Source organism: Salvelinus alpinus, chromosome 28, assembly GCF_045679555.1.
Source record: "Salvelinus alpinus chromosome 28, SLU_Salpinus.1, whole genome shotgun sequence".
NCBI lineage: Eukaryota > Metazoa > Chordata > Actinopteri > Salmoniformes > Salmonidae > Salvelinus > Salvelinus alpinus.
Window position 1 is genome coordinate 44,024,790 of NC_092113.1, and position 72,089 is coordinate 44,096,878.

General features: G+C 46.7%; 1 protein-coding gene across 1 annotated transcript; it reads right to left on the reverse strand.

The window, feature by feature from the left end:
• Positions 1–6,359: 6,359 nt before the first annotated feature.
• LOC139557914 (transcription elongation factor A protein 2-like) lies at positions 6,360–58,525 on the reverse strand. The gene is made up of 10 exons (XM_071373254.1): positions 58,284–58,525; positions 49,898–49,960; positions 48,687–48,792; positions 44,501–44,597; positions 43,373–43,527; positions 37,428–37,484; positions 37,102–37,256; positions 35,962–36,108; positions 27,918–27,989; positions 6,360–7,438 (listed from the first exon to the last, which is right to left on the reverse strand). The coding sequence occupies exons 1-10, from the start codon at positions 58,350–58,352 to the stop codon at positions 7,430–7,432; spliced, it is 930 nt and encodes a 309-aa protein (XP_071229355.1). The 5' UTR covers positions 58,353–58,525; the 3' UTR covers positions 6,360–7,429.
• Between the last annotated feature and the right edge of the window lie 13,564 nt (positions 58,526–72,089).

Genomic DNA, 72,089 nt, shown 5'->3' on the forward strand with positions numbered 1-72,089 from the left:
TACTGTAGTTTTGTTTTAGAGACTTTGTGTCCTCCTTCTGCTAAGCGTTGCAGTACTTTTAGTGAGTCAGAATGACATTGTTCCAAAGTTGAGGCACAGATCAACAGGTCATCCACATATTGGATCAGTGTGCCATCTAACATTAATTCTTCCAGGTCTGCTCTCAATATCTGATTGAAAAAATGTGGACTATCCTTAAAACCCTGTGGGGTCCTAGTATAAGACAAAGTTTTGCCCCTATATCTAAATGCAAACAAATGTCTGCACTCCTCCGCCAGGGGTATACTAAAAAACGCTCCACATAGGTCAATAACCGTGAAGTATTTGGCCTCCGGGGGAACATTGGTCAGCAGAGTGTGAGGGTTTGGGACTTCAGCAGGACAATCCTGCACTATATCGTTAACAGCTCTTAGATCATGGACCAGTCTCCATTTTTTACCATTGGCTTTAAGAACAGGTAGCAAGGGTGTATTGCAATCACTGGGCATCTCTATCAATACTCCTGCCCTGAGCAGTCCTTCTATTGTCAATCTTATTCCTTCTTCAGCCTCAGGCTTCATAGGATACTGGGTTTTCCATGGAAGTTTGGCATTAGGTTTTATTTTGACAGAAACGGGACTAGCAGATTTAACTAGTCCTACGTCTGTATCATGTTGCGACCATACCTCAGTTGGTATGGTTTTCTCCATTTCTGCTCTAAGTTCACTGATTAATCCTATTCCTTCACCTAACACTACCTGCTGGCCTGCACTAACCTCTACCTCCCTTGGATCACCAATCAACATAGTAGTGGTAACTATTTTGATGAATGATTTATCCTTTGAATGAAAGATTAGTGGATTGTCAGTTTTATCCCACTTCTGTTTCCCAACTTCCTTCATCATCGATCCTAGATCTTTAGATGTATAACCCTGATTTACCAGTAAAGTAATGTGAGGAACAGAGTCAGAGACATTGAACCATGTCTTCACAAATTCAGACCCGTCTCCATCCATCACATCCATTGCGGCTCCCTGCTTTCCAATAACTATAATTTGAGACATTATTGGTGCTTTCCTTCCATATGCCCCCATAACCCAAAGTTGTTCAAGCAATGGGTCCAGATGTGGGTCAAATTGCATTGTGCAATGATATTCAGATTTAGCTCTAACTGCTTTAGGTATTTGGGCCTGGATGAATTTACCCCATTTCCTGACAGTTCTATCCACATCTGCTTCAATGCCTCCTAGCCAATATACATTAGCTGTTCCTTCTGTACCCATCACTGGTAATTGTAATCCTGTTTTTTCAATTATTACTCCATCAGGAGAACATTTAATTTGTAAGCCCAACTTGCATAGTGCGTCTCTTCCTAATAGATTAACTGGTGTTTGATCTGACACTAAAATTGGAATTGTGACTGATTTACCATCAGTCGTTAGCCGAACTGGAGCGGTCATTGGAATTAACTGCGTATTTCCCGAGAATCCTATTGTTTTGGCATATTTACCAGACATGGGGAGATGTGAGGCATAATTTGGACTCACACATGTATAAGTAGCTCCAGTATCTATCATCATGGGTGTACCTCTGTTTTCTATTTGAACCTGCAGTATAGGTTCTTGATCAGCCCTTGTTGTTATTATTGGAAACTGACCCTCCCCTTTGAGATTCCCTGGGCATCCCTAGTTTTGTTGATTAGGCCCTGACCATGTGTTCACAGGACCTGAAGGTTGGTTAGGGTTGCCCTGCCAATCGTTATGTTGATTCCAACCATTCTGATTTTGTTGGAAGTTTGGGGTATTATACGTCGGTGGCGATCTACTATTTCTATTTCCCTCAGTTCGATTCTGCCATGGGCGTGTAGGGCACTCTCGCCTGTTGTGTCCTGGTTGCCTACATCCCCAACAGGTGCCTGGTGGCCCTCGAGAGTCTACAAATCCCTTGCCTTTATCAAATTGTACAGTTTTCTGTTGTTTTTTCCCCCCATTCCAAATCGAGGGCTGTGTGTACACATTTACTACTGGCGGTGCAGGTAACACTTGAGCCCGACCAGGGCCGAACAGCTGTGGCTCTCCTGGGGAGACAGCAGCCATTGTTCCCATCTCTGGCCCAGGGGTAGTGACGACAGCCTGGACTTTCTTTTTCCCTTTGTTGGTTAGTTCATCCAACTGCAGCAGGGTCAGTCTTCTCTGAATGTCTTTGCCTTGATCTATCTGTCTCTGTTCATCTTTTCTGTATTTCTCTACTGCATGGACCACGTAGTCACAGAATTCCCTGTAAGGTTTTGATGTAAGTCCCACCACATCCTCCAGCCTTCTCCTTACTGGCTGGGGCATGGCTTCTATTATTGAATTTCGGAACATAGTTGTCATTAGTTCATTGCCCTCAGGGTCTTGCTCTGTTTCCATCCTCCACCTTTTCAACTGTCCATGTAGGTAGGTAGCTGGGTTTTCTGTGTCCCCGATAATTCCACCTCTTAGTGCTTTGGGATCCACTTTTGTTGGATATGTTTCTCTTAAAGCACGCCAGATGACTGGTCTGTATCTGTCGAACAGTAATCCATCATTTATCACTCCCCCATCTGTACCATCGATGCCACCGTCCTGCATGATCTCTCCCATAGTATGCATGCTCGTCACCCTGGCCAGTAGTGCCCTTATGTCCCCCACCGCCAGCAATTTCCCCACTGTATGTTCTTCAAATGTTCTGATCCATTTACCTGCCCCCTCATGTAAATCAGGTAGACGGACAACCAAACCCTCCAAATCCTGTGTAGCCCATGGCGTATAATGTCCCTGATCGCCTTTTATCAGAATCGGACATTGTTTTCCATAAAAGCCAGATTCTTTTCTTGACCCTTCTCTACGAGCCCTGGGGTAGTTTTCCACCAACTCATCAGTTAAATCCTTATTGGTGCTGCGGGCCCGAGCTTTTTCTTGTTTATCTAGTCTTCTCTTGCTTTCTTCTAGGTTTGATTTTAATAGTCCCAATTCCTTATCTATTTTTTGTCCAAGTAATTGACCCTCTTCTTCTAGTCTGTCCCTATATTGTCTATCACTATCTTCCTCTTCTTCTTCTGATAACTCCTTATCTACTCTAGCTGTTTCTAATGCTGCCAGAGCCTTTCTTAAACCCCCATAACAATTGAAGCCATCTCCCTCAATCCTAGAATCTCTTGTAGTCTTTCTCTGGTCCTTGTCTGCTGAATAAGATGATGCACATGCTGCTTCAGGCTCAGCCCTTTCTTCCCCTTCTGTTAAGTCTATTTCGCCTTGTATATCCAAATGACCCTTTATCATTGGAAATTGTCCATTGAAATAAGGTGGGGGGTTAAGCATCCATTCATTTTTCATTTTCATTGTTTTATCATCTTTCTTCAGCATTTCTCTTGCCTTTTTCATGCTTTTTAACAAACCAGATCCTTCTTCTTTGAACATTTTTAGTATTTCATTTTCTCTTTCTCGTTTATTTCTTCTTTTTTGTTTCTTGTCATTTGGTTTGTGGTTCTTTATTAGTGTCTCCATTTCCTCACACACCGAGACATCCAACGTTCCCACCGCTGGCCATTTGGTATTTAGTTTTCTTGTGCGTTTCTCCCATTTTATTGAAGTTTTTATTATTTCTTTTTTACTCAAGGGATGCCTTGCCCCTAAGATCTCTACTGGTGTTCTATTCATTTTATTATAGTTCTAATCAATTTTATGATTTCTTTTTAATACCTTATCTTTATCTTTATTTATTTATATTGTTTATACTTTCTTACCTCTACTTCATGTTCCTTATTGCTTGATCCTAAATTCAATTGATTAGTGTATCAAGCCTCCCCTTGTCTCCTTTTTATCCTGGTCACTCGATTTTGCACCACTGTCTACTCATCAGGCTATTTTTAGACCGTAGCTTCTGTAGACACAGAGTGTCTGACGGCCTGTTTTTTCCTCTTTCTTTGTTCCTCCGTACGCGAATTCTTAATATGTCCTGGATTCCACTATTTATCTTAACCAACCTAGATTCATTTTTAACTTTATAGTATAATTTCAATTTATTGGCGCTCCTACTTTCTGTTTTGTTTCACACTTTTCTATCCGTATTTATACTATTCGGTTAACGCCTTTTTAAGTATTTTTATTTATTCTTTGTTTTGACACCTTTTTTAGTAATTCTACTATGGTCGCTTATTACTTTATCACATCAGTGTTTTTATCCTTGATTACAACTTATTTTACTTCGATGTTTCTTAACTTCTTTCCCTCTGCCTAATAGCAGTTAACGACACCCTTCATCAATTCTACTCTGTCACAGGAGAGCTGCGCGCACCCTCTTCAGGACGCTCTGCCTACACGCACACAACCTGTCCTATCTTTCTTCCTAATCTTCTATTTTTACACAGATCTACTCATTTCTTACAACATTATCATTCATCCTTTTATGTTTCATCCGTTCATTCAATCCCTTTGTTTTTACCTCAAAACAACTCAGTCTTTCTTTTTTGACTTAATTCACTTCCACCTACATAAGCCTAGACTTCTTACAATATGACGAGACTACTGTCTAATCGGATCAGCTTGTCTTCATATCCTATTCAACCCCCAATACTTATCTTTTCTTCTATTATTAGGGTAGTATTGTGGCGTGACCTACTGAATTACCAAACCCTGGTAGCTAGACAGAGCGGTTTTTTATTCGCAGGATTTCTTTTGCATTTGAACACCGCACAATCGGGCCAACGTTTTTCCTGCACCTACTACTTCACTCATACAGTCCTCTTTTCAGAGCGGAAACTATGAATATTTATTTAACTACTGATTTATGTTTTGACCGTATAAGTTACTTTTGCAGTTGAACGCCGCACAATCGGGCTAACGTTTTCCTACAACCTACTGTTTTATGCTTTGACTGTATAAGCTACTTTTGCAGTTGAACGCCGCACAATCGGGCTAACGTTTTCCTACAACCTACTGTTTTATGCTTTGACTGTATAAGCTACTTTTTCAGTTGAACGCCGCACAATCGGGCTAACGTTTTCCTACAACCTACTGTTTTATGCTTTGACTGTATAAACTACTTGTTGTAGCCCTGCGCCGCTCAACTAGAGAGTACAAACAGTTGCGCCGATCAGCCCACACAAGGCTGCTCAAAATGAATGGTCCGACGAGAGGGGCAGTCCGAATCACACACACCCAACACGAGTCGCCCGCTCAGGTTGACTGAGGTGTGTTTACGCACATCCCAAAACAGATCCTGATACGGTCGAACCCGGCCAAGCAGAATCAGACGGAACAACTCCCCCAATCAAACCAGACACATGAACCTGTCTCGAGCAGTCCAACCAGAACAAATGCCCGCTCCCCCCAGCCAAACACCCGACACAATCAAAGTTCACAGTTCCAGTTCACTCAATCTCCAGACATGCGCATTCATACAAAACCCAAACTCACACATGCATGCACATTTATTTGAATTCAAAAGTTCTTTCGTTTTTATCGTTTTTAGGAAATTTGAGAGAGAGACCTACATGACATTCCTCCCGCTGAGACAGGACTCTGAAGCAATCTACACAAACATTTCAACTATTGTAAGAACTTGCTTACCGTATATAGTTGGGTGGCCACCTCTGTTTGTTTAGATTGTCCAAAGAACCCGCCAGCCAAGAACGTCACCGTCCCTGTCACTCCTGGCTGGCTCGCCAATTATGTCGTAGAAAATCACTTCAAATATAACTCTTACAAGAACTTTGTGAACTCAAATAAGATTTTTAATACAAATTGTATCACAATCTGGAATGTCCGCGGAACACACACTTTCTCAGAACTCCAGCTACTCTATTTATACACACAGTCTTGTCCGTCCCCTATGAAGTCATTCACCACCATCTGCTTTCAATTTGTTTATAATAGTGGCTGGACCCTCTATCCCAGCGTGTCCAATTACCTCTAGGCGTCACTCTGTCTGACATGTATGTTTGTAATAGAATGGTCAAACCATATGTCTAGTGTCCAATTGCTTTTAGGCGCCACTCTGTCTGACATGTATGTTATTATGTCTATGTCTGCTCTGGTACCCCAATGGTGGAACAAACTCCCTCACGACGCCAGGTCAGCGGAGTCAATCACCACCTTCCGAAGACACCTGAAACCCCACCTCTCCAAGGAATACCCAGGATAGGACAAAGTAATCCTTCTAACCCCCCCCCCCTTAAAAGAGTTAGATGCACCATTGTAAAATGGTTGTTCCACTGGATATCATAAGGTGAATACACCAAGTTGTAAGTCACTCTGGACAAGAGCGTCTGCTAAATGACCCAAATGCAAATGTAATTATACTGTTCACCTATCTTATACCTCTATATGTTATCCATGTGTGTAATTGTACTCCTACAAACGCCACATCTTCTAGCAGAACCTCCAGTTTCATTCATTTGTTCATTTTAACAGAAGAATTTAAACCTAAATGGAAGTCTTTAAGAACCCGTGTAGCGTGTTTGTAAGACAGTAGATTCAGAATGACTCCAAACAACGGCTTGTTCTATATACAGCAGGCGTGTATCCCAAATGGCACTCTATCCCCTTTGTAGTGCACTACTTTTAGTGCCATATATAGTGAATAGGGTGCCATTTGGGATACACACGTTAAGAGTGCATATACTCTATCTACAGCAAGTGTATAAAACGAATAGCAAAATAATCATTTGTGGCACAGAGAGGCAAAGAAAGGCACCACTATGTTCCCTAATGCCAAAAACAAAAGCTTTTTTTGTTGTTGTTGTAAGATATAAACTAATAAACATCAAACCAAAACCTTGTCTTTAAGAGTAAGTGCTTAACTTCAGCCTGGCACCGAGATCGGTTTCTGAGATCGGTCAGTGCTCTTGTCAAGCCAAACATGACATTAAATAAGAGGTTGTGGTAAGAGAGCAGACTAGCTCCATATCATAGAAATTAAAATCCTAGACTAGCTCCATATCATAGAAATTAAAATCCTAGACTAGCTCCATATCATAGAAATTAAAATAATAGACTAGCTCCATATCATAGAAATTAAAATAATAGACTAGCTCCATATCATAGAAATTAAAATACTAGACTAGCTCCATATCATAGAAATTAAAATACTAGACAGGCTCCATATCATAGAAATTAAAATACTAGACTAGCTCCATATCATAGAAATTAAAATACTAGACTAGCTCCATATCATAGAAATTAAAATACTAGACAGGCTCCATATCATAGAAATTAAAATACTAGACTAGCTCCATATCATAGAAATTAAAATACTAATACACGTCAAACATTTTCTCAAAATATATTCCAGATTTATGAGGTATCAAAACAAAATAAAAACAACAAAAGGAAGAAAGAAAAAAAACAGATTTGCAGTTGTAACAAAATAGGTCCCGGTTCTTCTTTATCCGTGTCAGCTCATCTTGTAGCCAATCATCATCTTCTCCTCAACAGAACTGAAGTGGAAGGAGAAAAGGGTTTCAGTAAAGGTTATACCTGTGGTTGATTTACTTTAGTTGAATGCACTGATCGCAAGTCCTTCTGGATAAATTACTAAAATGTGAGAATACATGAGAGAAAAAAATAAACTATCTGGTAGGTGTGTTGTATTATCCTGATGTGAGAGAATATATAACTTCATTAAAAGTCTGCATGGTTACCACTACATTAGTAACCGGTAAAGTCACCACTGCTTGACAATGTCTGCTGCCATCTAGTGGTGACACTGTGGTACTGCAAAAGGGCTGAGCAGCCAAGCAACAACCGTATCACCATGATTCCACTTCCCCTATATCTCCTAGCCCTTATTTACAAATCACAACAAGTCAAGGTTAGGTACCTCTCATTAGTCATATGTTGGATTCCAAATGAACCCCTTACCTCTACCCCTATACACATGACTACAGATCTGACAGAAGTGGATATGGTAAACATTCCACCTAACCAAATCAGAACGTGAACCACCATACATACAACTACCGTTCCAATCATTTAAGATCTAGAGAAGAGGGTAGGGGGGGGTAAAGGGTCCATGTGGAACTCGGCAAGATGCCCAAACCCTTATCAATCCTGACTCCAACAAGAAAAAGTTGGACCCGTTCCAAAATAGACCTGTTGGTTCTTGGTGACTTCTGATTGGCTAACAACAACAAGCTACACGACCCTCTGGTGAAAAGCAAAGAGAGCAGAAACATACACGATCAAATGTATCTCCCCATGACGCTACTGCACGGGGGTCACGTATCTCCCCGTGACGCTACTGCACGGGGGTCGCGTATCTCCCCATGACGCTACTGCACGGGGGTCGCGTATCTCCCCGTGACGCTACTGCACGGGGGTCGCGTATCTCCCCGTGACGCTACTGCACGGGGGTCGCGTATCTCCCCGTGACGCTACTGCACGGGGGTCGCGTATCTCCCCGTGACGCTACTGCACGGGGGTCGCGTATCTCCCCGTGACGCTACTGCACGGGGGTCGCGTATCTCCCCGTGACGCTACTGCACGGGGGTCGCGTATCTCCCCGTGACGCTACTGCACGGGGGTCGCGTATCTCCCCTTGACGCTACTGCACGGGGGTCGCGTATCTCCCCGTGACGCTACTGCACGGGGGTCGCGTATCTCCCCGTGACGCTACTGCACGGGGGTCGCGTATCTCCCCGTGACGCTACTGCACGGGGGTCGCGTATCTCCCCATGACGCTATTGCACGGGGGTCGCGTATCTCCCCATGACGCTACTGCACGGGGGTCGCGTATCTCCCCATGACGCTACTGCACGGGGGTCGCGTATCTCCCCATGACGCTACTGCACGGGGGTCGCGTATCTCCCCATGACGCTACTGCACGGGGGTCGCGTATCTCCCCATGACGCTACGCACGGGGGTCGCGTATCTCCCCATGACGCTACTGCACGGGGGTCGCGTATCTCCCCATGACGCTACTGCACGGGGGTCGCGTATCTCCCCATGACGCTACTGCACGGGGGTCGCGTATCTCCCCATGACGCTACTGCACGGGGGTCGCGTATCTCCCCATGACGCTACTGCACGGGGGTCGCGTATCTCCCCATGACGCTACGCACGGGGGTCGCGTATCTCCCCATGACGCTACTGCACGGGGGTCGCGTATCTCCCCGTGACGCTACTGCACGGGGGTCGCGTATCTCCCCATGACGCTACGCACGGGGGTCGCGTATCTCCCCATGACGCTACTGCACGGGGGTCGCGTATCTCCCCGTGACGCTACTGCACGGGGGTCGCGTATCTCCCCATGACGCTACTGCACGGGGGTCGCGTATCTCCCCATGACGCTACTGCACGGGGGTCGCGTATCTCCCCATGACGCTACTGCACGGGGGTCGCGTATCTCCCCTTGACGCTACTGCACGGGGGTCGCGTATCTCCCCGTGACGCTACTGCACGGGGGTCGCGTATCTCCCCGTGACGCTACTGCACGGGGGTCGCGTATCTCCCCGTGACGCTACTGCACGGGGGTCGCGTATCTCCCCGTGACGCTACTGCACGGGGGTCGCGTATCTCCCCGTGACGCTACTGCACGGGGGTCGCGTATCTCCCCATGACGCTACTGCACGGGGGTCGCGTATCTCCCCATGACGCTACGCACGGGGGTCGCGTATCTCCCCATGACGCTACTGCACGGGGGTCGCGTATCTCCCCATGACGCTACTGCACGGGGGTCGCGTATCTCCCCATGACGCTACTGCACGGGGGTCGCGTATCTCCCCATGACGCTACTGCACGGGGGTCGCGTATCTCCCCATGACGCTACTGCACGGGGGTCGCGTATCTCCCCATGACGCTACGCACGGGGGTCGCGTATCTCCCCATGACGCTACTGCACGGGGGTCGCGTATCTCCCCATGACGCTACGCACGGGGGTCGCGTATCTCCCCATGACGCTACTGCACGGGGGTCGCGTATCTCCCCGTGACGCTACTGCACGGGGGTCGCGTATCTCCCCATGACGCTACTGCACGGGGGTCGCGTATCTCCCCATGACGCTACTGCACGGGGGTCGCGTATCTCCCCATGACGCTACTGCACGGGGGTCGCTTATCTCCCCTTGACGCTACTGCACGGGGGTCGCGTATCTCCCCGTGACGCTACTGCACGGGGGTCGCGTATCTCCCCGTGACGCTACTGCACGGGGGTCGCGTATCTCCCCGTGACGCTACTGCACGGGGGTCGCGTATCTCCCCGTGACGCTACTGCACGGGGGTCGCGTATCTCCCCATGACGCTACTGCACGGGGGTCGCGTATCTCCCCGTGACGCTACTGCACGGGGGTCGCGTATCTCCCCGTGACGCTACTGCACGGGGGTCGCGTATCTCCCCATGACGCTACTGCACGGGGGTCGCGTATCTCCCCATGACGCTACTGCACGGGGGTCGCGTATCTCCCCATGACGCTACTGCACGGGGGTCGCGTATCTCCCCATGACGCTACTGCACGGGGGTCGCGTATCTCCCCATGACGCTACTGCACGGGGGTCGCGTATCTCCCCATGACGCTACTGCACGGGGGTCGCGTATCTCCCCATGACGCTACGCACGGGGGTCGCGTATCTCCCCTTGACGCTACTGCACGGGGGTCGCGTATCTCCCCATGACGCTACTGCACGGGGGTCGCGTATCTCCCCATGACGCTACTGCACGGGGGTCGCGTATCTCCCCATGACGCTACTGCACGGGGGTCGCGTATCTCCCCATGACGCTACTGCACGGGGGTCGCGTATCTCCCCATGACGCTACTGCACGGGGGTCGCGTATCTCCCCATGACGCTACGCACGGGGGTCGCGTATCTCCCCATGACGCTACGCACGGGGGTCGCGTATCTCCCCATGACGCTACTGCACGGGGGTCGCGTATCTCCCCATGACGCTACTGCACGGGGGTCGCGTATCTCCCCGTGACGCTACTGCACGGGGGTCGCGTATCTCCCCGTGACGCTACTGCACGGGGGTCGCGTATCTCCCCATGACGCTACGCACGGGGGTCGCGTATCTCCCCGTGACGCTACTGCACGGGGGTCGCGTATCTCCCCGTGACGCTACTGCACGGGGGTCGCGTATCTCCCCGTGACGCTACTGCACGGGGGTCGCGTATCTCCCCGTGACGCTACTGCACGGGGGTCCGTTCAGATCTGTACTGGTTCCTTACAGTTAAAATTACACCCGAGATCCGTAACCATCACCATCAGATCGGAGCCAGACCAGTAACAATCACATCAGAACCAGACCCGTAACAATCAGAACAGAACCAGACCCGTAACAATCAGATCAGAACCAGACCCATAACAATCAGATCAGAACCAGACCCGTAACAATCAGATCAGAACCAGCCCCGTAACAATCAGATCAGAACCAGACCCGTAACAATCACATCAGAACCAGACCCGTAACAATCACATCAGAACCAGACCCGTAACAATCACATCAGAACCAGACCCGTAACAATCACATCAGAACCAGACCCGTAACAATCACATCAGAACAGAACCAGACCCGTAACAATCACATCAGATCAGAACCAGACCCGTGACAATCACATCAGAACCAGACCCGTGACAATCAGATCAGAACCAGACCCGTGACAATCACATCAGAACCAGACCCGTAACAATCACATCAGAACCAGACCCGTAACAATCACATCAGATCAGAACCAGACCCGTAACAATCACATCAGATCAGAACCAGACCCGTAACAATCACATCAGAACCAGACCCGTGACAATCACATCAGAACCAGACCCGTAACAATCACATCAGAACCAGACCCGTGACATTAAACAGAATTTTTGATCTGGACCCAGGCGGGTCCCGGATCTGTCCTCGGGTATTCAGGAAGACCTCTAACTCCAACCACCAGATCAAGTAAAGAAGGTACTCCCTACTGGGTAGTGTATATAACTAGGGAGCAGGGTAGTGTCTATAACTAGGGAGCAGGGTAGTATCTATAACTAGGGAGCAGGGTAGTGTCTATAACTAGGGAGCAGGGTAGTGTCTATAACTAGGGAGCAGGGTAGTGTCTATAACTAGGGAGCAGGGTAGTGTCTATAACTAGGGAGCAGGGTAGTGTCTATAACTAGGGAGCAGGGTAGTGTCTATAACTAGGGAGCAGGGTAGTGTCTATAACTAGGGAGCAGGGTAGTGTCTATAACTAGGGAGCAGGGTAGTATCTATAACTAGGGAGCAGGGTAGTATCTATAACTAGGGAGCAGGGTAGTGTTATAACTAGGGAGCAGGGTAGTGTATATAACTAGGGGGCAGGGTAGTGTATATAACTAGGGAGCAGGGTAGTGTATATAACTAGGGAGCAGGGTAGTGTCTATAACTAGGGAGCAGGGTAGTGTATATAACTAGGGAGCAGGGTAGTATCTATAACTAGGGAGCAGGGTAGTGTCTATAACTAGGGAGCAGGGTAGTGTCTATAACTAGGGAGCAGGGTAGTGTCTATAACTAGGGAGCAGGGTAGTGTCTATAACTAGGGAGCAGGGTAGTGTCTATAACTAGGGAGCAGGGTAGTGTCTATAACTAGGGAGCAGGGTAGTGTCTATAACTAGGGAGCAGGGTAGTGTCCATAACTAGGGAGCAGGGTAGTGTCCATAACTAGGGAGCAGGGTAGTGTCTATAACTAGGGAGCAGGGTAGTATCTATAACTAGGGAGCAGGGTAGGGTCTATAACTAGGGAGCAGGGTAGTGTCTATAACTAGGGAGCAGGGTAGTGTCTATAACTAGGGAGCAGGGTAGTGTCTATAACTAGGGAGCAGGGTAGTATCTATAAGTAGGGAGCAGGGTAGGGTATATAACTAGGGAGCAGGGTAGTATCTATAACTAGGGAGCAGGGTAGTGTTATAACTAGGGAGCAGGGTAGTGTATATAACTAGGGGGCAGGGTAGTGTATATAACTAGGGAGCAGGGTAGTGTATATAACTAGGGAGCAGGGTAGTGTCTATAACTAGGGAGCAGGGTAGTGTATATAACTAGGGAGCAGGGTAGTATCTATAACTAGGGAGCAGGGTAGTGTCTATAACTAGGGAGCAGGGTAGTGTCTATAACTAGGGAGCAGGGTAGTGTCTATAACTAGGGAGCAGGGTAGTGTCTATAACTAGGGAGCAGGGTAGTGTCTATAACTAGGGAGCAGGGTAGTGTCTATAACTAGGGAGCAGGGTAGTGTCTATAACTAGGGAGCAGGGTAGTGTCCATAACTAGGGAGCAGGGTAGTGTCCATAACTAGGGAGCAGGGTAGTGTCTATAACTAGGGAGCAGGGTAGTATCTATAACTAGGGAGCAGGGTAGGGTCTATAACTAGGGAGCAGGGTAGTGTCTATAACTAGGGAGCAGGGTAGTGTCTATAACTAGGGAGCAGGGTAGTGTCTATAACTAGGGAGCAGGGTAGTATCTATAAGTAGGGAGCAGGGTAGGGTATATAACTAGGGAGCAGGGTAGTGTCCATAACTAGGGAGCAGGGTAGTATCTATAACTAGGGAGCAGGGTAGTGTCTATATCTAGGGAGCAGGGTAGTGTCTATAACTAGGGGGCAGGGTAGTGTCTATAACTAGGGAGCAGGGTAGTGTCTATAACTAGGGGGCAGGGTAGTATCTATAACTAGGGAGCAGGGTAGTATCTATAACTAGGGAGCAGGGTAGTTCCTATAACTAGGGAGCAGGGTAGTGTCTATAACTAGGGAGCAGGGTAGTGTCTATAACTAGGGAGCAGGGTAGTGTCTATAACTAGGGAGCAGGGTAGTGTATAAAACTAGGGAGCAAGGTAGTGTAAAAACTAGGGAGCAGGGTAGTGTCTATAACTAGGGAGCAGGGTAGTGTATATAACTAGGGAGCAGAGTAGTGTCTATAACTAGGGAGCAGGGTAGTGTCTATAACTAGGGAGCAGGGTAGTGTCTATAACTAGGGAGCAGGGTAGTGTCTATAACTAGGGAGCAGGGTAGTATCTATAACTAGGGAGCAGGGTAGTATCTATAACTAGGGAGCAGGGTAGTGTCTATAACTAGGGAGCAGGGTAGTGTCTATAACAAGGGAGCAGGGTAGTGTCTATAACTAGGGAGCAGGGTAGTGTCTATAACAAGGGAGCAGGGTAGTGTCTATAACTAGGGAGCAGGGTAGTGTCTATAACTAGGGAGCAGGGTAGTGTCTATAACTAGGGAGCAGGGTAGTGTCTATAACTAGGGAGCAGGGTAGTGTCTATAACTAGAGAGCAGGGTAGTGTCTATAACTAGGGAGCAGGGTAGTGTCTATAACTAGGGAGCAGGGTAGTGTCTATAACTAGGGAGCAGGGTAGTGTCTATAACTAGGGAGCAGGGTAGTGTCTATAACTAGGGAGCAGGGTAGTGTCTATAACTAGGGAGCATGGTAGTGTCTATAACTAGGGAGCAGGGTAGTGTCTATAACTAGGGAGCAGGGTAGTGTCTATAACTAGGGAGCAGGGTAGTGTCTATAACTAGGGAGCAGGGTAGTATCTATAACTAGGGAGCAGGGTAATATCTATAACTAGGGAGCAGGGTAATGTTATAACTAGGGAGCAGGGTAGTGTATATAACTAGGGGGCAGGGTAGTGTATATAACTAGGGGGCAGGGTAGTGTATATAACTAGGGAGCAGGGTAGTGTCTATAACTAGGGAGAAGGGTAGTGTCTATAACTAGGGAGCAGGGTAGTGTCTATAACTAGGGAGCAGGATAGTGTCTATAACTAGGGAGCAGGGTAGTATCTATAACTAGGGAGCAGGGTAGTATCTATAACTAGGGAGCAGGGTAGTGTCTATAACTAGGGAGCAGGGTAGTGTCTATAACTAGGGAGCAAGGTAGTGTCTATAACTAGGGAGCAGGGTAGTGTCTATAACTAGGGAGCAGGGTAGTGTCTATAACTAGGGAGCAGGGTAGTGTCTATAACTAGGGAGCAGGGTAGTGTCTATAACTAGGGAGCAGGGTAGTGTATATAACTAGGGGGCAGGGTAGTGTATATAACTAGGGAGCAGGGTAGTGTATATAACTAGGGAGCAGGGTAGTGTCTATAACTAGGGAGCAGGGTAGTGTCTATAACTAGGGAGCAGGGTAGTGTCTATAACTAGGGAGCAGGGTAGTGTCTATAACTAGGGAGCAGGGTAGTGTCTATAACTAGGGAGCAGGGTAGTGTCTATAACTAGGGAGCAGGGTAGTGTCTATAACTAGGGAGCAGGGTAGTATCTATAACTAGGGAGCAGGGTAGGGTCTATAACTAGGGAGCAGGGTAGTGTCCATAACTAGGGAGCAGGGTAGTATCTATAACTAGGGAGCAGGGTAGTGTCTATATCTAGGGAGCAGGGTAGTGTCTATAACTAGGGGGCAGGGTAGTGTCTATAACTAGGGAGCAGGGTAGTGTCTATAACTAGGGGGCAGGGTAGTGTCTATAACTAGGGAGCAGGGTAGTATCTATAACTAGGGAGCAGGGTAGTTCCTATAACTACGGAGCAGGGTAGTGTCTATAACTAGGGAGCAGGGTAGTGTCTATAACTAGGGAGCAGGGTAGTGTCTATAACTAGGGAGCAGGGTAGTGTCTATAACTAGGGAGCAGGGTAGTGTCTATAACTAGGGAGCAGGGTAGTGTCTATAACTAGGGAGCAGGGTAGTGTCTATAACTAGGGAGCAGGGTAGTGTCTATAACTAGGGAGCAGGATAGTGTCTATAACTAGGGAGCAGGGTAGTGTCTATAACTAGGGAGCAGGGTAGTGTCTATAACTAGGGAGCAGGGTAGTGTCTATAACTAGGGAGCAGGGTAGTGTCTATAACTAGGGAGCAGGGTAGTGTCTATAACTAGGGAGCAGGGTAGTGTCTATAACTAGGGAGCAGGGTAGTGTCTATAACTAGGGAGCAGGGTAGTGTCTATAACTAGGGAGCAGGGTAGTGTCTATAACTAGGGAGCAGGGTAGTGTCTATAACTAGGGAGCAGGGTAGTGTCTATAACTAGGGAGCAAGGTAGTGTCTATAACTAGGGAGCAGGGTAGTGTCTATAACTAGGGAGCAGGGTAGTGTCTATAACTAGGGAGCAGGGTAGTGTCTATAACTAGGGAGCAGGGTAGTGTCTAAAACTAGGGAGCAGGGTAGTGAATATAACTAGGGGGCAGGGTAGTGTCTATAACTAGGGAGCAGGGTAGTGTCTATAACTAGGGAGCAGGGTAGTGTGTATAACTAGGGAGCAGGGTAGTATCTATAACCAGGGAGCAGGGTAGTATCTATAATTAGGGAGCAGGGTAGTGTCTATAACTAGCGAGCAGGGTAGTGTCTATAACTAGGGAGCAGGGTAGTGTCTATAACTAGGGAGCAGGGTAGTGTCTATAACTAGGGAGCAGGGTAGTGTCCATAACTAGGGAGCAGGGTAGTGTCTATATCTAGGGAGCAGGGTAGTGTCTATAACTAGGGAGCAGGGTAGTGTCTATAACTAGGGAGCAGGGTAGTGTCTATAACTAGGGAGCAGGGTAGTGTCTATAACTAGGGAGCAGGGTAGTGTCTATAACTAGGGAGCAGGGTAGTGTCTATAACTAGGGAGCAGGGTAGTGTCTATAACTAGGGAGCAGGGTAGTGTCTATAACTAGGGAGCAGGGTAGTGTCTATAACTAGGGAGCAGGGTAGTGTCTATAACTAGGGAGCAGGGTAGTGTCTAAAACTAGGGAGCAGGGTAGTGAATATAACTAGGGGGCAGGGTAGTGTCTATAACTAGGGAGCAGGGTAGTGTCTATAACTAGGGAGCAGGGTAGTGTGTATAACTAGGGAGCAGGGTAGTATCTATAACCAGGGAGCAGGGTAGTATCTATAATTAGGGAGCAGGGTAGTGTCTAAAACTAGGGAGCAGGGTAGTGAATATAACTAGGGGGCAGGGTAGTGTCTATAACTAGGGAGCAGGGTAGTGTCTATAACTAGGGAGCAGGGTAGTGTGTATAACTAGGGAGCAGGGTAGTATCTATAACCAGGGAGCAGGGTAGTATCTATAATTAGGGAGCAGGGTAGTGTCTATAACTAGCGAGCAGGGTAGTGTCTATAACTAGGGAGCAGGGTAGTGTCTATAACTAGGGAGCAGGGTAGTGTCTATAACTAGGGAGCAGGGTAGTGTCCATAACTAGGGAGCAGGGTAGTGTCTATATCTAGGGAGCAGGGTAGTGTCTATAACTAGGGAGCAGGGTAGTGTCTATAACTAGGGAGCAGGGTAGTGTCTATAACTAGGGAGCAGGGTAGTGTCTATAACTAGGGAGCAGGGTAGTGTCTATAACTAGGGAGCAGGGTAGTGTCTATAACTAGGGAGCAGGGTAGTGTCTATAACTAGGGAGCAGGGTAGTATCTATAACTAGGGAGCAGGGTAGTGTCTATAACTAGGGAGCAGGGTAGTGTCCATAACTACGGAGCAGGGTAGTGTCTATAACTAGGGAGCAGGGTAGTGTCTATAACTAGGGAGCAGGGTTGTGTCTATAACTAGGGAGCAGGGTAGTGTCCATAACTAGGGAGCAGGGTAGTGTCTATAACTAGGGAGCAGGGTAGTGTCTATAACTAGGGAGCAGGGTAGTGTCTAAAACTAGGGAGCAGGGTAGTGTCCATAACTAGGGAGCAGGGTAGTGTCTATAACTAGGTAGCAGGGTAGTGTCTATAACTAGGGAGCAGGGTTGTGTCTATAACTAGGGAGCAGGGTAGTGTCCATAACTAGGGAGCAGGGTAGTGTCTATAACTAGGGAGCAGGGTAGTATCTATAACTAGGGAGCAGGGTAGTGTCTATAACTAGGGAGCAGGGTAGTGTCTATAACTAGGGAGCAGGGTAGTGTCCATAACTAGGGAGCAGGGTAGTGTCTATAACTAGGGAGCAGGGTAGTGTCTATAACCAGGGAGCAGGGTTGTGTCTATAACTAGGGAGCAGGGTAGTGTCCATAACTAGGGAGCAGGGTAGTGTCTATAACTAGGGAGCAGGGTAGTATCTATAACTAGGGAGCAGGGTAGTGTCTATAACTAGGGAGCAGGGTAGTGTCTATAACTAGGGAGCAGGGTAGTGTCTATAACTAGGGAGCAGGGTAGTGTCCATAACTAGGGAGCAGGGTAGTGTCCATAACTAGGGAGCAGGGTAGTGTATATAACTAGGGAGCAGGGTAGTGTCCATAACTAGGGAGCAGGGTAGTGTCTATGACTAGGGAGCAGGGTAGTGTATATAACTAGGGAGCAGGGTAGTGTCTATAACTAGGGAGCAGGGTAGTGTATATAACTAGGGAGCAGGGTAGTGTCTATAACTAGGGAGCAGGGTAGTGTATATAACTAGGGAGCAGGGTAGTGTATATAACTAGGGAGCAGGGTAGTGTCTATAACTAGGGAGCAGGGTAGTGTGTATAACTAGGGAGCAGGGTAGTGTATATAACTAGGGAGCAGGGTAGTGTATATAACTAGGGAGCAGGGTAGTGTATATAACTAGGGAGCAGGGTAGTGTCTATAACTAGGGAGCAGGGTAGTGTCCATAACTAGGGAGCAGGGTAGTGTCTATAACTAGGGAGCAGGGTAGTGTATATAACTAGGGAGCAGGGTAGTGTCTATAACTAGGGAGCAGGGTAGTGTATATAACTAGGGAGCAGGGTAGTGTCTATAACTAGGGAGCAGGGTAGTGTCTATAACTAGGGAGCAGGGTAGTGTCTATAACTAGGGAGCAGGGTAGTGTATATAACTAGGGAGCAGGGTAGTGTCTATAACTAGGGAGCAGGGTAGTGTCTATAACTAGGGAGCAGGGTAGTGTCCATAACTAGGGAGCAGGGTAGTGTCTATAACTAGGGAGCAGGGTAGTGTCTATAACTAGGGAGCAGGGTAGTGTCTATAACTAGGGAGCAGGGTAGTGTATATAACTAGGGAGCAGGGTAGTGTCTATAACTAGGGAGCAGGGTAGTGTCTATAACTAGGGAGCAGGGTAGTGTCTATAACTAGGGAGCAGGGTAGTGTCCATAACTAGGGAGCAGGGTAGTGTCTATAACTAGGGAGCAGGGTAGTGTCTATAACTAGGGAGCAGGGTTGTGTCTATAACTAGGGAGCAGGGTAGTGTCCATAACTAGGGAGCAGGGTAGTGTCTATAACTAGGGAGCAGGGTAGTATCTATAACTAGGGAGCAGGGTAGTGTCTATAACTAGGGAGCAGGGTAGTGTCTATAACTAGGGAGCAGGGTAGTGTCCATAACTAGGGAGCAGGGTAGTGTCCATAACTAGGGAGCAGGGTAGTGTCTATAACTAGGGAGCAGGGTAGTGTCCATAACTAGGGAGCAGGGTAGTGTCTATAACTAGGGAGCAGGGTAGTGTATATAACTAGGGAGCAGGGTAGTGTCTATAACTAGGGAGCAGGGTAGTGTCCATAACTAGGGAGCAGGGTAGTGTCTATATCTAGGGAGCAGGGTAGTGTCTATAACTAGGGAGCAGGGTAGTGTCTATAACTAGGGAGCAGGGTAGTGTCTATAACTAGGGAGCAGGGTAGTGTCTATAACTAGGGAGCAGGGTAGTGTCTATTACTAGGGAGCAGGGTAGTGTCTATAACTAGGGAGCAGGGTAGTGTCTATAACTAGGGAGCAGGGTAGTGTCCATAACTAGGGAGCAGGGTAGTGTCTATAACTAGGGAGCAGGGTAGTGTCTATAACTAGGGAGCAGGGTAGTGTCCATAACTAGGGATCAGGGTAGTGTCTATAACTAGGGAGCAGGGTAGTGTCTATAACTAGGGAGCAGGGTAGTGTCTATAACTAGGGAGCAGGGTAGTGTATATAACTAGGGAGCAGGGTAGTGTCTATAACTAGGGAGCAGGGTAGTGTCTATAACTAGGGAGCAGGGTAGTGTCTATAACTAGGGAGCAGGGTAGTGTCTATAACTAGGGATCAGGGTAGTGTCCATAACTAGGGAGCAGGGTAGTGTCTATAACTAGGTAGCAGGGTAGTGTCTATAACTAGGGAGCAGGGTTGTGTCTATAACTAAGGAGCAGGGTAGTGTCCATAACTAGGGAGAAGGGTAGTATCTATAACTAGGGAGCAGGGTAGGGTCTATAACTAGGGAGCAGGGTAGTGTCTATAACTAGGGAGCAGGGTAGTGTCCATAACTAGGGAGCAGGGTAGTGTCTATAACTAGGGAGCAGGGTAGTGTCTATAACTAGGGAGCAGGGTTGTGTCTATAACTAGGGAGCAGGGTAGTGTCCATAACTAGGGAGCAGGGTAGTGTCTATAACTAGGGAGCAGGGTAGTATCTATAACTAGGGAGCAGGGTAGTGTCTATAACTAGGGAGCAGGGTAGTGTCTATAACTAGGGAGCAGGGTAGTGTCCATAACTAGGGAGCAGGGTAGTGTCCATAACTAGGGAGCAGGGTAGTGTCTATAACTAGGGAGCAGGGTAGTGTCCATAACTAGGGAGCAGGGTAGTGTCTATAACTAGGGAGCAGGGTAGTGTATATAACTAGGGAGCAGGGTAGTGTCTATAACTAGGGAGCAGGGTAGTGTCCATAACTAGGGAGCAGGGTAGTGTCTATATTGTCTATATCTAGGGAGCAGGGTAGTGTCTATAACTAGGGAGCAGGGTAGTGTCTATAACTAGGGAGCAGGGTAGTGTCTATAACTAGGGAGCAGGGTAGTGTCTATAACTAGGGAGCAGGGTAGTGTCTATTACTAGGGAGCAGGGTAGTGTCTATAACTAGGGAGCAGGGTAGTGTCTATAACTAGGGAGCAGGGTAGTGTCCATAACTAGGGAGCAGGGTAGTGTCTATAACTAGGGAGCAGGGTAGTGTCTATAACTAGGGAGCAGGGTAGTGTCCATAACTAGGGATCAGGGTAGTGTCTATAACTAGGGAGCAGGGTAGTGTCTATAACTAGGGAGCAGGGTAGTGTCTATAACTAGGGAGCAGGGTAGTGTATATAACTAGGGAGCAGGGTAGTGTCTATAACTAGGGAGCAGGGTAGTGTCTATAACTAGGGAGCAGGGTAGTGTCTATAACTAGGGAGCAGGGTAGTGTCTATAACTAGGGATCAGGGTAGTGTCCATAACTAGGGAGCAGGGTAGTGTCTATAACTAGGTAGCAGGGTAGTGTCTATAACTAGGGAGCAGGGTTGTGTCTATAACTAAGGAGCAGGGTAGTGTCCATAACTAGGGAGAAGGGTAGTATCTATAACTAGGGAGCAGGGTAGGGTCTATAACTAGGGAGCAGGGTAGTGTCTATAACTAGGGAGCAGGGTAGTGTCCATAACTAGGGAGCAGGGTAGTGTCTATAACTAGGGAGCAGGGTAGTATCTATAACTAGGGAGCAGGGTAGTGTCTATAACTAGGGAGCAGGGTAGTGTCTTTAACTAGGGAGCAGGGTAGTGTCTATAACTAGGGAGCAGGGTAGTGTCCATAACTAGGGAGCAGGGTAGTGTCCATAACTAGGGAGCAGGGTAGTGTCTATAACTAGGGAGCAGGGTAGTGTCCATAACTAGGGAGCAGGGTAGTGTCTATAACTAGGGAGCAGGGTAGTGTATATAACTAGGGAGCAGGGTAGTGTCTATAACTAGGGAGCAGGGTAGTGTGTATAACTAGGGAGCAGGGTAGTGTCTATAACTAGGGAGCAGGGTAGTGTATATAACTAGGGAGCAGGGTAGTGTCTATAACTAGGGAGCAGGGTAGTGTCCATACCTAGGGAGCAGGGTAGTGTCTATAACTAGGGAGCAGGGTAGTGTATATAACTAGGGAGCAGGGTAGTGTCTATAACTAGGGAGCAGGGTAGTGTATATAACTAGGGAGCAGGGTAGTGTCTATAACTAGGGAGCAGGGTAGTGTATATAACTAGGGAGCAGGGTAGTGTATATAACTAGGGAGCAGGGTAGTGTATATAACTAGGGAGCAGGGTAGTGTCTATAACTAGGGAGCAGGGTAGTGTATATAACTAGGGAGCAGGGTAGTGTATATAACTAGGGAGCAGGGTAGTGTATATAACTAGGGAGCAGGGTAGTGTCTATAACTAGGGAGCAGGGTAGTGTATATAACTAGGGAGCAGGGTAGTGTATATAACTAGGGAGCAGGGTAGTGTCTATAACTAGGGAGCAGGGTAGTGTCTATAACTAGGGAGCAGGGTAGTGTATATAACTAGGGAGCAGGGTAGTGTCTATAACTAGGGAGCAGGGTAGTGTCTATAACTAGGGAGCAGGGTAGTGTCTATAACTAGGGAGCAGGGTAGTGTCCATAACTAGGGAGCAGGGTAGTGTCTATAACTAGGGAGCAGGGTAGTGTCTATAACTAGGGAGCAGGGTTGTGTCTATAACTAGGGAGCAGGGTAGTGTCCATAAATAGGGAGCAGGGTAGTGTCTATAACTAGGGAGCAGGGTAGTGTCCATAACTAGGGAGCAGGGTAGTGTCTATAACTAGGGAGCAGGGTAGTGTATATAACTAGGGAGCAGGGTAGTGTCTATAACTAGGGAGCAGGGTAGTGTATATAACTAGGGAGCAGGGTAGTGTCTATAACTAGGGAGCAGGGTAGTGTATATAACTAGGGAGCAGGGTAGTGTATATAACTAGGGAGCAGGGTAGTGTATATAACTAGGGAGCAGGGTAGTGTCTATAACTAGGGAGCAGGGTAGTGTCTATACCTAGGGAGCAGGGTAGTGTCTATAACTAGGGAGCAGGGTAGTGTCTATAACTAGGGAGCGGGGTAGTGTCTATAACTAGGGAGCGGGGTAGTGTATATAACTAGGGAGCAGGGTAGTGTCTATAACTAGGGAGCAGGGTAGTGTCTATAACTAGGGAGCAGGGTAGTGTCTATAACTAGGGAGCAGGGTAGTGTCTATAACTAGGGAGCAGGGTAGTGTCTATAACTAGGGAGCAGGGTAGTGTCTATAACTAGGGAGCAGGGTAGTGTCTATAACTAGGGAGCAGGGTAGTGTCTATAACTAGGGAGCAGGGTAGTGTCTATAACTAGGGAGCAAGGTAGTGTCTATAACTAGGGAGCAGGGTAGTGTCTATAACTAGGGAGCAGGGTAGTGTCTATAACTAGGGAGCAGGGTAGTGTCTATAACTAGGGAGCAGGGTAGTGTCTAAAACTAGGGAGCAGGGTAGTGAATATAACTAGGGGGCAGGGTAGTGTCTATAACTAGGGAGCAGGGTAGTGTCTATAACTAGGGAGCAGGGTAGTGTGTATAACTAGGGAGCAGGGTAGTATCTATAACCAGGGAGCAGGGTAGTATCTATAATTAGGGAGCAGGGTAGTGTCTATAACTAGGGAGCAGGGTAGTGTCTATAACTAGGGAGCAGGGTAGTGTCTATAACTAGGGAGCAGGGTAGTGTCTATAACTAGGGAGCAGGGTAGTGTCCATAACTAGGGAGCAGGGTAGTGTCTATATCTAGGGAGCAGGGTAGTGTCTATAACTAGGGAGCAGGGTAGTGTCTATAACTAGGGAGCAGGGTAGTGTCTATAACTAGGGAGCAGGGTAGTGTCTATAACTAGGGAGCAGGGTAGTGTCTATAACTAGGGAGCAGGGTAGTGTCTATAACTAGGGAGCAGGGTAGTGTCTATAACTAGGGAGCAGGGTAGTATCTATAACTAGGGAGCAGGGTAGTGTCTATAACTAGGGAGCAGGGTAGTGTCCATAACTACGGAGCAGGGTAGTGTCTATAACTAGGGAGCAGGGTAGTGTCTATAACTAGGGAGCAGGGTAGTGTCTATAACTAGGGAGCAGGGTAGTGTCTATAACTAGGGAGCAGGGTAGTGTCTATAACTAGGGAGCAGGGTAGTGTCTATAACTAGGGAGCAGGGTAGTGTCTAAAACTAGGGAGCAGGGTAGTGTCCATAACTAGGGAGCAGGGTAGTGTCTATAACTAGGTAGCAGGGTAGTGTCTATAACTAGGGAGCAGGGTTGTGTCTATAACTAGGGAGCAGGGTAGTGTCCATAACTAGGGAGCAGGGTAGTGTCTATAACTAGGGAGCAGGGTAGTATCTATAACTAGGGAGCAGGGTAGTGTCTATAACTAGGGAGCAGGGTAGTGTCTATAACTAGGGAGCAGGGTAGTGTCCATAACTAGGGAGCAGGGTAGTGTCTATAACTAGGGAGCAGGGTAGTGTCTATAACCAGGGAGCAGGGTTGTGTCTATAACTAGGGAGCAGGGTAGTGTCCATAACTAGGGAGCAGGGTAGTGTCTATAACTAGGGAGCAGGGTAGTATCTATAACTAGGGAGCAGGGTAGTGTCTATAACTAGGGAGCAGGGTAGTGTCTATAACTAGGGAGCAGGGTAGTGTCTATAACTAGGGAGCAGGGTAGTGTCCATAACTAGGGAGCAGGGTAGTGTCCATAACTAGGGAGCAGGGTAGTGTATATAACTAGGGAGCAGGGTAGTGTCCATAACTAGGGAGCAGGGTAGTGTCTATGACTAGGGAGCAGGGTAGTGTATATAACTAGGGAGCAGGGTAGTGTCTATAACTAGGGAGCAGGGTAGTGTATATAACTAGGGAGCAGGGTAGTGTCTATAACTAGGGAGCAGGGTAGTGTATATAACTAGGGAGCAGGGTAGTGTATATAACTAGGGAGCAGGGTAGTGTCTATAACTAGGGAGCAGGGTAGTGTGTATAACTAGGGAGCAGGGTAGTGTATATAACTAGGGAGCAGGGTAGTGTATATAACTAGGGAGCAGGGTAGTGTATATAACTAGGGAGCAGGGTAGTGTCTATAACTAGGGAGCAGGGTAGTGTCCATAACTAGGGAGCAGGGTAGTGTCTATAACTAGGGAGCAGGGTAGTGTATATAACTAGGGAGCAGGGTAGTGTCTATAACTAGGGAGCAGGGTAGTGTATATAACTAGGGAGCAGGGTAGTGTCTATAACTAGGGAGCAGGGTAGTGTCTATAACTAGGGAGCAGGGTAGTGTCTATAACTAGGGAGCAGGGTAGTGTATATAACTAGGGAGCAGGGTAGTGTCTATAACTAGGGAGCAGGGTAGTGTCTATAACTAGGGAGCAGGGTAGTGTCCATAACTAGGGAGCAGGGTAGTGTCTATAACTAGGGAGCAGGGTAGTGTCTATAACTAGGGAGCAGGGTAGTGTCTATAACTAGGGAGCAGGGTAGTGTATATAACTAGGGAGCAGGGTAGTGTCTATAACTAGGGAGCAGGGTAGTGTCTATAACTAGGGAGCAGGGTAGTGTCTATAACTAGGGAGCAGGGTAGTGTCCATAACTAGGGAGCAGGGTAGTGTCTATAACTAGGGAGCAGGGTAGTGTCTATAACTAGGGAGCAGGGTTGTGTCTATAACTAGGGAGCAGGGTAGTGTCCATAACTAGGGAGCAGGGTAGTGTCTATAACTAGGGAGCAGGGTAGTATCTATAACTAGGGAGCAGGGTAGTGTCTATAACTAGGGAGCAGGGTAGTGTCTATAACTAGGGAGCAGGGTAGTGTCCATAACTAGGGAGCAGGGTAGTGTCCATAACTAGGGAGCAGGGTAGTGTCTATAACTAGGGAGCAGGGTAGTGTCCATAACCAGGGAGCAGGGTAGTGTCTATAACTAGGGAGCAGGGTAGTGTATATAACTAGGGAGCAGGGTAGTGTCTATAACTAGGGAGCAGGGTAGTGTCCATAACTAGGGAGCAGGGTAGTGTCTATATCTAGGGAGCAGGGTAGTGTCTATAACTAGGGAGCAGGGTAGTGTCTATAACTAGGGAGCAGGGTAGTGTCTATAACTAGGGAGCAGGGTAGTGTCTATAACTAGGGAGCAGGGTAGTGTCTATTACTAGGGAGCAGGGTAGTGTCTATAACTAGGGAGCAGGGTAGTGTCTATAACTAGGGAGCAGGGTAGTGTCCATAACTAGGGAGCAGGGTAGTGTCTATAACTAGGGAGCAGGGTAGTGTCTATAACTAGGGAGCAGGGTAGTGTCCATAACTAGGGATCAGGGTAGTGTCTATAACTAGGGAGCAGGGTAGTGTCTATAACTAGGGAGCAGGGTAGTGTCTATAACTAGGGAGCAGGGTAGTGTATATAACTAGGGAGCAGGGTAGTGTCTATAACTAGGGAGCAGGGTAGTGTCTATAACTAGGGAGCAGGGTAGTGTCTATAACTAGGGAGCAGGGTAGTGTCTATAACTAGGGATCAGGGTAGTGTCCATAACTAGGGAGCAGGGTAGTGTCTATAACTAGGTAGCAGGGTAGTGTCTATAACTAGGGAGCAGGGTTGTGTCTATAACTAAGGAGCAGGGTAGTGTCCATAACTAGGGAGAAGGGTAGTATCTATAACTAGGGAGCAGGGTAGGGTCTATAACTAGGGAGCAGGGTAGTGTCTATAACTAGGGAGCAGGGTAGTGTCCATAACTAGGGAGCAGGGTAGTGTCTATAACTAGGGAGCAGGGTAGTATCTATAACTAGGGAGCAGGGTAGTGTCTATAACTAGGGAGCAGGGTAGTGTCTTTAACTAGGGAGCAGGGTAGTGTCTATAACTAGGGAGCAGGGTAGTGTCCATAACTAGGGAGCAGGGTAGTGTCCATAACTAGGGAGCAGGGTAGTGTCTATAACTAGGGAGCAGGGTAGTGTCCATAACTAGGGAGCAGGGTAGTGTCTATAACTAGGGAGCAGGGTAGTGTATATAACTAGGGAGCAGGGTAGTGTCTATAACTAGGGAGCAGGGTAGTGTATATAACTAGGGAGCAGGGTAGTGTCTATAACTAGGGAGCAGGGTAGTGTATATAACTAGGGAGCAGGGTAGTGTCTATAACTAGGGAGCAGGGTAGTGTCCATACCTAGGGAGCAGGGTAGTGTCTATAACTAGGGAGCAGGGTAGTGTATATAACTAGGGAGCAGGGTAGTGTCTATAACTAGGGAGCAGGGTAGTGTATATAACTAGGGAGCAGGGTAGTGTCTATAACTAGGGAGCAGGGTAGTGTATATAACTAGGGAGCAGGGTAGTGTATATAACTAGGGAGCAGGGTAGTGTCTATAACTAGGGAGCAGGGTAGTGTATATAACTAGGGAGCAGGGTAGTGTATATAACTAGGGAGCAGGGTAGTGTATATAACTAGGGAGCAGGGTAGTGTCTATAACTAGGGAGCAGGGTAGTGTATATAACTAGGGAGCAGGGTAGTGTATATAACTAGGGAGCAGGGTAGTGTCTATAACTAGGGAGCAGGGTAGTGTCTATAACTAGGGAGCAGGGTAGTGTATATAACTAGGGAGCAGGGTAGTGTCTATAACTAGGGAGCAGGGTAGTGTCTATAACTAGGGAGCAGGGTAGTGTCTATAACTAGGGAGCAGGGTAGTGTCCATAACTAGGGAGCAGGGTAGTGTCTATAACTAGGGAGCAGGGTAGTGTCTATAACTAGGGAGCAGGGTTGTGTCTATAACTAGGGAGCAGGGTAGTGTCCATAAATAGGGAGCAGGGTAGTGTCTATAACTAGGGAGCAGGGTAGTGTCCATAACTAGGGAGCAGGGTAGTGTCTATAACTAGGGAGCAGGGTAGTGTATATAACTAGGGAGCAGGGTAGTGTCTATAACTAGGGAGCAGGGTAGTGTATATAACTAGGGAGCAGGGTAGTGTCTATAACTAGGGAGCAGGGTAGTGTATATAACTAGGGAGCAGGGTAGTGTATATAACTAGGGAGCAGGGTAGTGTATATAACTAGGGAGCAGGGTAGTGTCTATAACTAGGGAGCAGGGTAGTGTCTATACCTAGGGAGCAGGGTAGTGTCTATAACTAGGGAGCAGGGTAGTGTCTATAACTAGGGAGCGGGGTAGTGTCTATAACTAGGGAGCAGGGTAGTGTATATAACTAGGGAGCAGGGTAGTGTCTATAACTAGGGAGCAGGGTAGTGTCTATAACTAGGGAGCAGGGTAGTGTCTATAACTAGGGAGCAGGGTAGTGTCTATACCTAGGGAGCAGGGTAGTGTCCATAACTAGGGAGCAGGGTAGTGTCTATAACTAGGGAGCAGGGTACACAGCCTACCTTCCAGCGGTTGCCACAGCCGTTGCACAGTACGAAGGTGGTCATGGGTTCATCAGCACTGCGCGTCTGCACCTAGAAAACACAGAGAACGACAGCGTGTACAGCAGGGGTAGGCAACTAAATTCAGCCGTGGGATGTTTTGTGTTCGGAGCGTATGGTCAGGGGGGAGCGAAACATAATGATAATAATTTGTACACTGCAAATTGACTACAACTAAGGCTAAAAAGAGATTGTATTTGAAAATAACATACATTAAATTACATTGAGACATGATCACATATTTCTGATGATTTTACAGTCATTTTTGACCCCAAAATAAAAATCTATAAATACAATACCAGTCAAAAGTTTGCACACACCTACTCACACTCACACACCTACTCATTCCAGGGTTTTTCTTTATTTTTACAATTTTCTACATTGTAGAATAATAGTGAAGACATCAACACTATGGAATAACACATATGGAATCATGTAGTAACCAAAAAAGTGTTAAAAAAATCAAAATATATTTTAGATTTTAGATTCTTCAAAGTAGCCACCCGTTGCCTTGATGACAGTTTTGCACACTCTTGGCATTCTCTCAACCAGCTTCATAAAGGTAGTCACCTGGAATGCATATAAATTAACAGGTGTGCCTTGTTAAAAGTTAATTTGTGGAATTTCTTTCCTTCTTAATGCCAATCAGTTGTGTTGTGACAAGGTAGGGGTAATATACAGAAGAAGCCGTATTTGGTAAAAGTGCATCCTGCGCAATCGGAAATATTCAGACCCCTTTACTTTTCCACATTTAGATATTTTACAGCCTTATTCTAAAATGGATTAAATACATGTATTTCCTCATCAATCTACACACAATACCCCATAATGACATCACAATACCCCATAATGACATCACAATACCCCACAATAACAAAGCAAAAACAGGTTTTTAGAAATGTTTACTAATTTCTTCAAAATAAAAAACAGAAAAACCTTATTTACATAAATATTCAGACCCTTTGCTACGAGACTCAAAATTGAGCTCAGGTGCATCCTGTTTCCATTCATCATCCTTGAGATGTTTCTACAACTTGATTGGAGACCACCTGTGGTAAATTCAATTGATTGGACATGATTTGGAAAGGCACACCCCTGTCTATATAAGGTCCCACAGTTGACAGTGCATGTCCGAGCAAAAACCAAGCCATGAGGTCGAAGGAATTGTCCTTACAACTCTGAGACAGGATTGTGTCGAGGCACAGATCTGGGGAAGGGTACCAAAACATTTCTGCAGCATTGAAGGTCCCCAAAAACACAGTGGCCTCCATCATTCTAAAATGGAAGAAGTTTGGAACCACCCAGACTTCCTAGAGCTGGCTGCCTGGCCAAACTGAGCAATCGGGGGAGAAAGGCCTTGGTCAGGGAAGTGACCAAGAACCTGATGGTCACTCTGACAGAGTTCCAGGGTTCCTCTGTGGAGATGGGAGAACCTTCCAGAAGGACAACCATCTCTGCAGCACTCCACCAATCAGGCCTTTATAGTAAAGTGGCCAGACGGAAGCCACTCCTCAGTAAAAGGCACATGACAGCCTGCTAGGAGTTTGCCAAAAGGCACCTAAAGGACTCTCAGACCATGAGAAACAAGATTCTCTGGTTTGATGAAACCAAGATTGAACACTGTGGCCTGAATGCCAAGCGTCACATGTCTGGAGGAACCCTGTAGGAAACCTCCCTACGGTGAAGCATGGCGGTGGTGGCAGTATCATGCTGTGGGGTTGTTTTTCAGCGGCAGGGACTGGGAAACTAGTCAGGATCGAGGGAAAGATGAATGGAGCAATGTATAGAGAGACCCTTGATGAAAACCTGCTCCTGAGCTCTCAGGACCTCAGACTGGGGCGAAGGTTCACCTTCCAACAGGACAACAACCCTAAGCACACAGCCAAGACAACGCAGGAGGGCTTCGGGACAAGTCTCTGGACATACTAAGACAATCATGAAGAGGGCACGACAACACCTTTTCCCCCTGAGACTGAAAAGATTTGGCATGGGTCCCCAGATTATCAAAAAGTTATACAGCTGCACCATCGAGAGCTTCCTGACCGGTTGCATCACCGCCTGGTACGCCAACAAGTCGCTACAGAGGGTAGTGCGTACGGCCCAGTACATCACTGGGGCCAAGCTTCCTGCCATCCAGGACCTATATACCAGGCGGTGTCAGAGGAAAGCAAAGACTCCAATCACCCTAGTCATAGACTGTTCTCTTTGCTACCGCACGGCAAGCGGTACCAGAGAGCCAAGTCTAGAACCAAAAGGCTCCTTAACAGCCTCTACCCCCAAGCCATAAGACTGCTGAATAATTAATGGCAACTCTGACTATTTACATTAGTTTTTTACGGTTCTCCTATTCGTTGTTTATTATCTATGCCTAGTCACTTCATCCCTACCTACATGTACAAATTACCTCTAACCTTTACCACCACAGACTGACTCGGTACCGGTACCTCCTGTATATAGCCTCCACAGTGACTCTGTACCGGTACCCCCTGTATATAGCCTCCACACTGACTCGGTACCGGTAGCCCCTGTATATAGCCTCCACATTGACGCTCTACCGGTACCCCCTGTATATAGCCTCGTTACGACACATTTTAATGTCCTTGAGTGGACCAGCCAGAGCCCGGACTTAAATCCCCATCGAACATCTCTGGAGAGACGTGAATATAGCTGTGCAGCGACGATCCCCATCCAACCTGACAGAGCTTGAGAGGATCTGCAGAGAAGAATGGGAGAAACTCCCCAGATACAGGTGTGCCAAGCTTGTAGCGTCATACCCAAGAAGACTCAAGGCTGTAATCGCTGCCAAAGGTGCTTCAACAAAGTACTGAGTAAAGGGTCTGAATACTTATGTAAATGTAATATCAGTAGATTTTTGTATTTTTATAAATTTGCAAACATTTCTAAAAACCTGTTTAGGTTATGGTGTGTAGATTGATGAAGAAAACGAACAATATAATTAATTTTAGAATAACTGTAACGTAACACAAAGGTGGAAAAAGTCAAAGGGTCTGAATACTTTCGGAATACAATGTATATATAGATATCAAAAAAATTCCCACTAAAATCTTTGGCGGTCCAAAAAAACAATACTTTGAGTCCAGTTTTGGCCCGCGGGCCGCCAACAGCCTACCTCTCATCTACAGTATCTGTTAGGGGTTTGAATACATTCTGAGGGCACGGTATGTCAGTACCTGGGTAGAGGTCCAGTTCACTATGTCAGTACCTGGGTAGAGGTCCAGTTCACTATGTCAGTACCTGGGTAGAGGTCCAGTTCACTATGTCAGTACCTGTGTAGAGGTCCAGTTCACTATGTCAGTACCTGTGTAGAGGTCCAGTTCACTATGTCAGTACCAGTGTAGAGGTCCAGTTCACTATGTTAGTCCCTGTGTAGAGGTCCAGTTCACTATGTCAGTACCTGTGTGTAGGTGCAGTTCACTATGTCAGTACCTGTGTAGAGGTCCAGTTCACTATGTCAGTACCTGTGTAGAGGTCCAGTTCACTATGTCAGTACCTGTGTAGAGGTGCAGTTCACTATGTCAGTACCTGTGTAGAGGTCCAGTTCACTATGTCAGTACCTGTGTAGAGGTCCAGTTCACTATGTCAGTACCTGTGTAGAGGTGCAGTTCACTATGTCAGTACCTGGGTAGAGGTCCAGTTCACTATGTCAGTACCTGTGTAGAGGTCCAGTTCACTATGTCAGTACCTGTGTAGAGGTGCAGTTCACTATGTCAGTACCTGGGTAGAGGTGCAGTTCACTATGTCAGTACCTGTGTGTAGGTCCAGTTCACTATGTCAGTACCTGTGTAGAGGTGCAGTTCACTATGTCAGTACCTGTGTGTAGGTGCAGTTCACTATGTCAGTACCTGGGTAGAGGTCCAGTTCACTATGTCAGTACCTGGGTAGAGGTCCAGTTCACTATGTCAGTACCTGTGTGTAGGTCCAGTTCACTATGTCAGTACCTGTGTAGAGGTCCAGTTCACTATGTCAGTACCTGTGTAGACGTCCAGTTCACTATGTCAGTACCTGTGTGTAGGTGCAGTTCACTATGTCAGTACCTGTGTGTAGGTGCAGTTCACTATGTCAGTACCTGTGTGTAGGTGCAGTTCACTATGTCAGTACCTGGGTAGAGGTCCAGTTCACTATGTCAGTACCTGGGTAGAGGTCCAGTTCACTATGTCAGTACCTGTGTGTAGGTGCAGTTCACTATGTCAGTACCTGTGTAGAGGTCCAGTTCACTATGTCAGTACCTGTGTGTAGGTGCAGTTCACTATGTCAGTACCTGTGTAGAGGTCCAGTTCACTATGTCAGTACCTGTGTGTAGGTGCAGTTCACTATGTCAGTACCTGTGTAGAGGTCCAGTTCACTATGTCAGTACCTGTGTAGAGGTCCAGTTCACTATGTCAGTACCTGTGTAGAGGTCCAGTTCACTATGTCAGTACCTGTGTGTAGGTGCAGTTCACTATGTCAGTACCTGGGTAGAGGTCCAGTTCACTATGTCAGTACCTGGGTAGAGGTCCAGTTCACTATGTCAGTACCTGTGTGTAGGTGCAGTTCACTATGTCAGTACCTGTGTAGAGGTCCAGTTCACTATGTCAGTACCTGTGTGTAGGTGCAGTTCACTATGTCAGTACCTGTGTAGAGGTCCAGTTCACTATGTCAGTACCTGTGTAGAGGTCCAGTTCACTATGTCGGTACCTGTGTGTAGGTGCAGTTCACTATGTCAGTACCTGTGTAGAGGTCCAGTTCACTATGTCAGTACCTGTGTAGAGGTCCAGTTCACTATGTCAGTACCTGTGTAGAGGTCCAGTTCACTATGTCAGTACCTGTGTGTAGGTGCAGTTCACTATGTCAGTACCTGGGTAGAGGTCCAGTTCACTATGTCAGTACCTGTGTGTAGGTCCAGTTCACTATGTCAGTACCTGTGTAGAGGTCCAGTTCACTATGTCAGTACCTGTGTAGAGGTCCAGTTCACTATGTCAGTACCTGTGTGTAGGTGCAGTTCACTATGTCAGTACCTGTGTGTAGGTGCAGTTCACTATGTCAGTACCTGTGTGTAGGTCCAGTTCACTATGTCAGTACCTGTGTGTAGGTGCAGTTCACTATGTCAGTACCTGTGTAGAGGTCCAGTTCACTATGTCAGTACCTGTGTAGAGGTCCAGTTCACTATGTCAGTACCTGTGTGTAGGTGCAGTTCACTATGTCAGTACCTGTGTGTAGGTCCAGTTCACTATGTCAGTACCTGTGTGTAGGTGCAGTTCACTATGTCAGTACCTGGGTAGAGGTCCAGTTCACTATGTCAGTACCTGTGTGTAGGTGCAGTTCACTATGTCAGTACCTGTGTAGAGGTCCAGTTCACTATGTCAGTACCTGTGTGTAGGTGCAGTTCACTATGTCAGTACCTGTGTAGAGGTCCAGTTCACTATGTCAGTACCTGTGTGTAGGTGCAGTTCACTATGTCAGTACCTGTGTAGAGGTCCAGTTCACTATGTCAGTACCTGTGTAGAGGTCCAGTTCACTATGTCAGTACCTGTGTAGAGGTCCAGTTCACTATGTCAGTACCTGTGTGTAGGTGCAGTTCACTATGTCAGTACCTGGGTAGAGGTCCAGTTCACTATGTCAGTACCTGGGTAGAGGTCCAGTTCACTATGTCAGTACCTGTGTGTAGGTGCAGTTCACTATGTCAGTACCTGTGTAGAGGTCCAGTTCACTATGTCAGTACCTGTGTGTAGGTGCAGTTCACTATGTCAGTACCTGTGTAGAGGTCCAGTTCACTATGTCAGTACCTGTGTAGAGGTCCAGTTCACTATGTCGGTACCTGTGTGTAGGTGCAGTTCACTATGTCAGTACCTGTGTAGAGGTCCAGTTCACTATGTCAGTACCTGTGTAGAGGTCCAGTTCACTATGTCAGTACCTGTGTAGAGGTCCAGTTCACTATGTCAGTACCTGTGTGTAGGTGCAGTTCACTATGTCAGTACCTGGGTAGAGGTCCAGTTCACTATGTCAGTACCTGTGTGTAGGTCCAGTTCACTATGTCAGTACCTGTGTAGAGGTCCAGTTCACTATGTCAGTACCTGTGTAGAGGTCCAGTTCACTATGTCAGTACCTGTGTGTAGGTGCAGTTCACTATGTCAGTACCTGTGTGTAGGTGCAGTTCACTATGTCAGTACCTGTGTGTAGGTCCAGTTCACTATGTCAGTACCTGTGTGTAGGTGCAGTTCACTATGTCAGTACCTGTGTAGAGGTCCAGTTCACTATGTCAGTACCTGTGTAGAGGTCCAGTTCACTATGTCAGTACCTGTGTGTAGGTGCAGTTCACTATGTCAGTACCTGTGTGTAGGTCCAGTTCACTATGTCAGTACCTGTGTGTAGGTGCAGTTCACTATGTCAGTACCTGTGTAGAGGTCCAGTTCACTATGTCAGTACCTGTGTAGAGGTCCAGTTCACTATGTCAGTACCTGTGTGTAGGTGCAGTTCACTATGTCAGTACCTGTGTGTAGGTGCAGTTCACTATGTCAGTACCTGTGTAGAGGTCCAGTTCACTATGTCAGTACATGTGTGTAGGTGCAGTTCACTATGTCAGTACCTGTGTGTAGGTGCAGTTCACTATGTCAGTACCTGGGTAGAGGTCCAGTTCACTATGTCAGTACCTGTGTAGAGGTCCAGTTCACTATGTCAGTACCTGTGTGTAGGTGCAGTTCACTATGTCGGTACCTGTGTGTAGGTGCAGTTCACTATGTCAGTACCTGTGTAGAGGTCCAGTTCACTATGTCAGTACCTGTGTGTAGGTGCAGTTCACTATGTCGGTACCTGTGTGTAGGTGCAGTTCACTATGTCAGTACCCGTGTAGAGGTCCAGTTCACTATGTCGGTACCTGTGTGTAGAGGTCCAGTTCACTATGTCGGTACCTGTGTGTAGAGGTCCAGTTCACTATGTCGGTACCTGTGTGTAGAGGTCCAGTTCACTATGTCGGTACCTGTGTAGAGGTCCAGTTCACTATGTCGGTACCTGTGTGTAGAGGTCCAGTTCACTATGTCGGTACCTGTGTGTAGAGGTCCAGTTCACTATGTCGGTACCTGTGTGTAGAGGTCCAGTTCACTATGTCGGTACCTGTGTGTAGGTGCAGTTCACTATGTCGGTACCTGTGTGTAGGTGCAGTTCACTATGTCGGTACCTGTGTGTAGGTGCAGTTCACTATGTCAGTACCTGTGTGTAGGTGCAGTTCACTATGTCGGTACCTGTGTGTAGGTGCAGTTCACTATGTCGGTACCTGTGTGTAGGTCCAGTTCACTATGTCAGTACCTGGGTAGAGGTCCAGTTCACTATGTCAGTACCTGTGTAGAGGTCCAGTTCACTATGTCAGTACCTGTGTGTAGGTGCAGTTCACTATGTCAGTACCTGTGTAGAGGTCCAGTTCACTATGTCCGTACCTGTGTAGAGGTCCAGTTCACTATGTCAGTACCTGTGTGTAGGTGCAGTTCACTATGTCAGTACCTGTGTAGAGGTCCAGTTCACTATGTCGGTACCTGTGTAGAGGTCCAGTTCACTATGTCGGTACCTGTGTAGAGGTCCAGTTCACTATGTCGGTACCTGTGTGTAGAGGTCCAGTTCACTATGTCGGTACCTGTGTGTAGGTGCAGTTCACTATGTCGGTACCTGTGTGTAGGTCCAGTTCACTATGTCGGTACCTGTGTAGAGGTGCAGTTCACTATGTCGGTACCTGTGTGTAGGTCCAGTTCACTATGTCAGTACCTGGGTAGAGGTCCAGTTCACTATGTCAGTACCTGTGTAGAGGTCCAGTTCACTATGTCAGTACCTGTGTGTAGGTGCAGTTCACTATGTCGGTACCTGTGTAGAGGTGCAGTTCACTATGTCAGTACCTGTGTGTAGGTGCAGTTCACTATGTCAGTACCTGTGTGTAGGTGCAGTTCACTATGTCAGTACCTGTGTGTAGGTCCAGTTCACTATGTCAGTACCTGTGTGTAGGTGCAGTTCACTATGTCAGTACCTGTGTGTAGGTGCAGTTCTTGCCCCTGCATTTGCCACATTGAAACATGTCCGTCTCGGTCCCGCCCACTTTAGACAGCTGGTGCTCTCTGATGGCGTCCTTGGTCAAAGTCTTCCTCATCTCTTTCAGCTCCGCGCTCGCCATCTCCTGTCGGGTCACACACAGACAGAACCTTACAGGACGGGTCTCAGATATGAAGCGCACACAAACCACATTAAAGAGTAAATCACTTATATTTCAAAGTGTGTAAAAGTGTGTTTTTTTTCTCGGGCTGTCCCGGCACACCACATTATTTCAGAAGGAGAGCCGAAGGCCACGCTCCTCTGTTCTGTGATTGGTTAACAGTAGGGATTCTACAATGACGTTTTGAAGTTGTCATTCAACGAGAGACGACTCGCTTCGATGTAAAAAAATAATAAAATCCATTGAGAAATACTGCACCAAACATCTCTGTTAGATGTAAAAGTTAGTTATCTTAGATTAGTGTGGCTACGGCGTCTTTGTTTTTCAAGCGACGGTCTTGTAAGGGATTATGGGAGGACACTGGTTTGGTTGGGGTGGACACCAGCTGAACTGAATCATGATGCTGTACTATTAAAACATGAAACACACAGACACCTCTCTCTCATCCTACACACACACACACACACACACACACACACACACACACACACACACACACACACCCCACGCTCCCCACACACACTCCCCCCCACCACACACTCCCCCCACACAGACCCCCCCCCACCACACACACGCTCCCTCCCACGCTCCCCCCCACCACACAGAACCCCCCGCACACACAGACCCCCCCCCACACACACACACACACCCCACGCTCCACACAAACACTCCCCCCCACGCCCCCCCCCCCCCACACACAGACCCCCCACACACACACACAGACCCCCCCCACAGACCCCCCCCCCACACAGACTCCCCCCCCCCACACACAGACCCCCCCCCCACACACACAGACCCCCCACACAGACCCCCCCCACACAGACCCCCCCCCCCACACACACAGACCCCCCCCCCCACACACACACAGACCCCCCCCCCCCCCCACACACACACACAGACCCCCCCCCCCCCCCCCCCCCCACACACACAGACCCCCCCCCCCCCCCCCCCACGTACCTCAGCGGCCATGTTAGCGATGCGGTCAGCTGAGATGTTTCCAGCGAGGACATTGCGCCGGAGGTCTGGGTTCTTCGGGTCCTTCAGGTTGGAGATACGGCTCCTCAGTCTGGACTTGTACTTCTGGTCTGTAGACCTAAACTCCTGGTAGATACGTGGAGGCGGGAAAGTGAAGGAGAACGACACAGGGAAGGAAAAAAAACAAACTTTTGCCACCAAAAAGATAACCAAAAGCACAACTCTGTACTCACACTATTACAAAGCGTCTGGTCCTCACCACACCAGCAGAAACAGAACGACAACAAGAACACAGGTGGAAAGGATATAGTCCTCAATCTGAGCAGCCAAGTTCTCCGTGTCTGCTCCAATGGGCTTGTAGTCATCTGTAACAGCAAACAGAGTTCTCAGTGCAGGCTAGTGGCCAATCCTCAACAACAAAAAAGGGGCTTTAGTTTGAGATACCGTTACTCGAGGTATAACAAAACACTACTGTGTTTTCCCATCTCTCTAAGGTCTCCCTTATATTAAAATCATGGTTGTATAAAAATATTTCACTACAAAAGTGTTTAAGTTGATAGATTGTGACACATCTTCTTTAACTTAGAAAGTGCAGAATAATAGAATAATCATTTCTGGCTGAAGCGGGGGGTGGGGGTGTCACATCAGGTCATGTAACCCAATATTGCAAGTTGTGATGTTAGAGCTAAAATGTGGAATACAAGTAGTCATTTGTCTGCACTACATACACAAACAACCAACATTAAGATATCTTAACGTATCGAGGAAACATAGACCTGTAAACACACGTAAAAATAGGTCGGAAATATCAACTATCAATGTTTGCGTTTTTACTATTTGGTCGCATTACAACCTGTAATTTAAATTGCTTTTTATTTGGATCTCATGTAATGGACATACACAAAATAGTCCAAATTGGTGAAGTGAAATTCCCAGGTGAAATTTAAAAAATAACTTGTTTCAAAAGATTTGGGGGGGGGGGGGTGGGAGTGGTGCGTGCATATGTATTCAGCCCCTTTGCTATGAAGCACTTGAAAAGGACCTGGTGCAACCAATTACCTTCAGAAGTCACATAATTAGTTAAATAAAGTCCACCTGTGTGCAATCTAAGTGTCACATGATCTCAGTATACATACACCTGTTCTGAAAGGCCCCCAGAGTCTGGAACACCAAGCAAGAGACACCATGAAGACCAAGGAGCTCTCCAAACAGGTCAGGGACAAAGTTGTGGAGAAGTACAGATCAGGGTTGGGTTATTAAAAATAGATATTAGAAAATTTGAGCATCCCACGGAGCACAATTAAATCCATTATTAAAAAATGGAAAGAATATGGCACCACAACAGACCTGCCAAGAGAGGGCCGCCAACCAAAACTCACAGACCAGGCAAAGAGGGCATTAATCAGAGAGGCAACAAAGAGACCAAAGATAACCCTGAAGGAGCTGCAAAGCTCCACAGCGGAGATTGGAGTATCTGTCCATAGGACCACTTTAAGCCGTACACTCCACAGAGCGGGGCTTTATGGAAGAGTCGCCAGAAAAAAAGAAAAAAAATAAGCAAACGCGTTTGGTGCTCGCCAAAAGGCATTTGGGAGATTCCCCAAACATATGGAAGTAGGTACTCTGGTCAGATGAGACTAAAATTGAGCTTTTTGGCCATCAAGATAAATGCTATGTCTGGCGCAAACCCAACACCTTGCATCACCCCGAGAACACCATCCCCACAGTGAAGCATGGTGGTGGCAGCATCATGCTGTGGGGATGTTTTTCCATTGGCAGGGACTGGGAAACTGGTCAGAATTGAAGGAATGATGGATGGTGCTAAATACAGGGAAATTCTTGAGGGAAACCTGTTTCAGTCTTCCAGAGATTTAAGACTGGGACAGAGGTTCACCTTCCAGCAGGACAATGACCCTAAGCATACTGCTAAAGCAACACTCAAGTGGTTTAAGGGGAAACATTTAAATGTCTTGGAATGGCCTAGTCAAAGCCCAGACCTCAATCCAATTGAGAATCTGTGGTCTGACTTAAAGATTGCTGTACACCAGCGGATCCCATCCAACTTGAAAGAGCTGGAGCAGTTTTGCCTTGAAGAACAGGCAAAAATCCCAGTAGCTTGATATCCCAAGCTTATAGAGACATACCCAAAGAGACTTGCAGCTCTACAAAGTATTGACTTTGGGGGGTGAATAGTTATGCACGCTCAAGTTTTCAGTTTTTTGTCTTATTTCTTGTTTGTTACACATTAAAAAATATGTTGCATCTTCAAAGTGGTAGGCATGTTGTGTAAATCAAATGATACAACCCCCCCCAAAATCTATTTTAATTCCAGGTTGTACGGCAACAAAATAGGAAAAATGCCAAGGGGGGTGAATACTTTCACAAGCCACTGTATTAGTTTTTAGCACAAATTTCACATTAATTTAAAATGGCCCTCCAGCCACCCCATACCTTAGATCCCCCTTGTGATTGGGCTCTGTTACACCCACAGAGTGCCTTCAGAAAGTATTCATACCCTTTGACTTATGTCACATTGTGTTGTGTTACAGACTGAATTCAAAATGGATTCCATGTTTTATAATTCTACACACAGTACCCCATAATGACAAAGTGAAAACATGTTTTTATTAACATTTTCAAATGTATTGAAAATTAACTGAAGATTGATCTAATTTCCATGTATTCACACCCCTGAGTCAATACATGTTAGAATAACCTTTGGCTGCGATTACAGCTGTGAGTCTTTCTGGGTAAGTCTTTACACACCTGGATTGTACAATATTTGCCCATTATTATTTTAAAGATTCTTCAAGCTCTGTCAAAACGGTTGTTGATCATTGCTAGACAACCATTTTCAAGTCTTTCCATAGATGTTCAAGATGATTTAAGTCAAAACTGTAACTAGGCCACTCCAAAACATTCAGGGTCTTCTTGGTAAGCAACTCCAGTGTAGATTTGGCCTTGTGTTTTGGGTTGTTGTCCTGCTGAAAGGTGAATTAATCTCCCAGTGTCTGGTGGAAAGCAGACTTTCAGGTTTCCTCTAGGATTTTGCCTGTGCTTAGATCTATTCAGTTTCTTTTTATCCTAAACTCCCTAAACTTCTTGTAGTTCTTGCCGATGACAAGCATACCCATAACATGATGCAGCCACAAATATGACGAGTGGTACTCAGTGATGTGTTGTATTTGCCTCAAACAACTTTCTATTCAGGACATAAAGATAATTTCTTTGCCACTTTTTTTTCAGTTTTACTTTCTACCTTATTGCAAACAGGATGCAAGTTTTTGGATATTTTTATTCTGGACAGGCTTCCTTCTTTTCACTGTCATTTAGGTTGGTATTGTAGACTAACTACAATTCAACTATGTAACTGTTTTAAAGTCACCATTGTCCTCATGGTGAAATCTCTGAGCGGTTTCCTTCCTCTCCGGCAACCAAGTTAGGAAGGACGCTTGTGTCTTTGTAGTGACTGGGTGTATTGATAATGCATCCAAAGTGTAATTAATAACTTCACCATGCTCAAAGGGATATTCAGCGTCTCCTTTTTTTTACCAATAGGTGCCCTTCTTTACGAGGCATTGGAAAACCTCCCTGGTATTTGTGATTAAATCTGTGTTTAAAATTCACTGCTCAACTGAGGGACCTTACAGATAATTGTACGTGTGGGGTACAGAGATGAGGTAGTTGTTAAAAAAAATCATGTTAATCTCTTATTGCACACAGAGTGAGTCCATGCAGCGTATTACACTGCATGGCCAAAAGTATGTGGACACCCCTTCAAACTATTGCTGACGGGTGTATAAAATTGAGCACATAGTCATCCAATCTCCATAGACAAACATTAGCAGTAGAATGGGCCCTACTGAAGAGCTCTGTGACTTTCAACATGGCACAGTCCAACAAGTCAGTTCCTCAAATGTCTGTCCTGCTAGAGCTGCCCCGGTCAACTGCAAGTGCTGTTATTGTTAAGTCGAAACGTCCAGGAGCAACAACGGCTCAGCCACAAAGTGGCAAGCCACACCAGCTCACATAACTGGACTACCGAGTGCTGAAAAATCATCTATCCTCAGTTGCAACACTCACTACAGAGTTCCAACCTGCCTCTGGAAGCAACGTCAGCACTAGAACTGTTCGTCATGACATTCTAGACGATTCTGTGCTTCCAACATTGTGGCAACAGTTTGGGGAAGGCCCTTTCCTGTTTCAGCATGACAATGCCCCCGTGCACAACGCGAGGTCCATACAAAAATGGTTTGTGAAGATCGGTGTGGAAGAACTTAACTGGCCTGCACAGAGCCCTGACCTGTAGTGTATACGACTTGTTAAGCACATTTTTACTCCTAAACTTATTTTTGGCTTTCCATAACAAAGGGGTTGAATACTTATTCACTCAAGAGATTTCAATCTTTTAATTTTTAATTTAAGTGTAAACAATTCTAAAAACATTATTCCACTTTGATATTATGGGGTATTGTTTTGTAGGCCAGAGACACACAATCTTAATTTAATCCATTTTAAATTCAGGCTGTAACAACAAAATGTGGGAAAAGTCAAGGGGTATGAATACTTTCTGAAGGCACTGTATAAACCTACAGTGGGGAGAACAAGTATTTGATACACTGACAATTTTGCAGGTTTTCCTACTTACAAAGCATGTAGAGGTCTGTAATTTTTATCATAGGTACACTTCAACTGTGAGAGAAGGAATCTAAAACAAAAATCCAGAAAATCACATTGTATGATTTTTAAGTAATTAATTTGCATTTTATTGCATGACATAAGTATTTGATACATCAGAAAAGCAGAACTGAATATTTGGTACAGAAACCTTAGTTTGCAATTACAGAGATCATACGTTTCCTGTAGTTCTTGACCAGGTTTGCACACACTGCAGCAGGGATTTTGGCCCACTCCTCCATACAGACCTTCTCCAGATCCTTCAGGTTTCGGGGCTGTCGCTGGGCAATACGGACTTTCGGCTCCCTCCAAAGATTTTCTATTGGGTTCAGGTCTGGAGACTGGCTAGGCCACTCCAGGACCTTGAGATGCTTCTTACGGAGCCACTCCTTAGTTGCCCTGGCTGTGTGTTTCGGGTCGTTGTCATGCTGGAAGACCCAGCCACGACCCATCTTCAATGCTCTTACTGAGGGAAGGAGGTTGTTGGTCAAGATCTCGCGATACATGGCCCCATCCATCCTCCCCTCAATACGGTGCAGTCGTCCTGTCCCCTTTGCAGAAAAGCATCCCCAAAGAATGATGTTTCCACCTCCATGCTTCACGGTTGGGATGGTGTTCTTGGGGTTGTACTCATCCTTCTATTCCTCCAAACACGGCGAGTGGAGTTTAGAGCAAAAAGCTCTATTTTTGTCTCATCAGACCACATGACCTTCTCCCATTCCTCCTCTGGATCATCCAGATGGTCATTGGCAAACTTCAGACGGGCCTGGACATGCGCTGGCTTGAGCAGGGGGACCTTGCGTGCGCTGCAGGATTTTAATCCATGACGGCGTAGTGTGTTACTAATGGTTTTCTTTGAGACTGTGGTCCCAGCTCTCTTCAGGTCATTGACCAGGTCCTTCCGTGTAGTTCTGGGCTGATCCCTCACATTCCTCATGATCATTGATGCCCCACGAGGTGAGATCTTGCATGGAGCCCCAGACCGAGGGTGATTGATCGTCATCTTGAACTTCTTCCATTTTCTAATAATTGTGCCAACAGTTGTTGCCTTCTCACCAAGCTGCTTGGCTATTGTCCTGTAGCCCATCCCAGCCTTGTACAGGTCTACAATTTATCCCTGATGTCCTTACACAGCTCTCTGGTCTTGGCCATTGTGGAGAGGTTGGAGTCTGTTTGATTGAGTGTGTGGACAGGTGTCTTTTATACAGGTAACGAGTTCAAACAGGTGCAGTTAATACAGGTAATGAGTGGAGAACAGGAGGGCTTCTTAAAGAAAAACTAACAGGTCTGTGAGAGCCGGAATTCTTACTGGTTGGTAGGTGATCAAATACTTATGTCATGCAATAAAATGCAAATTAATTACTTAAAAATCATACAATGTGATTTTCTGGATTTTTGTTTTAGATTCCGTCTCTCACAGTTGAAGTGTACCTATGATAAAAATTACAGACCTCTACATGCTTTGTAAGTAGGAAAACCTGCAAAATCGGCAGTGTATCAAATACTTGTTCTCCCCACTGTATACAGCTCTGGAATGTGCTGAAAGTGGCAGCCATCTTGGTAGGGTCTGTCTCACCGTCGGTCTGCAGGGCAGCCACCAGCAACTCTCGGCACTTCGTGCGTACGCTGTCAGTGGTGACGGGAGTGGGAGGGAAGGAGGTGAACTTAAGGGTGGTGGGGGTCGTAGGTGTGGTGGGAGTCTTCGGGGGCTCCGGCAGTTCTTGTTTCTTACTAGGGTAGACAAGAGGGTGACAGCGAGAAGAAAGTGTTACATTGTGTTATGAGTCACCCTGATCCTTCCATTTATTCTGACTGGGTATCAAACCCCCGTCGTTCGCCTACCGGTCAAACCTCCGTCGTCTACGTACCAGTCAAACCCCTGTCGTCTACCTACCGGTCAAACCCCCGTCGTCTACCTACCGGTCAAACCCCCGTCGTCTACCTACCGGTCAAACCCCCCGTCATCTACCTACCGGTCAAACCCCCGTCGTCTACCTACCGGTCAAACCCCCCGTCATCTACCTACCGGTCAAACCCCTGTCGTCTACCTACCGGTCAAACCCCCGTCGTCTACCTACCGGTCAAACCCCTGTCGTCTACCTACCGGTCAAACCCCCGTCGTCTACCTACCGGTCAAACCCCCAACGTCTTATGACCGGTCGGTCAAACCCCCGTCGTCTACCTACCGGTCAAACCCCCGTCGTCTACCTACCGGTCAAACCCCCGTCGTCTACCTACCGGTCAAACCCCCGTCGTCTACCTACCGGTCAAACCCCAGTCGTCTACCTACCGGTCAAACCCCAGTCGTCTACCTACCGGTCAAACCCCCGTCGTCTACCTACCGGTCAAACCCCAGTCGTCTACCTACCGGTCAAACCCCCGTCGTCTACCTACCGGTCAAACCCCCGTCGTCTACCTACCGGTCAAACCCCCAACGTCTACCGACCGGTCGGTCAAACCCCCGTCGTCTACCTACCGGTCAAACCCCCGTCATCTACCTACCCGACCCAAGTCATTTGGGCTCTAGATTACCCATCACCAACGAGTAGTTGGACCACCTATGCAACATATGACTCCACATTAGCCCGTTGAGCTAAACGCCTAGACATTAGTTCAGAGAGCTCACACAAGTCTTCAGAGCTCAGACGAGGTTATTCCCTGAACTACCTCTTGGTACATGACTGACACTCGGGTTGGGTCTCACCTCCGGTCGCTGGATCCAGGACTGTCCTTGGACGAAGATGACCTCAGAGGAGAGCCCTCCCTCCTCTTCTCCTCCACAGCTTTCCCCTCAGCACCGTCTGTAGACACACACACAGTCAGCTGATTCATATCTATATAGGTGACGGTTCAACATTTACATAATGGGTACCTAGAGGAAAATTAGGGAGGTTTTTTGCTTTTTTTTTTTTTTTGTCAAATCTAGTCCAATTAATTTGTTATAGATGAAATTTCAAAATGTCAGTGTTTTAGTATTTACTTGCTTATGAGGCTATATATCAATGTGCATGATGCCACCCTTCATCTCTGATTCTTATACTGGGCAATATCAAGTGTGCCTATAGGCTAGTTAGAGTGGTCTCAGTCACATGATCCATGGCCTATAGGCTAGTTAGAGTGGTCTCAGTCACATGATCCACAGCCTATAGGCTAGTTAGAGTGGTCTCAGTCACATGATCCACAGCCTATAGGCTAGTTAGAGTGGTCTCAGTCACATGATCCACAGCCTATAGGCTAGTTAGAGTGATCTCAGTCACATGATCCACAGCCTATAGGCTAGTTAGAGTGGTCTCAGTCACATGATCCACAGCCTATAGGCTAGTTAGAGTGGTCTCAGTCACATGATCCACAGCCTATAGGCTAGTTAGAATGGTCTCAGTCCTATAGGCTAGTTAGAGTGGTCTCAGTCACATGATCCACGGCCTATAGGCTAGTTAGAATGGTCTCAGTCACATGATTCACAGCCTATAGGCTAGTTAGAGTGGTCTCAGTCACATGATCCACAGCCTATAGGCTAGTTAGAGTGGTCTCAGTCACATGATCCACAGCCTATAGGCTAGTTAGAGTGGTCTCAGTCCTATAGGCTAGTTAGAGTGGTCTCAGTCACATGATCCACAGCCTATAGGCTAGTTAGAGTGATCTCAGTCACATGATCCACGGCCTATAGGCTAGTTAGAGTGGTCTCAGTCACATGATCCACAGCCTATAGGCTAGTTAGAGTGGTCTCAGTCCTATAGGCTAGTTAGAGTGGTCTCAGTCACATGATCCACAGCCTATAGGCTAGTTAGAGTGGTCTCAGTCACATGATCCACAGCCTATAGGCTAGTTAGAGTGGTCTCAGTCACATGATCCACAGCCTATAGGCTAGAAAGGCCTAGTCCAAAAAACGAATTATTTTACAGACGGACGAGCCTATGTTCTATTCAGTTTGAGAATGAGAGCGCGAAGACGAGGAGGACCGGAGGTCAACTTTGATAGATTGCTACTACTATAATAGACTTGATTAAAAACAAGATGTTTTTTTACCCATGATGTATTTATCATAGTTATCGACCTCACGATAAGCCAGATTCCAGTACCTTACACTGAGTGGACAAAACATTAAGAACACCTGCTCTTTCCATGACATAGACTGACCAGGTGAATCCAGGTGAAAGATATGATCCCTTATTGATGTCACTTGTTAAATCCACTTCAAGTAGTGTAGATGAAGGGGGAGGAGACAGGTTAAAGAAGGATTTTTAAGCTTTGAGACAATTGAGACATGGATTGTGTATGTGTGCCATTCAGAGGGTGAATGGGCAAGACAAAATATTCAAGTGCCTTTGAACGGGGTATGGTAGTAGGTACCAGAGACACCAGTTTGTGTCAAGAACTGCAACGCTGCTGGGTTTTTCACGCTCAACAGTTTCCTGTGTGTAATTAGAATGGTCCACCACCCAAAGGACATCCAGCCACTTTGACTCTGGGAAGCATTGGGGAGTCAACATGGGCCAGCATCCCTGTGGAACGCTTTCAACACCTTGTAAAGTCCACGCCCCGACGAATTGAAGCTGTTCTGGAGGGGGTTGCAACTCAATATTAGGAAGGTGTTCCTAATGTTTGGTAAACTCGATCTATATTGTGGTGCTGAAACTTGAAGCAGCAGCCACAGCACAATCAATCACAAACGGACCGCTCACGGTGCTGAAAGGAGGCGTAATCAGAAACGGACCGCTCACGGTGCTGAAAGGAGGCGTAATCAGAAACGGACCGCTCACGGTGCTGAAAGGAGGCGTAATCAGAAACGGACCGCTCACGGTGCTGAAAGGAGGCGTAATCAGAAACGGACCGCTCACGGTGCTGAAAGGAGGCGTAATCAGAAACGGACCGCTCACGGTGCTGAAAGGAGGCATAATTACATTTTCGCCATCTTTATTTTAATGAAGACTTTACTAAACAACAAGAGGGCTTTTGTGTTGGGGGCTATTTATTCCTACAGGAGAAATAAGAGGTAGTCCGACCTGTTAAGACAGACGAAACGAGGCTATAGACTGATAGATCCATAGATTTGTTAAGTCAATTCCTCCACCCACCGTGCACTCTTTAACTAGCCTACCTCCGTGTCAGCTAAGGGCTGTTAGTTAAAAACCAAGACTGGTATTGAGAGGGTATGTGGGGGTATGAGGGGGTATGAGAGGGGGATGTGGGGGTATGAGAGGGGTATGTGGGGGTATGAGAGGGGTATGAGGGGGTATGAGAGGGGTATGAGGGGTATGTGGGGTATGAGAGGGGTATGTGGGGGTATGAGAGGGGTATGTGGGGGTATGAGAGGGGTATGAGGGGGTATGAGGGGTATGAGAGGGGTATGAGAGGGGTATGTGGGGGTATGAGAGGGGTATGAGAGGGTATGTGGGGGTATGAGAGGGGTATGAGAGGGGTATGAGAGGGGTATGTGGGGGTATGAGAGGGGTATGAGAGGGGTATGTGGGGGTATGAGAGGGGTATGAGAGGGGTATGTGGGGGTATAAGAGGGGTATGAGAGGGGTATGTGGGGGTATGAGAGGGGTATGAGAGGGGTATGTGGGGTATGAGAGGGGTATAAGAGGGGTATGAGAGGGGTATGTGGGGTATGAGAGGGGTATAAGAGTGGTATGTGGGGGTATGTGGGGTATGAGGGGGTATGAGAGGGGTATGAGGGGTATGAGGGGGTATGAGAGGGGTATGTGGGGGTATGAGGGGGTATGTGGGGGTATGAGAGGGGTATGTGGGGGTATGAGGGGGTATGAGAGGGTATGAGAGGGGTATGTGGGGGTATGAGAGGGGTATGAGAGGGGTATGTGGGGTATGAGAGGGGTATGAGAGGGGTATGTGGGGGTATGAGAGGGGTATGAGAGGGTATGTGGGGGTATGTGGGGGTATGAGAGGGGTATGTGGGGTATGAGAGGGGTATGTGGGGTATGAGAGGGGTATGTGGGGGTATGAGAGGGGTATGTGGGGTATGAGAGGGGTATGTGGGGGTATGAGAGGGGTATGTGGGGTATGAGAGGGGTATGAGAGGGTATGTGGGGGTATGAGAGGGGTATGAGAGGGGTATGAGAGGGTATGTGGGGGTATGAGAGGGGTATGTGGGGGTATGAGAGGGGTATGTGGGGGTATGAGAGGGGTATGTGGGGTATGAAGGGGTATGAGAGGGGTATGAGAGGGGTATGTGGGGGTATGAGAGGGGTATGAGAGGGGTATGAGAGGGTATGTGGGGGTATGTGGGGGTATGTGGGGGTATGAGAGGGGTATGTGGGGTATGAGAGGGTATGTGGGGGTATGAGAGCCAACAGACAGACACCACGTTTCACAGGTATGAGACAGACCAACAGACAGACACCACGTTTCACAGGTATGAGGCAGACCTACACATACACCACGTTTCACAGGTATGAGGCAGACCCAACAGACAGACACCACGTTTCACAGGTATGAGACAGACCAACAGACAGACACCAGGTGTCACAGGTATGAGACAGACCAACAGACACCACGTTTCACAGGTATGAGGCAGACCAACAGACAGACACCACGTTTCACAGGTATGAGACAGACCAACAGACAGACACCAGGTGTCACAGGTATGAGACAGACCAACAGACACCACGTTTCACAGGTATGAGGCAGACCAACAGACAGACACCACGTTTCACAGGTATGAGATAGACCAACAGACACCACGTTTCACAGGTATGAGGCAGACCAACAGACAGACACCACGTTTCACAGGTATGAGGCAGACCAACAGACAGACACCACGTTTCACAGGTATGAGGCAGACCAACAGACAGACAGAGTCGTATGAGATGTGAGGCAGACCTACAGACAGAGTCGTATGAGATGTGAGGCAGACCTACAGACAGACTTACCTAATAGTTTCTTCCAGGACTTGATGAGTGACTTGGCCAGGGTCTGGACCTCTTCCTCTGAACTCTGCTTCCTCACAGCGTTCACTGACATACCGATCCTGGTGGACTAACATACACATTGTGTATTAGCGTCATCATTACAGTTCCTCACAGCGTTCACAGATCCTGGTGGACTAACAAACACATTGTGTATTAGCGTCATCATTACAGTTCCTCACAGCGTTCACAGATCCTGGTGGACTAACATACACATTGTGTATTAGCGTCATCATTACAGTTCCTCACAGCGTTCACAGATCCTGGTGGACTAACATACACATTGTGTATTAGCGTCATCATTACAGTTCCTCACAGCGTTCACAGATCCTGGTGGACTAACATACACATTGTGTATTAGCGTCATCATTACAGTTCCTCACAGCGTTCACAGATCCTGGTGGACTAACATACACATTGTGTATTAGCGTCATCATTACAGTTCCTCACAGCGTTCACAGATCCTGGTGGACTAACATACACATTGTGTATTAGCGTCATCATTACAGTTCCTCACAGCGTTCACAGATCCTGCTGGACTAACAAACACATTGTAACGATCGTCTTTAGGTGAGAGATTGGACCAAGGCGCAGCGGGTGATGAATACATAATGATTTATTTAAACAAAGAATAAAGACGAATACGAAAAACACTTGAGAATTTACAAAATAATAAACGGAGTCAACAGACCTGAACAAACGAACTTACATAACACGAAGAACGCACGAAGAGGAAAATAGACTACACAAAAACCGAACGAACAAACGAAACAGTCCCGTGTGGTGCAAACAGACACAGACACGGAAGACAACCACCCACAACAAACAATGTGAAACCACCTACCTTAATATGGTTCTCAATCAGAGGAAACGTAAACCACCTGCCTCTAATTGAGAACCATATCAGGTAACCCATTAACCAACATAGATACACATAACATAGAATGCCCACCCCAACTCACGCCCTGACCGACTAAACACATACAAAACAACAGAAAACAGGTCAGGAACGTGACACACATTGTGTATGAGCCTCATCATTACAGTTCCTCACAGCGTTCACAGATCCTGCTGGACAGACACCGGCATTGAGAAAATAGTAGACACTGATCATAGTAATAGAATATTATTTTCTTTAGACAGAGGCCTACAGCAAGAGGAGAACTTAGGTCTACCTGTAGAGTCTCCAGAGACATGTTAATGATCTTTAGCTCCCTCAGTAGATATATGGCACCGTCCTGTGAAGAAAGGAAACAGCGAAATATTGACACCTGTTGAATTGAATGGATGCCGTCTACAATAATGTAAATCTATTTTTAATGAGCAAGCAGTATGCATATTCCAACACAATATTAGGCTAGAAACTATGATTTCTTTAAATTATATCGTGCAGGCATATGGTGATAAGGGAAATAAATAAAACATTTAAGGCGGGTGGGGCTTAATTTGGTCCTGTTAACGGTCAGCGGTAACAGCAGGTCATCCATGAGGCAGGACTGAATGTGTATGAATTTATGAGGTTTATCTCCAGGTAAAATATTCTGGTTTCGCCTCCAGGCAGGGGTTCACAGAAGAGGTAGTGGCCTGATAAAAGAATATCCAGGCTCAAGGTTAGCTTGTACACAGGGCAGCATTTATGTGCCGGCCTTGGAGGGCCTGTCCCGCTCCAGCGTACCTCCTTGGAGGGCCTGTCCCGCTCTACGGTACATCCTTGGAGGACCTGACCCGCTCTACCGTACCTCCTTGGAGGGCCTGTCCCGCTCTACGGTACCTCCTTGGAGGGCCTGTCCCGCTCCAGCGTACCTCCTTGGAGGGTCTGTCCCGCGCTACCGTACCTCCTTGGAGGGCCTGTCCCGCTCCAGCGTACCTCCTTGGAGGGCCTGTCCCGCTCTACGGTACCTCCTTGGAGGGTCTGTCCCGCTCTACGGTACCTCCTTGGAGGACCTGTCCTGCTCCAGCGTACCTCCTTGGAGGGCCTGTCCCGCGCTACCGTACCTCCTTGGAGGACCTGTCCCGCTCTACGGTACCTCCTTGGAGGACCTGTCCCGCGCTACCGTACCTCCTTGGAGGGCCTGTCCCGCTCTACCGTACCTCCTTGGAGGACCTGTCCTGCTCTACCGTACCTCCTTGGAGGGCCTGTCCTGCTCTACCATACCTCCTTAGAGGGCCTGTCCCGCGCTACCGTACCTCCTTGGAGGACCTGTCCCGCTCTACCGTACCTCCTTGGAGGGCCTGTCCCGCTCTACCATACCTCCTTAGAGGGCCTGTCCCGCGCTACCGTACCTCCTTGGAGGACCTGTCCCGCTCTACCGTACCTCCTTGGAGGGCCTGTCCCGCTCTACAGTACCTCCTTGGAAGGCCTGTCCCGCTCTACGGTACCTCCTTGGAGGGCCTGTCCTGCTCTACCGTACCTCCTTGGAAGGCCTGTCCCGCTCTACGGTACCTCCTTGGAGGGCCTGTCCCGCTCTACGGTACCTCCTTAGAGGGCCTGTCCTGCTCTACCGTACCTCCTTGGAGGGCCTGTCCTGCTCTACTGTACCTCCTTAGATGGCCTGTCCCGCTCTACGGTACCTCCTTGCCCATCCAAATAAAATATTTACATTTATTTGACGGAGATGCGAAGCAGACAGAGAGATACATAAATCTCAGACAAAGCGAAACAGCGCCCCTCTGTCTTAGTATGTGTAGCCAGCCCATGAATCTGTATTACTCTGCCATTTTTTAAGTCATGCCCCCCTCCGTCCTTGACGTTTTCTAAAACACGTCTATAAAGGCATTGTTAGAATTTTAATATCACCAACAGTGTTATAGCCTGTTTTAGGAGGGAATGTCATTTTTTTATGGTTGCGCCCCCCCCCCCCCTCCTCCCAACAGTAGGGCCAGCTCCCCCTCTCCTCCCAACAGTAGGGCCTGCTCCCATCCTCCTCCCAACAGTAGGGCCTGCTCCCATCCTCTTCTCAACAGTAGGGCCTGCTCCCCTCCTCCTCCCAACAGTAGGGCCTGCTCCCATCCTTCTCCAACAGTAGGGCCTGCTCCCATCCTCCTCCCAACAGTAGGGCCTGCTCCCATCCTCCTCTCAACAGTAGGGCCTGCTCCCATCCTCCTCCCAACAGTAGGGCCTGCTCCCATCCTCCTCCCAACAGTAGGGCCTGCTCCCATCCTCCTCCCAACAGTAGGGCCTGCTCCCATCCTCCTCCCAACAGTAGGGCCTGCTCCCATCCTCCTCTCAACAGTAGGGCCTGCTCCCATCCTCCTCCCAACAGTAGGGCCTGCTCCCATCCTCCTCCCAACAGTAGGGCCTGCTCCCATCCTCCTCCCAACAGTAGGGCCTGCTCCCATCCTCCTCCCAACAGTAGGGCCTGCTCCCCTCCTCCTCCAACAGTAGGGTCTGCTCCCATCCTCCTCTCAACAGTAGGGCCTGCTCCCATCCTCCTCCCAACAGTAGGGCCTGCTCCCATCCTCCTCCCAACAGTAGGGTCTGCTCCCATCCTCCTCCCAACAGTAGGGCCTGCTCCCATCCTCCTCCCAACAGTAGGGTCTGCTCCCATCCTCCTCCCAACAGTAGGGCCTGCTCCCATCCTCCTCCCAACAGTAGGGCCTGCTCCCATCCTCCTCCCAACAGTAGGGTCTGCTCCCATCCTCCTCCCAACAGTAGGGCCTGCTCCCATCCTCCTCCCAACAGTAGGGCCTGCTCCCATCCTCCTCCCAACAGTAGGGCCAGCTCCCATCCTCCTCCCAACAGTAGGGTCTGCTCCCATCCTCCTCCCAACAGTAGGGCCTGCTCCCATCCTCCTCCCAACAGTAGGGCCTGCTCCCGTCCTTCTCCAACAGTAGGGCCTGCTCCCATCCTCCTCCCAACAGTAGGGGCTGCTCCCATCCTCCTCCCAACAGTAGGGCCTGCTCCCATCCTCCTCCCAACAGTAGGGCCTGCTCCCAGTCTCCTCCCAACAGTAGGGTCTGCTCCCATCCTCCTCCCAACAGTAGGTTCTGCTCCCATCCTCCTCCCAACAGTAGGGTCTGCTCCCATCCTCCTCCCAACAGTAGGGTCTGCTCCCATCCTCCTCCCAACAGTAGGGTATGCTCCCATCCTCCTCCCAGCAGTAGGGTCTGCTCCCATCCTCCTCCCAACAGTAGGGCCTGCTCCCATCCTCCTCCCAACAGTAGGGCCTGCTCCCATCCTCCTCCCAACAGTAGGGTCTGCTCCCATCCTCCTCCCAACAGTAGGGCCTGCTCCCATCCTCCTCCCAACAGTAGGGCCTGCTCCCATCCTCCTCCCAACAGTAGGGCCTGCTCCCATCCTCCTCCCAACAGTAGGGCCTGCTCCCATCCTCCTCCCAACAGTAGGGTCTGCTCCCATCCTCTTCCCAACAGTAGGATCTGCTCCCATCCTTCTCCCAACAGTAGGGCCTGCTCCCATCCTCTTCCCAACAGTAGGATCTGCTCCCATCCTTCTCCAACAGTAGGGTCTGCTCCCATCCTCCTCCCAACAGTAGGGCCTGCTCCCATCCTCCTCCCAACAGTAGGGTCTGCTCCCATCCTCCTCCCAACAGTAGGGCCTGCTCCCATCCTCCTCCCAACAGTAGGGCCTGCTCCCATCCTCCCCCCAACAGTAGGGCCTGCTCCCATCCTCCTCCCAACAGTAGGGCCTGCTCCCATCCTCCTCCCAACAGTAGGGCCTGCTCCCCTCCTCCTCCAACAGTAGGGTCTGCTCCCATCCTCCTCTCAACAGTAGGGCCTGCTCCCATCCTCCTCCCAACAGTAGGGCCTGCTCCCATCCTCCTCCCAACAGTAGGGTCTGCTCCCATCCTCCTCCCAACAGTAGGGCCTGTTCCCATCCTCCTCCCAACAGTAGGGTCTGCTCCCATCCTCCTCCCAACAGTAGGGCCTGCTCCCATCCTCCTCCCAACAGTAGGGCCTGCTCCCATCCTCCTCCCAACAGTAGGGCCTGCTCCCATCCTCCTCCCAACAGTAGGGTCTGCTCCCATCCTCCTCCCAACAGTAGGGCCTGCTCCCATCCTCCTCCCAACAGTAGGGCCTGCTCCCATCCTCCTCCCAACAGTAGGGCCAGCTCCCATCCTCCTCCCAACAGTAGGGTCTGCTCCCATCCTCCTCCCAACAGTAGGGCCTGCTCCCATCCTCCTCCCAACAGTAGGGCCTGCTCCCGTCCTTCTCCAACAGTAGGGCCTGCTCCCATCCTCCTCCCAACAGTAGGGCCTGCTCCCATCCTCCTCCCAACAGTAGGGCCTGCTCCCATCCTCCTCCCAACAGTAGGGCCTGCTCCCAGTCTCCTCCCAACAGTAGGGTCTGCTCCCATCCTCCTCCCAACAGTAGGTTCTGCTCCCATCCTCCTTCCAACAGTAGGGTCTGCTCCCATCCTCCTCCCAACAGTAGGGTCTGCTCCCATCCTCCTCCCAACAGTAGGGTATGCTCCCATCCTCCTCCCAGCAGTAGGGTCTGCTCCCATCCTCCTCCCAACAGTAGGGCCTGCTCCCATCCTCCTCCCAACAGTAGGGCCTGCTCCCATCCTCCTCCCAACAGTAGGGTCTGCTCCCATCCTCCTCCCAACAGTAGGGCCTGCTCCCATCCTCCTCCCAACAGTAGGGCCTGCTCCCATCCTCCTCCCAACAGTAGGGCCTGCTCCCATCCTCCTCCCAACAGTAGGGCCTGCTCCCATCCTCCTCCCAACAGTAGGGTCTGCTCCCATCCTCCTCCCAACAGTAGGATCTGCTCCCATCCTTCTCCCAACAGTAGGGCCTGCTCCCATCCTCTTCCCAACAGTAGGATCTGCTCCCATCCTTCTCCAACAGTAGGGTCTGCTCCCATCCTCCTCCCAACAGTAGGGCCTGCTCCCATCCTCCTCCCAACAGTAGGGCCTGCTCCCATCCTCCTCCCAACAGTAGGGTCTGCTCCCATCCTCCTCCCAACAGTAGAGCCTGCTCCCATCCTCCTCCCAACAGTAGGGCCTGCTCCCATCCTCTTCCCAACAGTAGGGCCTGCTCCCATCCTCCTCCCAACAGTAGGGCCTGCTCCCATCCTTCTCCAACAGTAGGGTCTGCTCCCCTCCTCCTCCCAACAGTAGGGCCAGCTCCCATCCTTCACCAACAGTAGGGCCTGCTCCCATCCTCCTCCCAACAGTAGGTTCTGCTCCCATCCTCCTCCCAACAGTAGGGTCTGCTCCCATCCTCCTCCCAACAGTAGGGTCTGCTCCCATCCTCCTCCCAACAGTAGGGTCTGCTCCCATCCTCCTCCCAACAGTAGGTTCTGCTCCCATCCTCCTTCCAACAGTAGGTTCTGCTCCCATCCTCCTCCCAACAGTAGGGCCTGCTCCCATCCTCCTCCCAACAGTAGGGCCAGCTCCCATCCTCCTCCCAACAGTAGGGCCTGCTCCCCTCCTCCTCCCAACAGTAGGGTCTGCTCCCATCCTCCTCCCAACAGTAGGGCCAGCTCCCATCCTCCTCCCAACAGTAGGGCCAGCTCCCATCCTCCTCCCAACAGTAGGGCCTGCTCCCCTCCTCCTCCAACAGTAGGGCCTGCTCCCATCCTTCTCCAACAGTAGGGCCTGCTCCCCTCCTCCTCCCAACAGTAGGGCCTGCTCCCCTCCTCCTCCCAACAGTAGGGCCTGCTCCCATCCTCCTCCCAACAGTAGGGCCTGCTCCCATCCTCCTCTCAACAGTAGGGTCTGCTCCCATCCTCCTCCCAACAGTAGGGTCTGCTCCCATCCTCCTCCCAACAGTAGGGTCTGCTCCCATCCTCCTCCCAACAGTAGGGCCTGCTTCCATCCTCCTCCCAACAGTAGGGCCTGCTCCCATCCTCCTCCCAACAGTAGGGCCTGCTCCCATCCTCCTCCCAACAGTAGGGCCAGCTCCCATCCTTCACCAACAGTAGGGCCTGCTCCCATCCTCCTCCCAACAGTAGGTTCTGCTCCCATCCTCCTCCCAACAGTAGGGTCTGCTCCCATCCTCCTCCCAACAGTAGGGTCTGCTCCCATCCTCCTCCCAACAGTAGGGTCTGCTCCCATCCTCCTCCCAACAGTAGGTTCTGCTCCCATCCTCCTTCCAACAGTAGGTTCTGCTCCCATCCTCCTCCCAACAGTAGGGCCTGCTCCCATCCTCCTCCCAACAGTAGGGCCAGCTCCCATCCTCCTCCCAACAGTAGGGCCTGCTCCCCTCCTCCTCCCAACAGTAGGGTCTGCTCCCATCCTCCTCCCAACAGTAGGGCCAGCTCCCATCCTCCTCCCAACAGTAGGGCCAGCTCCCATCCTCCTCCCAACAGTAGGGCCTGCTCCCCTCCTCCTCCCAACAGTAGGGCCTGCTCCCATCCTTCTCCAACAGTAGGGCCTGCTCCCATCCTTCTCCAACAGTAGGGCCTGCTCCCATCCTCCTCCCAACAGTAGGGCCTGCTCTCATCCTTCTCCCAACAGTAGGGCCTGCTCCCCTCCTCCTCCCAACAGTAGGGCCTGCTCCCCTCCTCCTCCCAACAGTAGGGCCTGCTCCCATCCTCCTCCCAACAGTAGGGCCTGCTCCCATCCTCCTCTCAACAGTAGGGTCTGCTCCCATCCTCCTCCCAACAGTAGGGTCTGCTCCCATCCTCCTCCCAACAGTAGGGCCTGCTCCCCTCCTCTTCCCAACAGTAGGGCCAGCTCCCCTCCTCCTCCCAACAGTAGGCCCTGTCAATGAGTCAATGTGCAGGAGTACGAGGTAATAACTTGGCTATATACAGAGAGTACCAGTACTGAGTCAATGTGCAGGGGTACAAGGTAATAACTTGGCTATAGGATAGACTCAGTACAGGATACCAGTACTGAGTCAACCTTTATTTAACTAGGCAAGTCAGTTAAGAACAAATTATTATTTACAATGACAGTCAGTGGGTTAACTGCCTTGTTCAGGGGCAGAACGACAGCTCGGAGAGTTGATCAGGCAACCTTTCGGTTACTGGCCCAACGCTCTAACCACTAGGCTACCTGCCGCCCCAATGTGCAGGAGTACGAGGTAACAACACTGAGTCAATGTGCAGGGGTACGAGGTAATAACATGGCTATATACAGGAAGTACCAGTACTGAGTTGATGCACAGGGGTAAGAGGTAATTGAGGTAGATATGTACATATAACTAGGATTAAGGCATTAGGATAGATAATATACAGTAGATAGTAGAGTTGATAACCAGCCCGTATAATTGCCTCGAAACTGAACCGGAACTAATTTTACGCATATAAACAAAATTAAATAAATGAAGGGGATGATGATGGGGGAGAAAGGGTGAGTTGATGACCCAGAGGAAGCAAACAATGCCTAATTATGTAATCACCAATTGTGAATGAAAAACATGGCGGGTCATTCTATTGTAATGATCCATTGACATTATAATCTCTACATGGTATGTACCCTCTATCAGTCCACCAAATCCAAGTAGTTTTATAATATGGTGGTGGCCATGCCCCCCACCAAATGAAACCTTGAGACAGGAGAGAAGAACGGACTGCTTTGGGCCGATTATCAACACAAAATGTCATCACTGAGAGCGCAGGCTCAAATAAAAAAAACGAAATCAGCAACGCACCATCTTTTCGTTGTTTATGTGACATGCGGTCATATCCACACGCTTATAATGATGTTTAGGCTACTGATGTTTTTATCATCTGACCGGGCGTCTTGCTGAACGTGGGTCTTTGTGGTCGGTGCATTTTATTATGTGTCCTTATAGAAAGAAGCTGTTGCCGCGTTCCTACACATACGCTTTCTCTTACATAGTTGTAACTAAGGCACCCGGCGACTGTAATGTATTGAACACTTTCATGTTTTGTACATATCCTACAGTAAAATAAACGAATGAAAATGCTTGTGATATTTCAAATATGTATTCTAATGTTACCGAAGACCTTCAAACACAACCAAATTATATGTTTTTGCAATAGCATATATGAAATGCTATTAATTACACTATTAGCTTGAAACGGGCTCCTCTTCGTGTTAATCATTTGATTTGCTTGCACGCATAGGAGTTCCGTGAAATGGAAATAAAATGCCCATCCAACTGATTCGTTCTGGCCCGCTCTATACCGACATCAAATGATCCCACTGATTAGCCTGCATAGCCATGATTGGACTTGCCTGCCTACCCAAACGCTACATCCGTGGACTTTAGTTTCTTCTTGAAGTAGGCTATATAGCGAACAATACAGCAACGAAATAATTCAGTTTGAGTCGTCAAAGCAACGATTGGGCCTGACTAATTATGAGAACGCGAGAGGCCGGGGATGTGTGGTCAACCATTCATAAACAAATCACCCCGTTAATGAAACACTGTTTCAATATCTATCCAACAATGTGCAACAATTCATTTTAATTTCAAATCGACCGAACAATTCAGCTAGTTTTTTGAGTTCAGAACAATAAATAGCCAACACCTTTCAGTAGCTTTCCAGAATGTTCGATGGCCACAAAGGTGCATCACTCCAACACCACTATACTCCTGCACTGCCTCGCCTCTACCTGATTTCTGATGCTGGTGGGCGTTGGTCCTGCGTCCACTGCCGCGCTAGATAGCAAACTCAACTTACCGTGTTTTTTTTGTGCACCATTTTGTCCAGTTTTTTAGCAATGCGTTCGACCTCGTGGTCTTTCGCCATTTTGCTTATATATATTTTTTTTGTAGCTGCTCTTCTCTCCCGTTACGGATGAACCTCCATTTATGTTGGAAAAAACCCTCTATCGTCTCTTTCCTTTCCCTCACAGTCCCCGACGCATCCACTTCTTTCCCCACGGCGCGCTGGTTCCTACGTCTGCTTCTTCTTCTTTGAGGTTTTATGGCAGACTACACCTATTGGTGTATTGCCGCGCCACCTACTGTACGGGGTATTGAAACAACAAATAAATTAATGAATGATCCGATATTCATTTCGGGAAGAGGGGTTGGGGGGGGGGGGGGGCTCGACATCATACAACAACAACAACAAAAACACTCATTCAGTCACAGTTCAAATCACGTCTCTAAACAGACTCAGGTGCCTGTGAGGGCTGCGCGTTCCTCGATAGGATTCCTCCGCTCACAAATGACGCCTATTTTCTCAGACGTCCTCTCTGTTTGCGCTGTGGGAGTTGATAGCCGATGTCATAAAACGCTACAAAATCCACCTTCTTAAAACATGAAACACGTCAGGATCCCTCTGTTGACATGGAAGCTTATCCGGTGTCTCTGCTCCTACTACCAATACATCCTCAACTTCTCTCCCTTCTAGGAGTCATACTGGACAACGCTTATTCTCAACACCTCAGTCTACTTCACCCTAACAGAAAACTTTAAAGAAATTCCTGTGCATGTTCACCACCACCAGTGCAGCATTTAGGCTCAGCTAGCATACGATACGACCTACAGACGTACGTACACTTGACACATTCCCAACTATTTTGCATGTATCGCACTGCATGGGTTTGGGAACGAAGATTCTCACAGGGTATCTCTCAAAAAACTCACAAATACAAGTGTGTAGGGAATGGTTTGAGTGGGCGTCCTCATTCCACCCACCATTGCGGGTAAGTCAGTGCGCACCAACCACCTGATCCAATTATTTGAATATATCCTTTGTTTTTCATTCTAAAGCCAACACACTCTTAGGCGCCCTGCTTCGAAGATCCACACACACGCAACACGTTCCTAACCGCCGATATCTTCTCGAGGCGCAGAGCACGCTCCTTCTGTTACATAGATACACACTCTTTTATTTTTTTTAATGAGCCCACTTCTCTTTCCTCTCATCAACGCAGCCTTATTCAACACATCCACAATTTTTAACAGAGACATCAATCAGATATCTCAGGTAACAACATCGACCCAAAAGGGTAAAGGAAAAGAGAAAGTGAGAGAAACTACCATCTATATACCACTATTACACACCACCATCTAAATACCACTATTACACACCACCAACTAACATCTAGATACCACTATTACATACCACCATCTATATACCACTATTACATACCACCATCTATATACCACTAGTACACACCACCATCTATATACCACTATTACACAACACCATCTATATACCACTATTACACACCACCATCTATATACCACTAGTACACACCACCATCTATATACCACTATTACACACCACCATCCATCTACCACTATTACACACCACCATCTATATACCACTATTACAAACCACCATCTATATACCACTATTACACACCACCATCTATATACCACTATTACACACCACCAACTATATACCACTATTACACACCACCATCTATATACCACTATTACACACCACCATCTATATACCGCTATTACACACCACCAACTATATACCACTATTACACACCACCATCTATATACCACTATTACACACCACCAACTATATACCACTATTACATACCACCATCTATATACCACTATTACACACCACCATCTATATACCACTATTACACACCACCATCTATATACCACTATTACACACCACCAACTATATACCACTATTACACACCACCATCTATATACCACTATTACACACCACCACCTATATACCACTAGTACACACCACCATCTATATACCACTATTACACACCACCATCTATATACCACTATTACACACCACCATCTATATACCACTATTACACACCACCATCTATATACCACTATTACACACCACCATCTATATACCACTATTACACACCGCCATCTATATACCACTATTACACACCACCATCTATATACCACTATTACACACCACCATCTATATACCACTATTACACACCGCCATCTATATACCACTATTACACAACACCATCTATATACCACTATTACACACCGCCATCTATATACCACTATTACATACCACCATCTATATACCACTATTACATACCACCATCTATATACCACTATTACACACCACCATCTATATACCACTATTACATACCACCATCTATATACCACTATTACACACCACCATCTATATACCACTATTACACACCACCACCTATATACCACTATTACACACCACCATCTATATACCACTATTACACACCACCATCTATATACCACTATTACACACCACCAACTATATACCACTATTACATACCACCATCTATATACCACTATTACACACCACCAACTATATACCACTATTACACACCACCATCTATATACCACTATTACACACCACCATCTATATACCACTATTACACACCACCATCTATATACCACTATTACACACCACCATCTATATACCACTATTACACACCACCAACTATATACCACTATTACACACCACCATCTATATACCACTATTACACACCACCAACTATATACCACTATTACAGACCACCAACTAACATCTATATACCACTATTACACACCACCATCTATATACCACTATTACACACCACCATCTATATACCACTATTACACACCACCATCTATATACCACTATTACAGACCACCATCTATATACCACTATTACACACCACCAACTATATACCACTATTACACACCACCATCTATATACCACTATTACACACCACCACCTATATACCACTATTACACACCACCATCTATATACCACTATTACACACCACCATCTATATACCACTATTACAGACCACCATCTATATACCACTATTACACACCACCATCTATATACCACTATTACACACCACCATCTATATACCACTATTACACACCACCATCTATATACCACTATTACAGACCACCATCTATATACCACTATTACACACCACCAACTATATACCACTATTACACACCACCAACTAACATCTAGATACCACTATTACATACCACCATCTATATACCACTATTACACACCACCATCTATATACCACTATTACACACCACCATCTATATACCACTATTACACACCACCACCTATATACCACTATTACACACCACCATCTAACATCTATATACCACTATTACACACCACCATCTATATACCACTATTACACACCACCATCTATATACCACTATTACACACCACCATCTATATACCACTATTACATACCACCATCTATATACCACTATTACACACCACCATCTATATACCACTATTACACACCACCATCTATATACCACTATTACACACCACCAACTATATACCACTATTACACACCACCATCTAACATCTATATACCACTATTACATACCACCATCTATATACCACTATTACACACCACCATCTAAATACCACTATTACACACCACCATCTAAATACCACTATTACACACCACCATCTAAATACCACTATTACACACCACCATCTAACATCTATATACCACTATTACACACCACCATCTATATACCACTATTACACACCACCATCTATATACCACTATTACACACCACCATCTATATACCACTATTACACACCACCATCTATATACCACTATTACACACCACCAACTATATACCACTATTACACACCACCATCTAACATCTATATACCACTATTACATACCACCATCTATATACCACTATTACACACCACCATCTAAATACCACTATTACACACCACCATCTAAATACCACTATTACACACCACCATCTAACATCTATATACCACTATTACACACCACCATCTATATACCACTATTACACACCACCATCTATATACCACTATTACACACCACCATCTATATACCACTATTACCCACCACCAACTATATACCACTATTACACACCACCATCTATATACCGCTATTACACACCACCATCTATATACCACTATTACATACCACCATCTATATACCACTATTACACACCACCATCTATATACCACTATTACACACCACCAACTATATACCACTAGTACACACCACCATCTATATACCACTATTACATACCACTATTACACACCACCATCTATATACCACTATTACCCACCACCATCTATATACCACTATTACACACCACCAACTATATACCACTAGTACACACCACCATCTATATACCACTATTACACACCACCACCTATATACCACTATTACACACCACCATCTATATACCACTATTACACACCACCGTCTATATACCACTATTACACACCACCATCTATATACCACTATTACACACCACCATCTATATACCACTATTACACACCACCATCTATATACCACTATTACACACCACCAACTATATACCACTAGTACACACCACCATCTATATACCACTATTACATACCACTATTACACACCACCATCTATATACCACTATTACCCACCACCATCTATATACCACTATTACACACCACCAACTATATACCACTAGTACACACCACCATCTATATACCACTATTACACACCACCACCTATATACCACTATTACACACCACCATCTATATACCACTATTACACACCACCGTCTATATACCACTATTACACACCACCATCTATATACCACTATTACACACCACCATCTATATACCACTATTACACACCACCACCTATATACCACTATTACACACCACCATCTATATACCACTGTTACACACCACCACCTATATACCACTATTACACACCACCATCTATATACCACTATTACCCACCACCATCTATATACCACTATTACACACCACCATCTATATACCACTATTACCCACCACCAACTATATACCACTATTACACACCACCATCTATATACCACTATTACATACCACCATCTATATACCACTATTACACACCACCATCTATATACCACTATTACACACCACCATCCATCTACCACTATTACACACCACCATCTATATACCACTATTACACACCACCATCTATATACCACTATTACACACCACCATCTATATACCACTATTACACACCACCATCTATATACCACTATTACACACCACCAACTATATACCACTATTACACACCACCAACTAACATCTAGATACCACTATTACATACCACCATCTATATACCACTATTACACACCACCATCTATATACCACTATTACACACCACCATCTATATACCACTATTACACACCACCATCTATATACCACTATTACACACCACCGTCTATATACCACTATTACACACCACCATCTATATACCACTATTACACACCACCATCTATATACCACTATTACATACCACCATCTATATACCACTATTACACACCACCATCTATATACCACTATTACGCACCACCATCTATATACCACTATTACACACCACCATCTATATACCACTATTACACACCACCATCTATATACCACTATTACATACCACCATCTATATACCACTATTACATACCACCATCTATATACCACTATTACACACCACCAACTAACATCTATATACCACTATTACACACCACCATCTATATACCACTATTACACACCACCATCTATATACCACTATTACACACCACCATCTATATACCACTATTACACACCACCGTCTATATACCACTATTACACACCACCGTCTATATACCACTATTACACACCACCATCTATATACCACTATTACACACCACCAACTAACATCTATATACCACTATTACACACCACCATCTATATACCACTATTACACACCACCATCTATATACCACTATTACACACCACCATCTATATACCACTATTACACACCACCATCTATATACCACTATTACACACCACCATCTATATACCACTATTACACACCACCATCTATATACCACTATTACACACCACCATCTATATACCACTATTACACACCACCAACTAACATCTATATACCACTATTACACACCACCATCTATATACCACTATTACACACCACCATCTATATACCACTATTACACACCACCATCTATATACCACTATTACACACCACCATCTATATACCACTATTACACACCACCATCTATATACCACTATTACATACCACCATCTATATACCACTATTACACACCACCATCTATATACCACTATTACGCACCACCAACTAACATCTATATACCACTAGTACACACCACCATCTATATACCACTATTACACACCACCAACTAACATCTATATACCACTAGTACACACCACCATCTATATACCACTATTACACACCACCATCTATATACCACTATTACACACCACCAACTATATACCACTATTACACACCACCAACTAACATCTAGATACCACTATTACATACCACCATCTATATACCACTATTACACACCACCATCTATATACCACTATTACACACCACCATCTATATACCACTATTACACACCACCATCTATATACCACTATTACACACCACCGTCTATATACCACTATTACACACCACCATCTATATACCACTATTACACACCACCAACTATATATCACTATTACACACCACCAACTAACATCTAGATACCACTATTACATACCACCATCTATATACCACTATTACACACCACCATCTATATACCACTATTACACACCACCATCCATCTACCACTATTACACACCACCATCTATATACCACTATTACACACCACCATCTATAGACCACTATTACACACCACCATCTATATACCACTATTACACACCACCATCTATATACCACTATTACACACCACCAACTATATACCACTATTACACACCACCAACTAACATCTAGATACCACTATTACATACCACCATCTATATACCACTATTACACACCACCATCTATATACCACTATTACACACCACCAACTAACATCTATATACCACTATTACACACCACCATCTATATACCACTATTACACACCACCATCTATATACCACTATTACACACCACCGTCTATATACCACTATTACACACCACCATCTATATACCACTATTACACACCACCGTCTATATACCACTATTACATACCACCATCTATATACCACTATTACACACCACCATCTATATACCACTATTACGCACCACCATCTATATACCACTATTACACACCACCATCTATATACCACTATTACACACCACCATCTATATACCACTATTACATACCACCATCTATATACCACTATTACATACCACCATCTATATACCACTATTACACACCACCAACTAACATCTATATACCACTATTACACACCACCATCTATATACCACTATTACACACCACCATCTATATACCACTATTACACACCACCATCTATATACCACTATTACACACCACCGTCTATATACCACTATTACACACCACCGTCTATATACCACTATTACACACCACCATCTATATACCACTATTACACACCACCAACTAACATCTATATACCACTATTACACACCACCATCTATATACCACTATTACACACCACCATCTATATACCACTATTACACACCACCATCTATATACCACTATTACACACCACCATCTATATACCACTATTACACACCACCATCTATATACCACTATTACACACCACCATCTATATACCACTATTACACACCACCATCTATATACCACTATTACACACCACCAACTAACATCTATATACCACTATTACACACCACCATCTATATACCACTATTACACACCACCATCTATATACCACTATTACACACCACCATCTATATACCACTATTACACACCACCATCTATATACCACTATTACACACCACCATCTATATACCACTATTACATACCACCATCTATATACCACTATTACACACCACCATCTATATACCACTATTACGCACCACCAACTAACATCTATATACCACTAGTACACACCACCATCTATATACCACTATTACACACCACCAACTAACATCTATATACCACTAGTACACACCACCATCTATATACCACTATTACACACCACCATCTATATACCACTATTACACACCACCAACTAACATCTATATACCACTAGTACACACCACCATCTATATACCACTATTACACACCACCATCTATATACCACTATTACACACCACCATCTATATACCACTATTACACACCACCAACTAACATCTATATACCACTAGTACACACCACCATCTATATACCACTATTACACACCACCATCTATATACCACTATTACACACCACCATCTATATACCACTATTACACACCACCATCTATATACCACTATTACACACCACCAACTAACATCTATATACCACTAGTACACACCACCATCTATATACCACTATTACACACCACCATCTATATACCACTATTACACACCACCATCTATATACCACTATTACACACCACCATCTATATACCACTATTACACACCACCATCTATATACCACTATTACACACCACCATCTATATACCACTATTACACACCACCATCTATATACCACTATTACACACCACCAACTAACATCTATATACCACTAGTACACACCACCATCTATATACCACTATTACACACCACCATCTATATACCACTATTACACACCACCATCCATCTACCACTATTACACACCACCATCTGCCTCAGCATAAGACCCACTGTTCCACTCTGACCCTGGCAACCTCCACCTGTCTCTCTCGTACTGGACACGTCTTCTGATCCATAGCAACAAGGCCCCCCACAATTGACACACACATTTCCCCCCCCCCCCCCCCCCACCAATACTAAGTATTCCTTTGCCCCGTGCCCTCCTGCACATTCCTCACATGTCGGAATCTCCCATCAACACACTTCTTCAAAATGAGCATAAGCTTGGCGTGTGAAACACCTTAGTGGGTTATTTGTTACCAAAGCTATTTTGGAATAACTGACATATCCCTAGATGCGGGAAGTTTTGGGTGCTGAGGGTGCTACACCCCCTGATAAACAACAAATAAACATTTCTCCACCAAATTCGTGCACTAGGCTTTTATCACTCATGTAAGAGCGGAGCAAAGTACTCGTCAGCAGAGATGGGAGACAGGCTGAACAACACATCAATGTGTTTTTATAACAAATACTTTCAAAAAGCTGTAATTTGTTTTTTCAAAATGCTAAATACTTTTCAATACCATTTCTTTATATTTCACAACTTTGTGGCCCTCTTTCACCCTACATTGGTATCAAATGTGGCACTATGGTGTGATAATAGTGTCTGCTAAATTACCTAAATGTAAATGTATACATTTATGTAAAAATGAACAATTGCAAAGCATGCTGGGCATTACTCTGATGAGCTCCTCTCCTCACCGAAACAAGAACAATGACAATACCCAGTGTGCTTTGCAGTTGTTAATTTTCATATATACATTTACATTCGATTTTGGTAACTTATCCAGAGTGAAAGTACATTCAACTAAGGTAGATAAACAACAACATATCACAACCATAACAATTAAGAACCGTCTGTAACCATTACTGTGAATGTTGCTGCTGTTCGGCTGGCTACTTGCAAATGTATTTTACAATACAAAATTGAATACAATACTTTGCAAAAGTACGCTTCTGAGAAATCCCGCTATGCCCTCAGACGAACCATCAAACAAGCAAAGCGTCAATACAGGATTAATATTGAATCCTACTAAACCGGCTCTGACGCTCTTCGGATGTGGCAGGGCTTGAAAACAATTATGGACTACAAAGGGAAACCCAGACGTCCAACGATCAGGTCCTTTGTCTTGCTCACATTGAGAGAGAGAGGTTGTTGTCCTGGCACCACACGGCCAGGTCTCTGTCCTCCTCCCAATAGGCTGTCTCATCGTTGTCGGTGATGAGGCCTACCACTGTTGTGTCGTCAGCAAACTTAATGTTGGCGTTGGAGTCGTGCTTGGCCTACGCAGTCGTGGGTGAACAGGGAGTACAGGAGGGGACTAAGGATGCACCCTTGATGGGCCCCCGTGTTGAGGATCAGCGAGGCAGACGTGTTGTTGCCTACCCTTACCACCTGGGGGCGGCACGTCGGAAAGTCCAGGATCCAGTTGCAGAGGGAGGTGTTTAGTCCCAGGGTCCTTAGCTTAGTAATAGCTTTGAGGGCACTATGGTGTTGAACGCTGAGCTATAGTCAATGAACAGCATTCTCACATAGGTGTTCCTTTTGTCCAGGTGGGAAATGGCAGTGTGGAGAGAGTCATCTGTCGGGGCGGTATGCGAATTGGTCTCGGGAGTCTCTGCATTTGAGCTTGTTTATTGTGGTATAGCGTGACAATAAGTAGAATTCAAATATACAAGAACTCACCAACATTGTGCTCCCTCACCGATTTAAACTGCCCCTTTAGTCCATTTATCCTGATGCCGGGTCGGGTCTGGCCTCTCCATGCTCTTCAAGAACAAACTAACGCTGGCACCAGACTAAATCACACATTTTCTTCATCAGCCAGTGGGCGTCGCTGTTTCTCTGTTTATGGTTGACTCGCGGCGGGTGGGTGGAAGCATGTCAGTTCATTTTATTTCATTCCATGATAGTAAGCCACCCACTGACTGCACGGTAGGTGCAGTGTGTGTGTGTGTGTGTGTGTGTGTGTGTGTGTGTGTGTGTGTGTGTGTGTGTGTGTGTGTGTGTGTGTGTGTGTGTGTGTGTGTGTGTGTGTGTGTGTGTGTGTGTGTGTGTGTGTGTGTGTGTGTGTGTTTGCTTTGTTAGGAAACTCCACCTCAGCTTGTGGGGGAAGTCCTTCTATGCCACTGTTCAGGCTTCAAACACACACACACACACACACACACACACACACACACACACACACACACACACACACACACACACACACACACACACACACACACACACACACACACACACACACACACATTGAGAGGAAGCCCTGCCGCCATAGTGGCAGTGAGGTAATTTGTTTCAGACCGTGTCCAAGGCTGTATTATTCCTGTCCATAACAATGTTCTGCTCCACTGGGGCCCAATGATGAGGACATTGTTGTCATACCAACGTTATTCAACAGAAAGATTAATCTGTGAACACACAGCCTTCTTGCTTTGTGTGTGTCTGTCTTCAACATCTAATACACGGTAGGCTAAAAAGTCAATTTTTTGTGGACTTTTTTCTTCCAGAAGCTGGAAGAACATAACATACGTCCCGTATCAATACGGCGATTATTTAAAACACGTATTATTATTATTTTAACCTTTATTTTAACCTATTATTTTAACCTTTATTTTAACCTTCGTCCCGCATCAATATGGCGATTATTTAAAACACTTATTATTATTATTTTAACCTTTATATACTTCCATATATAAATATTTAACAGCTTGGAATAGAGAAATTACCAAGTAAATAAAATGGAAAGGGGATAAAAAAAATAATAATACAATTGTTGTCAACCAGTGGGATAACGTTGGTAAAACCAACTGTGAAGCATGCACACTACCTCCTGCACACTACCTCCTGCACACTACCTCCTGCACACTACCTCCTGCACACTACCTCCTGCACACTACCTCCTGCACACTACCTCCATGTTAAATGGATGTCTGTCTATCCAAAAAGTCCACATTGGTATTACAGTGGTCCTGTAGTATCTTAACTAATAGCACTAAAAGTATTGGGACTCGATAAAGCAATCTGGTCAAGTAATTGACTTGTTTTGCCATTTTGCCATTTTACTGTGGGTCATTTATACATGCCATGTAATGTATGGGAATTTCTCCAAGCAGTCCTTTTGCGTGATTTCTCCAATGGCAGTTGCTTCATTACACCACTAGATGGCAGTGTTTTCAGATTGTTCGTTTCAATGCTGTCCTCTACTACGCTGCATAATGAAAATACTTCAGATCACCTACTCACAAAAATACCGATTGTCTTTATTGTGCAAGCCATTATGATGTTTTTTGAATTGTCAATCATGTGTGATTTTTGTGTTTAACCTTCAGAGTAGGCTTGTAGTGTTGTTTATAAGATGCTATGAGTTGATATGAGGACAGACATCAGACTGGGAATGAACAGAGCTCTCTGTTTTACAGACAGTCAGGGTGGGGTAAATTGAAATCAGATAGCATGACATTTTTCACTGTCACAGAATATATTCGATATCCCACCGCAGATGAAAATCCAATGCATGGGAGATTGAAGCTTTTGGGGATACAGGGCTAAAATGTATCTGAAAGAAAGCTAACGTCTTCTGAACTGAACTCAGACGTACGAAGTGTGGTACTGGTAGGCATGTGGCTTGATTATTATTGGATATCATAAGGTGAATGCACCAATTTGTAAGTCGCTCTGGATAAGAGCTGCTAAATGACTTAAATGTAAATGTAAATTATACAAATACTGTTCCTCCAAAGGCCTTTATAGCACAACCAAGTCCTCATACTGCCAATCATGGACCAGAATCACCTTGAAGTATCCACTATGACCTATTTATTGCCTTACCTCCCTAATCTTACTACATTTGCACACACTGTATATGTGCACACACTGTATATTGTGCTATTGACTGTACTTTTGTTTATTCCATGTGTAACTCTGTGTTGTTGTTTTTGTCGCACTGTTTTGCTTTATCTTGGCCAGGTCGCAGTTGTAAATGAGAACTTGTTCTCAACTAGCCACCTGGTTAAATAAAGGGGAAATATATATATATATTTTTTAAAGATAGTCCTCCATTTAGTTATCGATTTAATTTTCTAAAGTTGTCTCTATTTCAAGCTCCATAGTGTTGGTGGTTTCTCACCTCAGTGAGCGATTTTGTCATGTTTTGTCATTTATTTTCATGTCTTGTCCCTGTGCTTCCCTCTGCTGGTCTTATTAGGTTCTTTCCCTCTTTCTCTCTCTCTCTCTCCTCCTCCCTCTCTCCCTCTCCCGCTCTCTCTCTCTATCGTTCCGTTCCTGCTCCCAGCTGTTTCTCATTCTCCTAACGACCTCATTTACTCTTTCACACCTGTCCCCTATTTTGCCCTCTGATTAGAGTCCCTATTTCCCCCTCTGTTTTCCGCTCCTGTCCTTGTCGGATTCTTGTTTGATGTTTGCTGTCCTGCGTCCTTGTTCCGCCCTGTCGTGTTTTTGCCTGGAATAAAGACTCTGTTTCTTTAAGTCGCTTTTGGGTCCGCATTAATCAGCATAACAGAAGAATCCGACCAAGATGGACCCAGCGACTATGGATTCTCTCAACACTGCCGTCGAGTTCCAGGGAGCAATGCTCGGCAGACACGAGCAGGAATTGTTTGCTGCTCGTCATGCCGTTGAAACCCTGGCCGCTCAGGTTTCCGATCTCTCTGGACAGTTTCAGAGTCTTCGTCTCGTGCCACCAGATACTTCCTGGTCTTCCAAGTCTCCGGAACCTAGGGTTAATAACCCACCTTGTTACTCTGGGCAGCCCACTGAGTGTCGCTCCTTTCTCACCCAGTGTGATATTGTGTTCTCTCTCCAGCCCAACACGTACTCAAGAGAGAGAGCTCGGATCGCTTACGTCATATCACTCCTTACTGGTCGGGCTCGGGAGTGGGGCACAGCCATCTGGGAGGCAAGG

What these genes read in the sequence shown, in the direction of transcription:
- LOC139557914 (XM_071373254.1), bottom strand. Translation starts at nt 58,352, where the DNA reads ATGGCGAAAGACCACGAGGTCGAACGCATTGCTAAAAAACTGGACAAA. An exon ending in TGGTGCACAAAAAAAACACG is followed by an intron (nt 49,961 to 58,283) that starts GTAAGTTGAGTT and finishes CTTTCTTCACAG; the next exon opens with GACGGTGCCATATATCTACT. An exon ending in AGAACTGCACCTACACACAG is followed by an intron (nt 27,990 to 35,961) that starts GTACTGACATAG and finishes TGTGTTTTCTAG; the next exon opens with GTGCAGACGCGCAGTGCTGA.